Below are 72089 nucleotides of genomic sequence, written 5' to 3' on the forward strand. Positions count from 1 at the left end.
GAAAAGACATGAAACTGTGATCAAGTCTCCTTGACACTTGTGTGCATTTCTACTCTATTGCTCTTTTAATTGTTATTTAAGTATATTTTACTTTATGTATTACAGAATTAGTATCTGTTTTTTTCAGGGAAGAATCCAAAGAAAATGGAGAAGAGAAGAAACAGAGAATAAGTATTTGCAATGCTATCTTAATACCTAGATAGAACCACTTGATATTTTGTAGTCAGTTCCTCTGATCATCCTTAAGGCACTCATATACACTTTTTCTGGGAACAAAATTGGGATTTGGGTAGAAAAACATTTTAGAAGTAGAAATGCATGGGCAAAGAATATGAACATTTTGAAAACATATTACCAAATTCATCTCCTAAGTCAGTGTAGCAATTTATACTCCCACAAACACTGTGTAAAAATGGCTGCACTTTTGAATTTGCCAAGATGGGATATGATATTTTATTTTTTTTAAATGTCAGTTTGATAGGTGAGCTCTTTCCATTTTTATAGATTTTTAGTACAATTCTTGGGCCCTGATTGCCCATTGATTCTTTTTTAGCTATGGATCTTGGGATCCTTCAAATGTCTTGGTTAGCTCAAAATATTTTTCTATCTATGATGCTTATCCTCCTGCTTGCAGCTCCATCCTTTATGCAAAATTGCTCTGGCTCCTTGAAATTGGTTTGTTTTTGCTGTTGTTGGTAGTTATTTGTCTTATGGTTCTGTCTTATGCATGCATTAGATTTTTCTGTCACTTGCTCCTCTTTTATTCAGAAAGTGGCCTGCTTATAGGAAGGTCGCCAGAGAACATAGATAGGCTTCTACTCTATTCTTTCACTACTCTATTAACATGCCAGTATTCAATGCTCACCATCTTGCGCACAACATTCTAGGAAAGTACAGGGTCTGCCCCCACACTCATTCAGTTTATTGTTCAAGGCCCTCTGAATAGGAAAAATACAATATGATTATTTTGGTCAAGAAAACAGAAACCACTCTAAGTATTTCAGCCAGGATGGACCTTAATTTAGAGACTTACAAGCTTGCATAGCTGTTTGAAAGAATGGAGGAGCAAAGTTCAACAGCCATATAAAGTACACTGGAACGATGTTTTCTATATAGAGTATTTGTGTTTGATGATACCCTTGGTTAGACTTAGGTCATTTCCATAGTGAGTCTTCATCTATTTCTCTGCCTGTTTGCATCTTAGGAAGCGTTCAGTTCTTTTTATGAATCACTGCTTTCTGTTAGAGGCTGTAAGCGTTTTCATAAAGAATAATAGCCACTTCACCTCTGAATGGCACACTAAGGTTGGCCTAGCTGCTGGTATTGCCATTTTTCTGACAGGAAACAGTAATATTATGTTTCTTGAAGTTGCCTCCCTTTACACTGTTCCTTCAGTCTTCCTTGTTTGCTGTCACCTGACTCAAGTTGCTGAGCCACAGCTTCTTTATATCTGGCTGGGGTCCATCCTCTAATATACACCCTCTAATGGTGAGTTGCAGTGAGCGGAGCCTCAGTGCTGTGAACTGGCTGTGCTCCAGGCTTCAGCTGCTGACAAATCTTCCTTGGCATTTGATGTTAAGTATAGCTCTCAGATGATGACTACTTTTTTTGAAGCTGCATGCAACATTTTGATAGGCTGTTATTATAAACCAGAACCTAAGACTAGAAACAGGAATGGGAAGGAATTTTCCATGCAAAGAAGCCCGTTAGCAGGGGTTGTTCTTTTCTGTATTCATTAATGTAGAGTCTAAAGATTTTTAGCAGAATGTGATCCAAAAATCAGAAAAGACAGTCTAGGGCACAGTCACCCTCAGGGTGGCTTAAATTTGTGGCCTTGGCAAGCAGCATTACCAGAAACCTCAGACAGCCTTTCACCTAGGATGTCTTTGAAAATATGGATAGTTATCTGTCATGTATACCTTCAAGAGAAAGTATTGCCTGATATGGACATACAGGAAAGAAAAATGTCAATTGACTCCAGCAGTGATCAATATCCCTCACTTTTATTAACTTCATGCCAGTGTTTCCCAAAGTGCTCTTCAAACTTTGAACCTTTAGATATATTCCATAAAAGGCTTTCATGGTCAAAATAGTTTGGGAAATGCTGTAATTTTTACCTACATCTAGGGACTCACAGTTAGCATTACAAAACGTATGACAAGTCTTGCAGTAACAAAACCTTTTTAATTTTGTTTAACTTAGCACCCTCTTCGTTTTTCTTTTTTTGATCACAGGCTTTTTTTTCATTTTTTAAATTATACTTTAAGTTCTGGGATACACGTGCAGAACGTGCAGGTTTGTTACACAGGTAAACATGTGCCATGGTGGTTTGCTGCACCCATCAAGCCATCATCTACAATAGGTATTTCTCCTAATTCTATACCTCCCCTTGCCCTCCACCCACCAACAGGCCCTGATGTGTGGTCCCCCTTCCTGTGCCCATATGTTCTCATTGTTCAACTCCCAGTTATAAGTGAGAACATGCAGTGTTTGGTTTTCTGTTCCTGTGTTTGTTTGCTGAAAATGATGGTTTCCGCTTCATCTATGTCCCTGCAAAGGACATGAAATTTTTTTTATGGCCACATAGTATTCCATGCTGTACATGTGCCACATTTTCTTTATCCAGTCTAATATTGATGGGATTTTGGGTTGATTCCATTTTACCTCTGTATCACTTTGATGAACTCTTGTTGAGAACTGAGATTACTACCCCTTCCCCCCAATTATCTCCTGTGGGCAACTATTTTATTCTAGATGACTATACCTGAGGTTTCTGAACTTATTCTGAGCATTGGCTCCCATGGCAGTCAGGTACATTAACACCTTCCAAAAATAATTTTTTCTCTTGCTTATTTCAAGGTTTTCTCCTTGACTTTCAGCATCTTTACTATGATGTGTTTGTTTGTGAATGTCTTCATATTTCACTTGCTTAGAGTTTGCTGAGCTTCCTGGATATGTAGATGGCTATTTTCCAATAAATTTTCAGAAGTGGTCAGCCATTATTTCTTTGAGTATTGTTTCTTATTCTCTTTCTTCTCTCTTTCTGGTACTCCCAAAAGTACCAGATTCATTTATGTGGGCGTTGGTCCGCTATTGGCGCCTACATTCCTCTGAGGCTCTGTTCATTTTTCTTCATTCTTTTTACTGTCTGTTCGTTGTTTTGCATAATCTCATCACAACCTTTACTGTTCCTGAGGGTCCTCTTAGGTTACAACTTTTCCATACTCTGTCTCAAATGCAGTTGATTTCTTTGGGAAGAAATTAGGAGCTGTTTTTTTCGTTTTGTTTTGTTTTTTCTTTTTTAATGGCCTGCTTCTCCCCACAGGTAACGTGTCTAACAGGACCTCTGGAGCTCAAGGTTGGGCAATGTAAACTTCTTTCTGAGTGACATCCCCTGTCTAGGATCTGAGTGCTCAGTGGAGGGGAGTCAGCAGGCTAAGGTCTTCTGGGCTTGCTTCTCCTGGCATAGAACCACCATCTCGAGTTGGAGAAAAGGCTACTGGGGTCTCAATATTTTCACTGCACCGTGCCAGAAGTAGAGCATTTATTCCACCATTGGGGAAAAAGGGAGCCCTCATCTCCCATCAACACTCAACTGGAATTTGACCTCAGCAATAAACCTTCGGAAGTAAGCTGAGAAACGCTGAAGTCCTGCTCTTCCTGGGAAGGAAGCTTTCTGGTTGGGCAGAAAGGCATCCCTATGTTCTTTGCTGCAGCAGTGTGGAGTTGCTGATCTGGGAGAGGGAAGGGAGGGAGAAGTCTTAGTTCAAATACCGCAGGCTCTTGCCTTTCTTACAGAATTTTGGCAGATTTTCTTGATGTTTCTTCATTTTCTGTTTGCCCATTGGACCATTTCCAGAGTCTCTGAATGGTTGTTTTTCATAATAATTTTAATCAATTTTATTGGTGAAATGAAGCTCCTCATACTGTCATGCTAGAAGTCAGTTTTTCAGATTAGATTTTAAATACATAAAACACATACAATTATAAAATAAGCCAGCTATATTGAAATACAGCCACCAAAAGTTTTTAAAGTTGTGGCATAGTACTTATTTGTTGATATATTAAGTACTGTCTGGCTGTGTTCTAATAACTACCTTAATTTAAAATAGAGATGTACATAAATGAAACATATGTTTTGGGATATCTACAACAATATAATGTAATATAGAAATATCTATGATTGCTAATGATGAAAAAGTCATAGAGGTTTTAATTTCATTATGGTTTGTTGTCTACGCTCATGATTTCAGGAAATGCTGTTTCAGTTAGAGGTCAGTAAAAATAAAAATATAAATTTTTCCAATCTGCATTTACTGATCCCTTGAATTTTACCCACGGTCCTTTTGGGGACCAGGCAAAGATTTCACATAAGATTTTAGATCATCACAGAATCGAGAGACCTTTGAACAATCCATTTGTCCTGTGACCCTAGGAATTGCTCTGATTCTTCAATTTTTAATGGTAAATGAAAACAACCTGTAGGAATTTTGAGGTTCTCTGAAGTCTTGCATGAACCTTTCTTGGAAAGCCATGATCTCTGTCTATCACCAGCTTTGTCACTTCTCTGCATCCTCTGATGGGAGTAACCTTGGAAATGATGGCAGAAGCATAGACAAGGAATTTTGAAAAAGGATACATCATTTCCATTGTTGTAACAAGAGACCTATCAGTGGTTTTAGAAAAATAGTACTGACTCTGGAATGTGCAAATCTGGGGGATTTAAGCTGTAAATATCAAGCAAAACAAAGAGATTTAAGGCTAAGAAAAAGTGTTTAAATAATATTGCCTACTAAAATTTTAGTCTCTGTAGAACACATCTTTGTGAAAACACAGTACTTTTAGAAATTGACTATAATTCACTTATATAATCTCTGTAAAAGAGAAATTTATCCACATCTTATATGATGGAGAAAAAAAGTATTCTTTGGTCGTTGCTCATTTCTATCCTTTACTTCAATAACTCAGGGCCGGGCACAGTGGCTCACACCTCTAATCCCAGCACTTTGGGAGGCCGAGGCGGGTGGATCAACAGGTCAGGAGTTCGAGACCAGCCTGGTCAAGATGGTGAAACCCTGTCTCTACTAAAAATACAAAAATTAGCCAGGCACAGTGGCAGGCACCTGTAATCCCAGCTACTCGGGAGGTTGAGGCAGGAGAATCACTTGAACTCGGGAGGCGGAGGTTGCAGTGAGCTGAGATTGAGCCGCTGCACTCTAGCCTGGGTGACAGAGCAAGACTCCGTCTTAAAAAAAAAAATTCAGATTTCACTTCTACCACTAAATGTAAATATTTCTATGATACAAAGTTTCTTTTAGAATTACTTCCTACAGGTTTTATGTAACAGCAGTTTGTGTGGGAAGCTTAGTTAATGCTGTTTGTCTATATACATATGCAGTTTTACTTTCACCACCATCGCCATCAGATATATCATTTCAAAAATTAGTGACATGATATGAAATAAAACAAAACCTGAATGTTATTGTACCATTGTACCTTAAGCGATTCAGATTAGATATAAAGGAGATTTTATTTTTTATTTACTTAAATATCAGGATTGTTAAATATTAGAAAGATGCTCTCTCTTTAAAGGTCATTTAAAAACTTCTATCTGAGGTGATTTGAGAGACCTGTTGCCTGAGGGGAGTGGGTGGGGCTGGATGACTTCTCAGTGTTTTGTCTGGCCATTTGATTTATGATTCTGTGTTCTGATGTGCAAAAGCAGTTTGTTATGTTGATGTGCAAATGATCTGGCTTGAAGAAATCACATCAAAGTAATCTCTCTGTTTTAGTATTTTTCTCACTTTAAAAAATATTCTATTTTCAGAGAGATAACGGGGGCCAATTATTAGTATTTGCAGAATATTTCACAAAATGGAAAGAAATAAAAAAAGCAAATTTTATACTTAACTGCTGAAACTTTCTGTGGCTGAATTGGTGTGTTATTTCAGCTTTCTCTCTTGCTGCAGAGCTTTATTTCTTCAGCAGCATTAGAGGGTACCAGAAGAGTAATTTTGATGCTAGCACTGGAAAAACATATCTGTTCTTTTGGGACCAGAACTCTAACGTGATTGGTGCTCCAGGGATGTAGGAAACCCATGTAATGGTTTGCCTTTGCATGATAAAGCACCTCCTTCTTCAGGCCCTGAAAAGTCCTATGGAGATATGACTTACCTGGCCCACTTGGAGGGCTGTGGATAGGATGGTATCATACTGAGAAGCCAGGATAATTGTGAGGGCCAGTGAGGCTTTAGAAGACAGACTGCTTGGGTAAAAAAGAGAAACATTAAAAAGAAATGCAATAGAAGTACAATCAAAGTATCTCTTGATAAATTGAAGAGTAAAATAATAATGGTCTAATGGCTTAAGACTCAGACTGAAAATTTGGGTGCTCTAAATTCTGATCTTGTCACTATGGTTAGCTCACGATGTATGCATCTGCACAGGCAAATCACTTCCTGCCTGAGGTGCAGTCGCTGCAGCTGAGCAAGTTCAGAAGGTGACAGCATACCTAATGAGCATACAGTATTTTGCTGTCTTGTTACAGAGTCTGTCTTAATTGGGAAAGCAGGAGAAACACCATTACTTCCTTATAGCTTTCTTCATTCATTGCCAACACCTCCCCCAACCCTATTCACATTTGAAATCATAGAAACTAAAACTAGAGGTACCTTACATAAAAGTTATTTGACTGAAGTCTATTCAGCCAGCTGAGTGGGGGAAGAAATCATTGTCATCTTCAACAATTTCTTGTTTGACATTTGGCCAAATGTCAAAATAGACTACCTCTGGACTCTCCAAGATACAGGTTCTCATAGTGCAGCTACACACTGGGGTCCAACTCAACTCCCGGCATGATGATGTTTTATTCCTCTTTTCCTCAACTTCTAAAAATGTGGCTTCTCACCGGTACCATAAAACAACCTGGGAACACATGTGGACTTGAGATAATGCACACCCATACCCTGGCTTCAGTATGCTCACATGGTCAGAAATGCTTGGCAACAAAAAAGCTCAGGGGTAGTGGAAGTGGAATGGAGATGGTGAATCTTCACTTGAGTTTTATTTATAGCTTGTGGCCACTTGGCATTTTTTTCCTTTCCTGGTAATTTCTCAGATTTTCCCAGCTTTTTCTTTTTGAGTCCTGATTCATTTTTTATTTTTTTTTACATTAACTCTCAAGCTTATTTATTTATATTAAAATACATTATTTAAGACCTCACAAATTTTTCTGAATGGATCTTCAAAGCTGAAAATAGAACACTAAGAATTTCTGGTTCAATGACACAACTCTCAAAGCACTCAGATTCTTCTTTGGAAGAAATATAGTATACTGCCTGAATATAATAAGTGTTTATTTTCCATTTCAACAATTTTTCTAAATATGACTTTTAATTCTTCAAACAAACCACTGGAGATAATTAGATAATAAACCACTATCATAATCCAAGGTTAATCCATAATCCTGTTTCTAATGCTAATCCTCCATACATCCTTCCAAACTTTAGAGCACCGATTTCATTTTCATACCATCTTTAAGCTTTTTCTTGAATTTTAAAATACTTGCATTGAGTGTCTTTTCTGTGTTAGGCACTGGATTAGGTGCTGAGAAAACTATGGTGAAGGAGCCATAACATCTGCCCTTGAGCTTACAGTCTAGTGTGGAAGAATAAGAAGCAAATAGGCATTGCAAACAGAGGGATGAATACTTTTGAGACTTTGTGACATTAGCACAAACAAAAGAACCCTGATTCTTCCCACGATGTCAAAAAAATGCTTAGGACTACCCTATATCCTAAGTAACTCCCAGTCAAGTCTACTGCTGTTCACCTTTTTCTGCCAAATGATTCCATAGGACATTTGCTCTCTCTGCTATCTTATTGGTTACAATTAACTGAATACTTATGTTACTCCAAAATTTATATGTTGAAATCCTAAACCCCAAGCTTATGGTATTAGGAGGTGGAGCCTTTGGGAGATGATTAGGTCATAAAGGTGGCGTTCTCATATTGGGATTAGGGCCCTTATAAAAGAGGCCCCAGAGAGCTAGCTGACCCCTTCTACCATGTGAGCTCACAGCTAGAGGGTACTATCTATGAACCAGAAAGCAGTCCCTCACCAGACACCAAATGCTCCAGCACCTTGAACATGGACTTCCCAGCCTCCAGAACTGTGAGGAATACATGTCTGTTGTTTATAAGCTACCCAGTTTTTGGTATTTTGTTTTAGGAGTCTAAATGGACTAAGAAACTGGTCAATTTATTACCTCTATCATCCAGGCTTCTGCTCTTACCCTCCCACTGCTGCTATTTATCATTAAAGACCACCTTCTAAAGGCCAAATCCAGAGTCTTTTTCTCCATCATATTTCTTCTTGACTTAATGAAGCACTCATCATTGCTGACCAGCCCACGGTCATTGGCTGAATCCTTGTGCAGCAGCCTAATGTGTTTTACATTCATCTTTGTCCCTGTTCTTCCCAAGATGTTAATCATCCTCTCCAGCCTCAGCTCTGCTCCTGAGTGCCAATGTTCATTTTACATTGAACATTTCCCCATAGATATTCTGCCAAACTGTACACTCTGGGTATAAATTTCAAACTCATTATGTTTTGGCTGTTAAAGTAAACTTCAAAAAGCATATCCTTGATATAGAGTTTCTCTTAAAAAATCTTTAATATCTGTTCATTGTCTATTGAATTATATACACAGCCTCCAGCATAACATTCGAGGTCTTACATGATTGATATATCCTCAAGCCAGGCTTTCAGTCTTCTTTTTTATGACTTTCAACACACATCCTATTCCAAAGACCAAGTTAAGAGATTGCTGCATTTTAAATATGCCCATAGTATTCTGCTTCCATTCTTTTGCTCCTGGTTGTTTCTTGGACTGCAGTTCTATTTACTCCTACATCCTTCTGTCAAAATGCAGCTACTCTTTCAAGGCACTCCCAGTAGTCACCTGTTCCATGAAATTTCCCTATCCTACCCAAAGAGTTATCTTTCCTTTTTTAGAACGCTATAGCATGTTGTCTCTTTTCCCATCATATTCCTCTATCATATATAAATGTAATATAGTTTTCTAATATACTGCATATCTTTCTTAACTTTATTTTTGATTGATACAAAATAGATGTACATGTTTTGGGGGTATATGTGATAATTTAGCATATTCCTATAATTTGTAAAGATCAAATCAGTATAATTGGGATATCCATCACCTTAAATGGTTGTTTTTCTTTACACTAGAAATAATCAAGTTATTCTCTTCTATATATTTTGAAATATACAATAGATTATTATAAACTATAGTCACCCTACTGATCTATCAAACACTAGTTTTTTTTCTATCAAAGTTTATATTTGTACCCATTGATCAACCTCTCTTCATTCCCCCTGCCTCCTATCCCTCCTAGCCTCTGGTAACCACAAATCTACTACCTGTCTTCATGAGATTCACTTTTTTTTTAGCTCCCATATATGAGTGAAAACATGCAATATTTGTCTTTCTGTGCTTGGCTCGTTTCATTTAGCATAGTGACTTCCAGTTCCATCCATGCAGCTGCAAGTAACAGGATTTATTTTTTTATGACTAAATAATCCATTGTGTATATATGTCATATTTTTCTTATCCATTTATCCCTTTATGGTGCCCATAAAGATTAAGAAAAATTCAGAAATCCTAAGAGTGTGGTTCAGTGAATTTTTGCACAAAGAAGACCGTGTAGCCAGCATATCCCAGAGCACCACCTGAGAGGCACTCTATCCTGTCTCCCAGTTGTTTCCCCCTGCCCCAAGGAAGGTCATTATCCTGACTTCTAACACTATAGATTAATTACACCTGTTGTTGAGTTTATATGAACAGTGTGTGTTCTTTCGCACAATATTACATTTGTGAAATTTATCAGTGGTATTGTTGCATGTAGATATATGTAAGTATATCTTGTACATTTTCATTGATGTATAATCTATTGTGTCAATAGAATACAATTTATGTATTAGGCACTTAGGTTGATTCCACATTTTGGCTATGGTGAATAGTGCTACAGTAAAACATGGGAGTGCAGATATCTCTTCCATATATTGATTTTGTTTCTTTTGGATATATACCCAGTAATGAAATTACTGGATCATATAGGTAGCTCTATTGTTTTAGTTTCTTGAGGAGCCTCCATGTAGTTGTCCATAGTGGCTATACTAATTTACATTCCTACTGACAGTTTATGAGGGTTCCCCTTCCTCCATATCCTTACCGGTATGTTATTCCCTATCTTTTTGATAAAAGCCATTTAAACTGGTGTAAGATGATATCTCATGGTTTTAATTTGCATTTTTCTGATAATAGGGATGTGGAGCATTTTTTCATGTACCTGTTGTCCATTTGTTTGTCTTTTTTGAGAAATGTCTATTCATATCTTTTGCCCATTTATAAATTGTATTATTATTATTTGCTATTGAGTTGCTTGAACTCCTTATATGTTCTGATTATTTATCTCTTGTTAGATAGGTTGGAAATATTTTCCTTCATTATGTGGGTTGTTTCTTCATTTTTTTGATTGTTTCCTTCGCTGCACAAAAGCTTATTTATTTATTTATTTGAGACAGAGTCTCATTCTGTTGCCCAGGCTGGAGTGCAGTGGCAGGATCTTGGCTTACTGCAACCTCCCCCTCTCGGGTTCAAGTGATTCTTATGGACAAAGGCTTTGTAACTTGATGTAATTCCTTATTCTATTTTTGATTTGATTGCCTATTGCCCATGCTTTTGATGTTTTACACAAAAAATATTTGCCCAAATGTTCTGAAGCATTTCCCTAAAATTTTTTTTTATAGCTTCATAGTCTTAGATCTAGGTCTTTAATCCACATTGATTTTATTTTTGAATATGACAAGAGATAGGGGTCTAGTTTCCTTCTTCTGCATGTAGTTATTCAGTTTCCCAGCACCATTTATTGAAGAGACTGTCATTTCCCCGTTGTATATTCTTGGCACCTTTGTCAAAAAATGGGTTGTCTGTAAATGCATGGAATCATATCTGGGTTCTCTATTCTGTTCCATTGGTCTATGAGTCGGTCTTTATGTCTGTGCCATGCTATTTTAGTTACTATAGCTTTGTAGTATATTTGAAGTCCAGTGGTGTCATGCCTCCAGATTTGTTCTTTTTGTTCCAGATTGCTTTGGCTATTCTGGGTCTTTTGTTGTTCCATATATATTTTAAGGCCTTTTTTTTTCTATTTATGTGAAGAGTGTCATTGGTATTTTGACAGGGATTACATTGAATCTGTAAGTTCCTTTGTGTACAATCGTCACTTTAATAATATCAGTTCTTCCAATACATGGACATAGAATATCTTCCCATTTTTTTGTGTTCTTATTTGTTCAGTGTTTTATAGTTTTCCTTGTATATACCTTTCACTTATTTGGTTAAATATATTCCTAGGTATTTTATATTCTTCATAGTGATTATAAATGGGATTGCTTTCTTGATTTCTTTTTCAGATTGTTGCTGTTGGCATAGATAAATGCTACTGATTTTTGTATGTTGATTTTATATCCTGCAACTTTACTGAATTTGTTTATCGTTCTAACAGTTCTTTTTGGTTGAGTGTTTAGAATTTTCTGAGTATAAGATTATGCCATCTGCAAAGAAGGCTAATTTGACTTCTTCCTTCTCAAATTGGATGCTCTTTATCTCTTTCTCTTGCCTAATTTCTCTATCCAGGACTTCCAGTATTGTATAGAATAAAAGTGGTAATAGTGGACATCCTTGTCTTGTTTTAGATCTTAGAAGAAACCATTTTAATATTTCCCTATTTGGTATGATGTTAGCTTTGGGTTTGTTGTATATGACCTTTATTATGTTGAAGTATGTTCCTTCTATACCCAGTTTACTGAAGGTTTTGGTTATGAAGGAATTTTGAATATTATTAAGTGCTTTTTCTGCATCTATTGAAATAACTATATAGTATTTTGTTTTCATTTTTGTTAATATGATGTATTGTATTCATTGATCTGAGTACATTGAACTATCCTTGTACCCCTGGGATGAATCCCACTTGATCATGGTGAATGATCTTTTCAATGTGTTGTTGAATTGTCTACTAGCGTTTTGTTGAGAATTTTTACATTTATGTTCCTTAGACATATTGTTCTGTAGTTTTTATTTTTTTTGATGTGTCTTTGTCTAGCTTGGTATTAGTGTGATGCTGTCCTCATCAATTGAATTTGGAGTATTTATATCTTCTAAATTTTTTTGAAGAGTTTGAGTAGAATTGGTGGTGTTGATTCTTCTTTGAATGTTTTGTAGAATTCGGCAGTGAAGCTATCAGGTTCTGTGCTTTACTTTGATGAGAGGCTTTTCATTATGAGTTCATTGTCATTACTTATTATTGGCTTGTTGAAGCTATTTCTTTGTGGTTTAATCTTGGTAGGTTGTATGTGTCCAGGAATGTACATATTGATTCTAGGTTTTCCAATTTGTTGCTGTACAGTTATTCAAAATAGTCTCTGTCTCTAATGATTCTTTATATTTCTGTGGTCACAGTTGTTATGTCTCTTTTTTGTTGTTTCTGATTTTATTTATTTGAGTATTCTCTTTTTTTTATTCTTAGCTAAAGATTTGTCAATTTTATTTATCTTTTCAAAAGTCTAACTTTTGTTTCATTAGTCTTTGTTTTTTTAGTGTCAATTTCATTTATTTCTGCTCTTGTTTTTATTATTTATTTTCTTCACCTAATTTTGGGTGTAATTTGTTCTTTTCTAGTTTCTTGAGGTGTATGATTAAGTTACTTATTTGAAGTCTTTCCACTCTTCTGATACAGGCATTTATTGCAATAAGCTTCCCTCTTAGTACTGCTTCTGCAGTATCCCATAGATTTTTGAATGATGTATTTTCATTTACATTTATTTCAAGAAATTATTTAGTATTATTCTTAATTTCTTCATTGGCCCACTGGTTGTTCAGAAGCATGTTGTTTAATTTCCATCTGTTTGCATGTTTTTAGTTTATTCCCTTGTGAGCAGAAAAGATACTTGATATTTCTACCTTTTTGAATTTGTTGAGACTTGTTTTGTGGTCTGAGATGTGATCTACTCTGGAGAACATTCCATCTACTGGTGAAAATAATGTGTATTCTGCAGCAGTTGGATGAAATGTTCTATAAATGTTTGTGAGGCTTCTTTGGTCTAGAGTGCAGTTTAACTTGAATATTTCTTTGTTGATTTTCTGTCTGGATGACCTGTTCACTACTGATAGTGAGGTGTTGAAGTCTCCTACTATTATTGTACTGAAGTCTATCTCTTCCATTAGATCTGTTGATGTTTACTTTATATAGTTTGGAGATCTGGTGTTGGGTGCATAGATTCGTATGCTTTGACTTATAGTTTTATTTTTCAAAGTGTTGCTGCTCTTGCCCTTTTTTGGTTTCCAGTTACATGGAATATTTTTTCCACTCCTTCACTTTCAGTGTATGTGTGTCTTTGTGGGTGAAGCAGATTTCTAGTAGGCAGTATATAGTTGTGTCTCATTCCTTTATCCATTCAGTTTATTTTTTTAATTGGAAAATTGAGTCCATTTACATTGCATGTTATTGATAAATAAGGACTTACTATTGCCGTTTTCTGGTTGCTTTGTCACTTTTCTCTTCCTTTCTTTGTTTCTTACTGTCTTCCTGTGTGGTTAAATGATTGTCTCTGGTTGCTTTTTATTTTTAGTGAATCTATTATAGTTTTTTGGATTGTGCTCACCAAGAGGCTTACAAAAGCATCTTATAGACATAACAAATTATTTTTAATATATGACAACTAAGATCACAAAGAAAAAAATAGAAACAGAAAATTTTTAAAAACTCTATACTTTAACTCCATCCCCTTTACATTTTGACTTTATGTTGTTTCAATTTACATATTTTTATATTGCCTATATCTTAACTAGTTGCTATTGGTATTATTGTTTTTGATAGATTTGTCTTTTAGGCTTTATACTAGAGTTCTGAGTAGATTGCACACAATTACAATATTCTGGGTTTGTCTGTATACCTAATTTTTATCTTCAAAGGCTTTCTTTTTGCATGTTAATGTTTTTTCTTTCAGATTGAAGAACTCCTTTTAGCACTGTTTTTGTAAGACAGGTCTGTTGGTAATGAATTCTCTCATCTTTTTTTGGGGAAAAGTCTTTATCTCTCCTTCGTATTTGAAGAAAAGCTTGCTAAATACAATATTCTCAGATGGCAGTTTTTTCTTTCAGCACTTTGAAAATATCATTCTACTCTCTTCTCACCTGTATGGTTTCTATGGAGAACTCTGTTGCCGGACAAATTGAAGCTCTTTTTTATGTTATTTTCTTCTTTTCTCTTGCTGCTTTTACTTTGATTTTTGGGAGTTTGATTATATACCTTGAGGTAGTCTTATTTGGGTCAAATCTATTTGGTTGTTCTTTCTGTACCTTGATATTTACATCTTTCTCAAATTTTAGAAAGTTTTCTATTATATCTTTGAATAAATTGTCTATCCCTTGTTCTTCCTCAACTCCCTCTTAATTACCAATAATTCTTAGATTTGGTCATTTGAGGTAATATTTTATATATTGTAGGTAATCTTCACTTTCTTCTTTTTTCTATTTTCTGATTATTTTCAAATTACCTTTCTTTGAGCTCATGAATTCTTTCCTCTACTTGATCCATTCTGCTGTTGAGAGCCTCTAATTAATTTTTTCAGCTTAGCAAATGTATTTCTCAGTTTTAAGATTCTTGTTTGATTTTTAAAAATTATGTCAACCTTTTTGTTAAATTTATCCAATAAATTTGTGTTTTATCTTGAAGATCACTGAGTTTCCTTTAAACTGCTATTTTGAATTATTGGTCAGAGAGTTCACATATCACTATCTTGTTAGGGTCAGTCAGTCATTCCTCGCTTTGTCTATTTAAGATCATGGTTACCTGTTTGCTATTGTTTCTTGTGGATATACATGTATATATTTGGATTGAGGGAATTTTTTATTTTTTATTTTTATTTTTTTTGAGACAGAGTCTCTCTCTGTCACCCAGGCTGGAGTGCGGTGGCAAGATTTTGACTCACTGCCACCTCCGCTTTGGGAGTTCAAGTGATTCTGCTGCCTCAGCCTCGCGAGTAGCTGGGATTACAGGCACACACCACCATGCCCAGCTAATTTTTTTATTTTTAGTAGAGACGGAGTTTCACCATGTTGGCCAGGCTGGTCTTGAACTCCTGACCTCAAGTGATCTGCCCACCTTAGTCTCCCAAAGTGCTGGGATTACAGGCATGAGCCACCATGCCCGGCACATTGAGGGATTTATTCCTGTCTTCTCGGTGTGGCTTGTTTTAGTTTTTATTGGATATGTTTGCTTAGAGATTCTTTTTGATTTTCCTGTTGGTCTGTCTTTCAAAATGTTTTTCCCCTAGATTACTGTCCCCTTTTTGGCACTTGATGGTGCCTTAAGCTTAAGTCTGTCTCAGTTCTAATAAACAGTCAGTGTGCTACCCATCCCAAATAAGGGGGGTCCAAAGGGGATATTCCAGTAGTGTGATAAGGGGACTTGTGGAACAAACCTCCAACAGCATGATGCTGCTGAACAACTGCTCTGATTTGGCATCTTTGAGCTACAGAGCAGAGTTCTTAGGGCCAAGCATGGTAGTTCTACCTTCCTCCTTTGTCTCTGGTTGTCTTCAGGGATGTTTATCTTCTCAGGCATTCTTGATGCTTCTTGTAGGTTAAGGCAGGGGCAGGTATCCTGCCAGGGAATCCAAGATGGTGGGAAAGTTGGTTGTTCACCTCAATCTCACTTTTTTCAGTGCAGAACCTATGAGTTAGAGGGTTGATTTTCTGTGAGCCTGGTGCTGGGCAGATTGTGGGGAGGGACACTGTTGATATGGAAGTCCAATTATCTTACTGTCTGCTTGGAATTTTTTCACTTCTCTATGGTCCTGGAATGTGTCTCATCTTTGTTTTTGAGTTCTGGGATATTGTTGGTGATAATCTTGGCAACATATGTTTGCTTTTTGGCTTTCTGTTGGGGGAGTAAAGCCAGCTTGATTCTATATTGCCATTTTGGAACTAGAAATTCCATGCTATAAAACATCTTTGAGGACAGTACCTAGTATGTTTCCTTGCACGTATACCTTCAAAAATATTTTTTGAGTTGCACTTACCTCCTCAAGCCACCATTTGTTCTTGGCTTGCCTATTTCTGACTCTGTTCTCCCATTATTGTAGATATGTATTTATCCCAGTAGATATAAAAGTATATGCAGCAAATTTGAGGATTATGTAAAGTCTGTGATTGATAAAAATATTTTGAGTGATAAAATCAGTAGCCAAAAAAGCAGGCTGAGTTAAGAAAAATAGTAAGGTTAAATATAAAATCTATCTAAAAGAAACCATTGGCAAAGAACTAGATAAGAAGGAAGTGGTTGAGCAGTAGCCTATGTAAAAAGAGTACCTAAAGATTTGACTCTGTGGTTCACCCTAAATGAGTCAACAGCATCAGTTGTTCCATTCTATCATTTATTAGCAGTCAAACTTGGGGAAGTCGCTTGACTTCATAGAGCATTTCCTCTTTCATTTCTTAAGAGCCCTAGAACTTCTGAGCCCTGGAACTATGTAGCAGACATTTCTAGGCAATAGAGTTGCAACTATGAAGAGTACTTGGTCTCTGTCCTTATAAACATACACACATTAGTGAAATAATATTTGTCCAAATTATAGTAAAGCAATAATATTCATCTTTAAGTGTTACTGTATAGAGATTAAATCAGAGAAGGACAAAAGAATGGAGAGAAATAGATAAATATTATGTGAGAGATTGAAAAATATAAATAACAATACATGTAAAAATATCTAATATATTACCTGGATATGTTTTTACTCTTGATGTTACTTCAGTTTCTCTGTGATGCAACAGGATGTGAATTCATTTATTGTGGATGGTACCAGGAGTACTTTTTTTTTTTTAATCTGAGGATGCATGTACTTCTTTGCATTTGAAAATTTATTACTTATTGCATCTTCAAATATTTCTGTTCCCATATTCTACCTTATCTTCCGGAACTCCTACTGTGTGTAAGTTGGAGATTCTCAATTTATCTTATGTATTTCTTGATGATTCTTTCTTGTAAAAAATGCCATTGTCCCTTTGTGCAGCATTCTGGGCAATTTGCTCAGTATTTTCTTCTAAAACATAATGTCTCTTTTCAATGGCTTCACTCTAAATTATCCAATATATTGAACTTAAAAATTGACAACTCTAGTTTTCATTTTATAAGATTTTTAATATATATGTCTGCTGTAGTTCCTTTTGCCTGTTTTATAATTTCCTCTTCATTTTTATGCAAATTATTATTTCATCTCTCTTGGAAAACCTAAATGTACTTACTTGCAAATTTTTGCCATATTATCTCATAAAATTAAATTTTTTGGGTGAATTTATGGCCTGATTTTTGAATTTTTTTGCCATTTTAGATGTCTTCCTGCATTTTTGGCATTTGGTTTGGTAAGATCATTTTTGTGTGTATGTGTGTGGAAGAGTTTTGTGTTATTTCTTCCTGTCCCTCTACTTCAGGATTATTCTTCATGGTCTATTTTATTTCAGTTGTTTTCTACCAGCCCTGTGGTGTCCCAGACCAGATCCAAGTCTTATAATGGTATTGAGGGCTACTGTCCAGGAGCAATAGTGCAAATCTAGCCACTGGCGTTACAGAGAGGCTTGGCTTGACTTTGATGAGGTTGTGCCATTCTCCTCCTGCCTCCTTATGTGTCCAGAATTTATTCCTCCCAGTGGGTTCTTGGTCTCGTTGACTTCAAGAATGAAGCCGCGGACCCTTGCAGTGAGTGTTACAGCTCTTAAAGGTGGTGTGTCCAGAGTTTGTTCCTTCAGATGTTCAGATGTGTCTGGAGTTTCTTCCTTCCAGTGGGTTCATGGTCTTGCTGACTTCAAGAATGAAGCCACGGACCTTCGCAGCAAGTGCTACAGCTCTTAAAGGTGGTGCAGACCCAAAGAGTGACTAGCAGCAAGATTTACTGTGAAGAGCAAAAGAACAAAGCTTCCACAGTGTGGAAGGGGACCTGAGCAGGTTGCCACTGCTGGCTCAGGGGGCCAGCTTTTATTCCCTTATTTGGCCCTGCCCACATCCTGCTGATTGGTCCATTTTACAGAGTGCTGATTGGTGCGTTTACAATCCTTTAGCTAGACACAGAGCACTGATTGGTGCATTTACAATCCTCTAGCTAGACAGAAAAGTTCTCCAAGTCCCCACCGAAACCAGAAGCCCAGCTGGCTTCACCTCTCAATCCCCCCTCTCAACAGGATACCCCAACTGCTGTTGGGGATTGGGCGATGACTGCTCTGGCTACTTCCTGCTGGATAGGGGTGAAGAAGGGGCCCTGCAGTTGTAGCATCCTCCAGAGGAGAACTCTTTAGCCCAGTGAAAGGGCCAGCGGGTCAGTCCAGGGGTCCTTGGTAGAAGTTGTTAGTTGAGCTCATTTGGGGTTCCATTTTTAAGACCATCTGTAGCTTGATGGCCTTGATCCTAGAGGAAACAAATTTGACAAGGTGGTTAAAAATACAGGGCCCGAAGGTGAGTAATAGCAAGATGGCTGTCACAGGACCTAGAAAGGGGAGAAGCCATGTTGCCCAACTCCAGAGGTTGGTATAAGAGTTTGAAAGGCATTGTCTGATTTCAGAAGCCTTTTCCTGTAAACGCCAGGTGGCAGTCGTACTATCCCTGACTGGTTAGTGTAAAAGCAACACTCTTCCCCTAAGAAGGTGCAAAGTCCTCCTTTCTCAGCAGTGAGGAGGTCTAGGCCTTGGTGGTTTTGGAGAGTCACTGCTGCCAAAGAGTCTATTTGGGATTGTAGTTACTATCTTTACTGGATAGATTTTGTTATTTCTTGCAAACTCTCTGAGAAATCCTTTGAGAGTGTGTGGTAGTAGGATAATGCATGTTACACTGTTAATTTTTAGCAAACTTTACTTTGGTTCAAAACCTTGTTAAGTTTGAGATTTTAATTTTTCTTTGCTATTAATAAAACCTCGTTCAGTCCATATTAACTTAGAATTGGTATAGATGGCTCCTTGCTGATTCTGTAAGTACTTTAAAATTTTGCGGAGTGCAAACAACTTGCACGTTTGAGCAGACCAATTATTAGGCAATTTTTCCTAACTCTGCTTCTACAAGAGTTTCCTTATCATTTACTGAATACCCATTGTGTCTTTTTCCCTTAATCGCCCCGGAGGAACCATCTATCATCCTGTCCTGAAGGGAGTTCCTCCTAGATCTGGTCGGACCTTTGTATGGTAATTAATTAAGATTTAGATCGCCTGTTAGGAAACCTGCTGGGTTAAGGATTTTTGATAGGAAGGCTATGGGTTGTCAGTGGCCTCAGTGCTTTCGGGCTATGCCCTTGTTTACACTGACAACAAGGTGGTATTGCAGTGTTATAGGGTCACGGAGAAGACCTTCAATTATCGATTATAGGTTTTAAATTTACCCTGGCTTTTAAAGGAATAGGGTACACTTTTTTTTCTTTCCTACTTCCATCTCTCTCTCTGACTTCTTCTTTGTCACTCTCTTTCTCTCTGACTCCCTGTTTGTCTCTTCCTCTCTTTCCTTCTTTGTCTGTCTCTTCCTCTCTCTCCTTGTCTCTCTCTCTCTTTCCTCTCTGATTCCCTCTTTGTCTCTGTCTCTTCCTGTCTCTCTGACTTTCTCTCTCTCTTTCCTTTCTGCTGGTCTTTCCCTGCCTCTGCCAGCCACTTATGCTGCTGTTCTCCCCATCCTTCCCCTATTGATGGCTTTGGCAGTGTAAGACTGCCACCTCCGTGGGTTTTTGCACTGCATGCAATAACTCCATGGTATCCTTGTGATATTTAATGGGGGTTCCCCCAGAGGTTAGGAACTCCCTTTCTTTGCATATTGCATTATGGGCATTTTGGATTAGATAAGCATACTTACTATCTGTAGCAAAGTCTCCCAATTACAACTGAGGAGGTGGGAGAAATACCTGGTTACAGGCTGTCCCATGATTCCTCGGATGGTAATGGACCTTGAGGACAGCTGTCCGGGACAGGAGATTAACACAGAGAAAGCCATGCTAGTGTCCTGGAGGAAGTCAATTCTCTGGCCCTCAGTGGTTAAACATAGCAGGGGCTCAGTGAGGGTGATGATGACACGAGCTGGCGCTTGCCCCAGGCACCCTCAGTCCTATTGTTGGATCATCTGGTTGGGGGCTTCTGGCCCAGAAAACCTTTGTCCTCTGGGGCAGTGTGCCTTCCAGTGATTGCCTCAGCATAGTGGACATAGGCGAGGGGGTAGCTTGTTTCTCACTGGACAATCTTTTTTAAAGTGTCCTTGCAAACCACACTGATAAGGAGCCCTACCGGGTGATTGGCCTGCTCCATTTTCTGTCCTCTCTGAACCACCAAGGTTTGTTTGAGGGCCATGACTAAAGCTGCGGCCTTTCTCTTATCTCACTTTTCCTTTTCAGACTGTTCCTCTTGGTCCCTATTATAGAACACTGAGGTTGCCAGATTTAATAATGCCTCCAGATTTTGTTCAGGGCCCAGGGCTCATTTTTGGAGCTTTCTCCTGTTATCTGTGGCTGATTTGGTAATAAACTTATCTTTTAGGATCAATTGATCCTCCAGTGAGTCGGGTGACAGGGGAGTATATTTTCTTAAGGCCTCCCATAGCCTCTCGAGGAAGGCAGAAGGATTTTCTTCCTTTGCCTGAGTTATGTTAGACATCATTGAATAATTCATGGGCTTTTTCCTAATTCTCCTAGTCCTTCTAGAACACAGGTCAACAGATGTTTATGACTCCAGTCCCCATGATCAGAGTTGAGGTCCCAGTGGGGATCCACACTGGGGATGGCTTGCTGACCAGTAGGGAATTTGTCCCTATCATTTATTTGACTAAGATACCAGGTATCTCCAAACTCTTGGGCTGCAGCTTAAGCCACATTCTTTTCATTAAAGGCCAGGGTTTGATCTAACAATAGCATGACATCTCTCCAAGTGAGATCGAAGGTTTGCCCTAGATCCTGTAGGACATCTATGTACCTATCAGGATCATCTGAAAACTTCCCCAGGTCTGCCTTGATCTGCTTTAAAACAGAGAGGGAGAAAGGGACATGTACCCGGGTTGGGCCAAATTCCCCTCCCCCTACAGCTTGAAGGGGACATAACCGATAGCCTGGGGGTTTTTGTGGTCCTTTGGAGATTTCTTTGCTTATTTCCTTCTGGGTGGGGGAGATTAAAGGAGGCTTATCATTAATACAAAGCAGAGCTACAGGGAGGCTAGGATATGGGGGTAAGCTGAGAGGTCCTCCTGTGAGATGTAAATTGCAAGCTTTGCATAGTTGTGTATTCTCCTTCAATGAAAAGAAAGCTTGGACATAAGGTATTTCACTCCATTTGCCTTCCCTCTTACAGAAAAGGTCAAGCTGCAAGATAGTATTGTAATTTATACTTCCCTCATGTGTCCATTTTTCCCCATCAGAGAGAGAATATTGGGGCCGAGCCATAGTGCAGAAAAAATTGAGCCACCTCTTTTTCAGGGTTTGTGGGTCAAATTAGTCCCAATGGCTTAGGATGCATTTCAAGGGTAAGCCTGTTGATGCCTGTGTGTTTCCCATCTGAAAGACAAAACTGCCTGTGGTTTTGGTTTGTTTCCCCCCTGCCCAAGGACCTGCAACAGTCCCTGGACCCTGCTGATAGGAATGGTTGTGCTCACTGATGCAGCAGCAGAAATACCTCTCACTCAAGAACCCTCAATGGTCCCTGGACCCTGCTGATTGAAGTAGTTGCACTCACCAACACAGCAGCAGAAACACTAGTTTTCCTCCTAGACCACAAGGCGGACCGAGGAATGTCAGATTTAGTGGCCCTTACGGACACATTCTCAAAAACCTGCACCCTTGCCTGTCCTCCTAGACCACAAAGAGGACCGAGAAAAATCAGATTTAGTGGCCCTTACCAATGCATTCTTGAAAACCTGTTAGAGTCCTAAGCATTCTCCTGTTAGTATTAGGACTTTACCCATCCTATAAAGATGTTATGCCCCAAAAATGAAGTGGAGGGGCATACCCTGAGGGAGGGAAGGGATCTCCAGGGTTGGAAGAGTGACACCTTTTGTCCTCACTTGAATAGGAAGGATATCATTTCTGAGGCTCGCCATATCCTAGCTGCAGGAATAGCTTTTGTTAGGCCTGCTAGTCTGAGGAGGGATCCTAAAATTCCAGATAGTACCCCCCATGACAGGGCTTTGGGCAAAAATTATGTCTTTCTGATTGGTGAGCGTGGGTGCCTAAAGAAGTTTACAGAGTCCTGAAGTTTATACTAGAAATCATTCTTATAGGAGAAACTAGAAAACACCAGAGACAGGGAGTGGTTTTTAGAAGCAGGACTGACCTCTGAGAAGAGAGGTGAGAGGAAGTTTGTCTGACAGGCATTAGGACCCAGGAGGCAAGAGTCAGGATAGATGGGCAAGTCTCGCTTGGGTGATGTGACTTTGTGAGTTCCACTCATGGCCGCAGGGTCAGTCAACTTGTTGTTGGGACCCCGGAGCTCAATGGCTTTCCTCTCTGTCAACCCTCGGCTCAGCCCATAAGTACAGAAAAGCAGAAGCTGGTTCCAGGCAAACCAATGCTCCCAGCTCCAAAGAGTTGGAGGTCGTTAGAGAGCCCTTTCTCAGAAAGCCTGACACCCATGACTTCAGTCCGTTGGCCATGCTAGTTGCTTTTAACTGGCCGACAGGTGCCTGGTATTTAGCCCCTGAATTCTAAGGAAAAATAGGAGAGAATAGCAAGCAAAAGGGGTCCGATGGTACTCACCGCTTGGTGATAGTCCCATCTGGGTCACCAAAATGTGTCCAGAATTTATTCCTTCTGGTGAGTTCTTGGTCTCGCTGACTTCAAGAATGAAGCCACAGACGCTTGCAGTGAGTGTTACAGCTCTTAAAGATGGTGTGTCCAGAGTTTGTTCTGTCAGATGTTCAGATGTGTCTGGAGTTTCTTCCTTCTGATGGGTTCATGGTCTCGCTGACTTCAAGAACGAAGCCGCGGTCCTTCGTGGCAAGTGTTACCACTCTTAAAGTTGGTGCGGACCCAAAGAGTGAGCAGCAGCAAGATTTATTGTGAAGAGCAAAAGAACAAAGCTTCCACAGCATGGAAGGGGACCTGAGCAGGTTGCCGCTGCTGGCATGGGGGGCCAGCTTTTATTCCCTTATTTGGTCTCACCCACAACCTGCTGATTGGTCCATTTTACAGAGAGCTCATTGGTCCATTTTACAGAGTGCTGATTGGTGTGTTTACAATCCTTTAGCTAGACACAGAGTGCTGATTGGTGCATTTTTACAGAGTGGTGATTGGTGCATTTACAATCCTTTAGCCACAGAGTGCTGATTGGTGCATTTTTACAGAATGCTCATTGGTGCATTTACAATCCTTTAGTTAGACAGAGCACTGACTGGTGCATTTACAATCTTCTAGCTAGACAGAAAAGTTCTCCAAGTCCCCACCTGACCCAGAAGCCCAGCTGGCTTCACCTCTCACCTGGGTCTGGAGCTTCTTATAAAGCTTGACCCTCTTCAAGAACAAGTTGTGGGGGTTGCAACACTGCAGCCCCAATTTTAAGCAATGAGTCTGACTTTGTTACACCATCTCACCAGTAGAATATTTAGTCCCTATTGTAGTACAAGATCAAAACTCCAAGCTACTAGGGCCTGCTTCTGGACTAACGGTAGAGTAAGCCTGTAGTTTTAGCTGTACATGTTATGTTCCATTTTCATTGTTTTTTTAGTCCACAGAGGTGTTAAATATTTTTGTAAATGTCCCTGTTTGTGTTTAAATAATTTCTTTTGCATTCATTTAACATGCTTGATCACTTTCAGAATGCTTAAGTATAGTTAATGTAAAACCAGAACTAAATTAAGGCAGCAGATGTCCAGTTGCATTGACAATTACCTGGAGAAAAAACAGCAAAAAATACTGCACCTATTTACTGATAGAAACTCTATTGCTTGACATTTATATACAGTTATCACTGTAAATCTTTAACCAGCACTGAGGTCAGCTGGCCTTTATTTTTTCCTAACACCTTCCTTTTTTAAGCCCTTTTTGAGTTTTCATGGAATATTATTTATTTATAATTTAAAATAATTCTATAAAAATATTGGAAGAGGGGAGGAAAATAACAATAAGAACACAGTATGATTTATCTCAATCTCACAATATCTAGAGACTCAGTCTTACTAGAGATCACTGTATGTAATTCAATATCCATCACATTAGTGATTTAGTAAATATATTTTTAAAATTCTGGCTTTCTTCTTACTAAGTTAAAATTCCTCCATCTTTCCAGCAGAAAGGGAGAAAATTCCCACTCCTTAAATCTGTATCTCTAGTATCTAGTTCTTCACGTATATCAGAATTCAATAAACATTTGTTCAATACAACTTGCAAAAAAGGCTGGGCACTTTCATCATAGGCTTGGAGAATGAAATACAGTTGACCCTTTGACAACACGAGGAGTTTGAACTGTGTGGGTAGGTTTATATGTAGATTTTTAAAAATGAACATTATAGTGAGTGTACCTGCCTCTTCTGCCTCTCATTCCACTTCCTCCACCTCTTCTGCCTCTGCTCTTACTGAGACAGTAAGAACAATCCCTCCTCTTCCTCCTCAGCCTACTCAATGTGAAGACAATGAGGATGAAGAGCTTTATAATGATCTACTTCCACTTAACGAATTGTAAATATATTTTCTCTTCTTTCTAATTTTCTTAATAACATCTTATTTTTTGTAGCTTACTTTATTGTAAGAATATACCATATAATACATGTAAAATACAAAATATGTGTTAATCAACTGTTTATCTGTAATGCTTCCAATCAATAGCAGGCTACTAATAGTTAAGTTTCAGGGGAATCAAGTTATATGTGGATTTTTGACTGTGCAGGGGTTCAGCACCCCTAACCTCTGCATTATTTAAGGGTCAACTGTACATGCATTTAACATTTCTAGACACTAGTTATGTCATGAAAGAACCCAGGTAGTTGGAACAGTCATATCTCTACCACATCTTACTGGAATGAACCATAGAAAATGACACTTCACAGTAGTTCCCACTGGATATTTATGGGGGCAGAAATCTAATGTATAATAATACATAGATGTGCAATGTATGATTAAGCATATATGGTGTTAGTACAGTAGTTCATGTGGACAAGAGGAATGCACAATGTACACAGTTATAGCATTAATTTTGTGATTCTTTTCAATACTGATGTAGCAGTTAAAATAAGATTATTGCACTCCACATAGAGAATTCAGAGAATGGTTTAAGTAGACTTTCAGCTTGGGTGCTGGCCATGAAGTGAGATGCTTCTTTCCTGAAATTATCCTGGGGAGAAGGGTCCTCCATTTTTGGTTTACAAGACCAGAGTAATGTAATTATACTACAAGGACTCCTTCATTTGAGTAACTTGTTTCAATTAGACTAGTGAGTGGCATAAAAACAATGAGAGAAAAGTATGTGATAGATGCTGCTTGGATGATTATTATATTCAGTATAACAATAAACCTAATGGCTACTAGGTTTTTATGTCAAATTCTGTGGGCTTATTTATGAAATATCATTTGGTTTTGTATTATTCTTTATTGCCATAGCACTAGTTTAGTCCTTTATACATTTCTTTTGTACAAATTCAATTACTTTTAACTAGTTTCCCTACCTTGAGTCTGATGGCTCTTAATATTTATGGGGTCTGGTACCTTTCTGAGAATCTGATGAGAACTATGAAACTTCTTCCTTGAAAATGCACTTAAGCACGTACAGTCCACATGTTATATAAACTTCAGTGGGGTTCATGAGACCCTGAAGCTGGCATGTGGACTTCCACAGTACTTCCATTTGATTCTATTAGATCTGTGTTATTCATCATCCATTTATGCATCAAATGCTTTTGAGTATGCACTAAATTTGATGCACATGTGCTAAGCTTTGGAAATGCAAAGATAGGTAGGAAATGAGCTTTCCTCTAAGGAACTCATCATAGTCTAGACTAGAAGAAATATGTCTCATATATGCAATACAGTGTTACAGGTATTTATGGGCTACAGAGAAAGCCCCATACAGAAAGTTTTGGTTCTGTTAGGGGAATATTGAGTAAAAGCTTCATGAAACAGGTTAACTCTTACAAAGGAATGTCTTGATGATTCTATTCCTACATTCAAAAAACTGCAGTGATGCTCTATTGAAATTTAAGAAACTTGTTAATCAGATTTCAATCTATTTTTGTCTTGTTAGTTATCAGCCAAGTCACATGAGGGAAATTACATAAAATCCCTGGATTTTGATTTTTCTCATCTATGGTAATAAGAACAACAGTAGTAACAAACAAGTACTACTTTATGGAATTTTGGAGAAGAATAATAAGTTCATCTGCAAGCATTGTACTAATGTTTTACATTTATTATTTCTAGGGTATTAAGGTGGCTAAATATGGGGACTTTGGGGTCAGCAAAATCTCTGATCTTTCTTGGCTTTGCCAATTTTTGTCTGTCTGATTTGGGGCAAGTAATTTGACCTGCTTATTCATTTTCTCATCTGCACAAAAGGAATACATGCCTTCCAAGGATAATTGTAAGGATTAAATCAGGCAATGCAAATAATCTGAGCATGGTGCCTATCACAATACTAGACACTCTTATTACTATTGGAAAAATTGTCTTTTTAGTGCATATAATTATCACCATTTATAGGTAAGGAAACTGAGGTCCATATAGCTAAATAACTTTCTCATACAGTTCATACAGGCATGGAAATGTACAGTTGGCATTCAAGTGTCTTTGGCTTCAAAGGTCATGGTTAATTCAAGGCTGGGGAGGGGTTGGTGTAGAGGTGGGGAGAGAGCAAGGGAGAGCAGAGGTGGCACTGGCATATTTCTTGGTATATAGCTATTAAATTCACTCTTTTCAGGCATTCTGTTTCAGTTTGTATTTTCTACTTCAGCTAGTCTTATCCATCACTAACCCAGAACAACTCTACCTGTGTGCCTTTTTCTATGCTATGTCCTGTCCTTGACTTCTACTTTCAATTCCTACTCCTTTCCTTAAGCCCTGGGGGAGACCCACTGCCTTTTGAAAGCTGTCTATACCACATCTCCTGGGAGCAATCTTTTGTAGCCTTCAGGCTTCATAACACTTATTTTCTGTATCACTTACTTGGCAATAATCTTACCCAGCTCTTTATTGCTACCTTTTAGGTCTGTATATTTTTTATCACCTTCCAGAGATCATACCTCCGTGTAAGTAGGAGCCATAGTATAACTCAGCTTGCAGCACTGTCTGACGTATACTAACCTTCAATGCATATCTCATTACTGAGATTTTATTTTGAGAGATAATTTCAAAAGACATCTTGCTTCAGTGTGAGGAGAACTATGAAATCATAATCTCAGTCACAGGAAAAATACAGTTCTATTTGTGTACCGAGTTTCTTTAGAAACATTTCTAATGCGTAGAGTAATGAACACGTTTTTATTCTTGTAGCTGAAAGATGAATGAAAAGATAATAGTAAGATGGCTTTTTAAAAAACAATGGCATCAAGGGAAATGTCGTAAAATACTAGAGAGTTTATCATTTTGCATTACTTCTTTTTCTCTTTTTTTCCTATGCTGGAAAAAATAAGTTACTAGAGCGTTTTAAGTGTCCATCTTTATAGCCTTGTTAATATAAGAGTAACATTTGTAACACTGTGTTATTTACTTCCCATATGTAACACATGGATGTGAGAGAGTGGGTTAAATTCTTTGTTGAAAGTATATTATTCATTAGGCAATTCTTCACATTGACTTGTAACACTATGTTATAAAATTTAGAAGAAAAAGACACTTAAAGGTAAGAAATAAAGACGATGTTTTAAATTTTTTCTCAGTGGATTTTTTTAAATTCTTAGGATGTTGCTTTTACAAATTATGGTTAGCTTTTTGCTTTCTCCCTCTCTCTCCTTTTACTCAGTCCATTTTTGGTAGATAAGGAAGACTTAGGGAATGGAAGACTTCAAACAAACAGATGGGCACTGGCACCTTAGGTCTGATTTTATCAGGCTGCATTCTGCCCTGTAGGAAATGTTGTTATTGAGGTAACTAAGCGTAAGGCATTATGGTCATGCCATGTTGATTTTGGGAACCAAAAAATAGCATTTTCACTCTTGTCTGACAGAAAATCAGTTTATTTAATAGTTTTGCCCTTAACCTTAAATGGAACAAGATGGAACTAAAAAATTTATATGGTTATTAAAGAATGATTAGATATTGTCTCACAGGGCATTTTGGCACTGTGCTTGTGAAATAATGCATTTTTTGGTTCTGTTTTTCAATGGTCAATTCTCAGTCTTCATTGTACTTGATCTCTCAGAGCATATGATGCAGTTGCTCACACCCTCTTCCTTGATACTTTTTCTTCACATGGTTTCTAGGACCTCAGAATCCTGTGGGTTTAATCCTACTCTACTGGCTTGTTTTTCTCAATCTTGTTAACTGATGCTGCCTTTTCTGCCTGTACTCTGATTGTTGGAGTATATCAGCACATTCACTCCCTTGGTGATTGCATCCAGTCTCATACCTTATATACTAAGTACATGCAAACAGATCCCAAGTTTATATCTCTTGTTCAGAGCTCTAGCCTGACCTACAGGTGTCAGTATCTGCTGTTGACCTGACTTCTCTATTTGAATGTCTAACAGATATCTCATGTCAGACCTGTCTGAAACCTTCACTTTCCAAACCTATTTTATTCTCAGTATTCTCTATCTCATTTAATGGCACTTCCATCATTCCAGTTAGTAAACCAGAAATAGTGCTTTAATCCTTTACTCCTTTCTTTTATTTAAATCTCACATCCAATCCATTATGAAATGCTGTTGGCTGTAATTTCAAAAAATATAGAAATTTCGTTCACGTTTTACCGCTTTCATTCTACCACTCTGACTCGAAACATCATCAACTTTTGTCTCGATAACCATAATAGCATCCTAACTTGCTTGTCTCCTCCTACCATTGTCCCCCACATCCTGCCCCCTTCAATGGTCTAAACCCAGCAGAGCAGCCAGAGGGATCTTGTTAAAAAGTCAGATCTTGCTGCTCCTTGCTTAAGACCCTGAAGTAATTCCCCTTTCTATTGAGAGAAAGTCAAGGTAAATCAGTGGCTTTAAGACCCTGCATGATCTCACCTCTGTTACTTCTCTGATTTTATCTCTAGCTACTCTTTTCCTTGCTTCCACCTTTACTGGCCTTTGCTTTTTCCCAATACACAGAAATGTTCCTGCCCTTTCCTCTGCCTACAATACTCTTCCCCTATGTATCCTCCTTGCTAATTATCTCAACACCTTAATATCGTTTCCCAAATGACATGCTTCCAATGAGGCCTGTTTCCTGAGCACCCTATTTAAAATGGCACCATGCCTAACAGCGCAACTCTCCACATACCCCTTATCTCACTCATTTTTTAAAAGTATTTATCAATTATCATCTTCTTACACAATACATTTTACTTGTATTATCATGTTTATTTTTTAATTGTCTTTCTCTGTTGAATTGTAAACTTCATGTTTGCAGGGGCCTGTACTCATTTTGCTCATTGATGTATCCAAAGATGCTAGAAGGTTCTGGCACAATGTAGGCCCTAATAAATATTTGAGTAATGAATGAATGAAAGAATGAGTGAATGAATAGTGGAGAAGCAGTGACCTGACAGCTTCTTCACTGCTTGGTGTTAAGGGCTAGTTCAGTATTGGAGAGATTGTCTCACCACAGTCTGATTACTGTTGTTTCCTTTAAGGAGAAAGGCTACTGGACTAGTTAGGATTTTAGTATATAGAAGGGGCCTCATTCAACTCTTCTTATTCTTCTCCCTTCTGGGAACCTTTGTTTTGATCTACTTTTCTTTCAATTTCCTGGCCAACAAAGAGGAGGTTATTGAGGAAATGGTAACTTTATGCTTTGATTGTACATTTGACCTGCTGCTCAAAACTAGGAGTTTATGTATCACAACATCATTTTCTTTCCAAATACACCTATACTATGACAAGACTTAAATAATTTCTGGGGGAAAATAGTGTAAATATTAACTATCAGCACAGCTACCATGCAGTAATAGATACTCCTATCTGATCTGTGGGTCTTGGGGAGGTTTTCTGACTCCTTCACATAGCACCTGTTCTAATTTCTGGGCCTCTGTGTTTACTGTAATAAGATAAGGCTGATTGCTATTGAAAGCAAGCCAAGCTGGGAAAGGTCTGGAGTAGCAATGTAACTCTCACTAGTATTGCAGTGAGTAGTGTTTTCAGTAATTTTTAGTAATTATGATACTGAGTAATATTAAGAATAAAGGAAGCATGTTGTATTCTGTCGCAATTTCTGAATATCACAGCATTAAGTAGAAGTAGACTTTTCTTGCCATTTCTTCTATCATTTAACATCTGTTTCTTATGGTGACAGAGTTAACAAATAAACATCTGTCATCCTATTATATAAGGAAAGCTTTTCTCTTTCTTTAAATAAATTTTTATTTGATGGTGCTTAGAATGTGGTAGATGATCTCCAAAGATGGCTGTCCAACAATTTCCCCATTTCCTGTATGTGCATTGCATTCCTCCCATCAAGAGGAAAAAATCGATCCCCTGCACATCCCTCTCCCTTTAACCTGGGCTGACTTTGTGACTTGCTTTGAATAATAGAAGACAACAGACAAAAAAGTAATCCTGAGCCAGTTCTGGGCCTGGTTTTAGGAGGAGTGGCAGCTTTTGATTTTGCTCCCTAAGAACCCATTTGCCATGATGAGGGAAGTCCAGGTTGTCCTGACGGTGAGAAGAAACCGTGGAGAAGCCTTAGAAGATAAGTCCCTATATATAGAGAGAGAGGCCACATGGAGAAAAACTGAGGGGGCCAGCTGACAATCAGTGCCAAGATTCCGGCCATATGATGAGATCTTGACTCTTCCACTTCAGCTCAGATACCAAATAAATGCAGCTACATGAGTGACCCAAAATCACATTGAGTAGAAGAACCAATTTGAGCTATAGATTTGTGAAAAAAAAATAATAAATAACTGTTGTTTTAAGCCACTAACTAACTTTTGGGGTGGTTTGCGATATTGCAATAAATAACTTATGCAATGGACTTTTGAGTACCAAAGGATTTTGTTTTAACCTTTAATTTCAGATCTTGCTTTAAGTTGTTTGATTTTTCCACAAGCTTAAGACAGTGCTTTATTCCATTTGGGAAAGACTCATACAAATTTACTATAAGATAGCGACCACTGGTGGGTTAGAAAATGGCAAAGCTTCTTGGGGTGTCAGGGAGGTGAGGCTATTGTTTCTCTCTTGTCACAGGACTGCATGACCCCCATGTCCACAAGATGACCTGGGAGAGAGATGTTTGGGGGTGGAGAGGAGGAATAAAGACCAGAAGTGTGATTTTTCTTTTCCTTAGGTTAAGTACAGGTATAACTGACTGCTGTCTTGACACTTTAAAAAGACAATGACTTGGTAAGATGAAATCTAGAGACAGCAACACCTTATTCACTGTGTGTTAATGATAGATGTGTAGAGGGCAAGTGTTCACTTGGTAGGTTTGGATATAAATTATAAAGGCTTTTTTTTTTTCCCAAAAAAGAAACAGTGATATATTTGAAATTGCTGGATGTGTATTTCTGAGCTGTTTGCAAGAATTTTTACCTTTTTATAGACTCATTTCAACTCTGTATTTGAAACCAGATGGCTTCTTCTTGAACTGCAAGACTGAATATATTAACCTTTAATGTAAATGCACTTACTCATTGAGCAGTTGGTTACTCCTACATCTTTCTGCATGACCTTGATGATAAAGAACCACTTTTTGATTCTTATTTTTTAATGCTTACTAGGAATTTTTATTGAAAGTTACCAAACCATCTGATTTGGATGTTTTAAAATGTAAAAGTCAGAAACAAATTGGCATTGCTAAGATACTATGGATGAAAGGGTTGCCACCACTCTATAATCTTGAGTTGTAAAGAAGCAATTTGAGTTATTTTCTATGTGGGTTGGCAAGTGAGCTTTTTGTGGGCTAGAATTGGTAAAACAAAGATATGTTCAAGCTGTGAAATGCATTCAAGAGGAAAAAGCAATAAATGACAAGAGGCCTGTTTTGTCAGTTACGTTTTTGACTGTTGTACAGGTTCTGATTATGGGGAAAAAATGCCTTTTAAAAATTTTGGAATGATGGGTCTCCCATAATGGAGATAGGTTGGTTCGGCTGCAAAAGAGAACAGATGGAAAGCTTTATCTTCAACTAGTGCTGTCAGTTTCTCCTTATCACTTAAAAATCATATGTTCTTAATAGTTTTTGAAGTTCAGTTTTTTTCCCCTGGTTTTACAGTCTTTTTAAACTTTAACATAACTACTGTTTTCTGGTGCTGGCCTGTTCTAAAAACTATACTTGGATGGACTACATCTGTAAAACATCAGGAATTGTAAGAATTCCTTTTTGAGTTGTGTTAAGCTACTTAGCCCTATTTAAAAATGACCTTGATCGAGTTCAATAAAACTGTGGCTAAATTCCACATTATTCATTGTTATTCTTTATGCTCAAGTAAAGAAAAATGAGGCAAAATTATTCACTCCTATTAGGTTATTACTAAGGGGAAAATAAATAAATAAGTATGCTGAGATTGAAGTGCTTTGCAGGGAAGTGGGATGAAATACCTTGGCATTGATTGTTAAATATAAAAGTGGAAGGTAAATGTGGAATTAGGTGAAGGGGAAAGCATCTTTACAATTTGACTTTTTTATGTTAAGAAAACGAGCTATAATTCTCGCCATTGCAAATCCAGTGGGTTCTTTCTTTCTTATTACCACATTCAAATCTTGTTTATATAAAGAACTCAAGGACATTTACTTCAACTAAAACTTTTTTCCTTTTAATGTGCATTAAAAAATTACATTCTTTCTAAAATGGTGTTGCAATTTTAACCTCAGCAATTTTGCATAGCATAGTTTTCACATTATAGGGACAGAGTTGAAGAGATTTTCTGACAACTTAATTGATTTGTTTTTAGTGTTCTTTGGCTTATGTGTTTGGGCTAAAAATAACTGTTTGAAGTGATCTCATTTTAACTATGTAAGGTTTCAAGTGCATGGCATACGTGGGTCTTCATCTTCATTTATATTTCAGAGTGTTCCTGTTTGGTGATTGCAGAATTTGATTCTGATATTATTTGTTATTATTTTATTGCTTGTCAGGAAGCAGATTTAGTAGTTTAAGGGAAAACCATCAATAAAAATTGCTGGCTTTCATGATTTGATTTCATCTATCAGCAAGAAATGTTGACGTTTGTAGGCAGAAACTGCTTAGATTTTTCTTCCTGACCAAATGAGTATGAGGTGGCATTCATTACTCTAATGGATAAATGACCTAGTGCCTATTGATATTATTCATGTTTGTTCACTCACTATGAGTAAACTTTATTTCTTTCAATATGATATGAGATAGCAGTTAACTTGGCATTGCACTGTCTGAAGCACATAAAATTCATTTTGTCATTTTGTTTTTCAAATGTTAGTTATTTAAAATATTAAGTTATTTTTAGTAAAAACTGCTTTAAGATGCATAATAAACCAGCATTTTTCCTATTTATGATTTAATTAATTGAAACATTTCAAAATGCACTCTGTTCACTAAACCCTCTTAATCTCGAAAGCTGGTAGTAATGCATTCTTTAAGCAGGTCTTTAGAAAGTATTAGAACATTTAGCATTTAATGTATACATTTTGGATGACTTTGAAATCTTTCAAATTACCATTTGCTAGATTATGGATAGGCATGTTATTATCCCTATGTGGTTTTGGATATATTGATGTATTCTAATAAGATATAAAATTAAGATACAAAAATCAATGTGGTATGTATTTTGGTTAGCCAATTGGATGAAAGAGAAACTTATGTGCCAAGGCAGCATAAAAGATAAAATAGGAATAATCTTAAAAACTGTGAAAAACTATATGAAAAAACCTTTGAACACCTGATTATGGGAAATGATAATCTTTCTTCTTAGATAAGACAACTCCACATGATAGAGATGTCAGTTCTCTCCATGTTAGAGAGAATCCGTGATCCTGATAACAATGGCAACTGTTTTTTTTTTTTTCTTTCTGGAGTTAGACAAGTTGCTTCTAAAATTTATGTATACAAATCATGAAAAAGGTACTCAGAAAATCCTAAAAAAGAACAGCAATAAAAGGGATAGTCTAATGGAACAGAATGGAAGTTCCAGGAATAGACCCAAATGCATGTTGAAATTTAGTATCTAATAAAGATGATATCTACGTTCTCTGTGGAAGAGATGAGCTTTAAAAATAAATGATGTTAAGAAAACTGGCCATTTCAAAAAAGATAAAATTGTATCTATGCTTTATATAAAACAGTAGAATAAACCACAAATGGATCAGAGACTTAAGTCAAAAAAATCAAAACATTCAAGTACCAAAAGATAACATCACTGAATTCCTCTACAGCTTTGGTGTAGGAAAGCCTTTCTATTTATGACTCAAAATTCACAAGTAATAAAAGGAAAGATTAATAAATGACTATATAAAACATTTGCACAGGAAAAAATTATCAGCAAGTCAAAAGACAAATTACCAACTAGGGGGAAATATTTACAACTTCTGTAACAGACAATAGGCCAATTTACCTAATATATGAAGGGACTAATAAAAAGTGAGGGGAAATAAGGCCAAAACTTGATAGAAAAAAAATGGGTAAAAGATATGAACAGTTCACAGAGAAAGATATCTAATGACATTTAAATATGTGAAAAGATTGAAAGTACATTTTTACCTTTCAAATTGGGGAACACATAAAACGTTGACCATATACTTTGTTGATGAGTCTGTGGGGAAACAGAAATTTACACATACTGTTATTGTGAAGGCAAAATGTTATAATTCTTATGAAAGGGAATTTGACAACATCTAATAAAATTAAATGTTTACTTACATAAAGACCATTTTTAGGGACTTACTTTTGAGGTACTTGTATACAAATATAAAATAACAAATATAGAGGGCTATTGATTATGTCACTGTAAAAGTAAAATGTGGGAAATAAATGCTCAACTATAAAAAACTGGTTACACAGCATGCAATGGAACACTATGCAGTCATGAAAACACTATGTAGTCTCTAGAAACTGAGAGCAGTTAATTTATGTGATTTATTCTTATGTGGAAAAAACAGGTGCAAAGTGTATATGTAGTTGTTGTATATGTAGTTGTGGCAGGCAGCTTCTGATATATATTTTAGTGGTCCCCACTTCCTGGTGTTTAAAGCCTTTGTAATATTCTCTTCTTGAGTGTAGCTGAACTTTGTGACTTGCTTCTCACAAAAGTGATGGGGTGTTATTTCCGTGACTAGGTTATAAAGACTGTGACTTCTGCCTTGCTGATATTCTCTCTCCCTGGGTCATCTCCTGTGCTTGCTTTGATGGAAAGACCTACCAGGAAAGCCTCTTGCAAACAGCCAGCAACAAAGTGAGGTTCTCAGTCCAGTAGCTTGTGAGAAACTGTATCATGCTAGCAACCATGGAGTGAAATTGGAAGTGGATGCTACTTCAGTTGAATGTTAAGATGACTGCAGCCTGGGCTGACACCGTAATAACAGTCTCATGAAGACTCTGAGGCAGAGGACCCACCTAGATGAACTGTGCCTGAATTCTTGACCTACAAAAACTGTGAGATATTAAATATGCATCATTTCAAGTTGCTAAGTTTTGCATTAACATGTTATGCAGCAACAGATAACTAACACAACAGTGTTTATCTTTTGTATAATAAGCAAAACTAAAAAAACTTTTTTTTTTAAATAAGAAAGATACAATGGGAAGGATAAATTAGCAGCAAAAAGTCAAGATGTATTTGAAAAATTATTATGAAGTGGATTGAAACTGCATGACCTGATTGTCCTTAATGATGTCCAAGTATACAAATGTATTTTATTTTGGCATAGCCTCATAAACTCATAGTATGAATTTTCATACAAATTTGCTGGAAATTAGTAATTCCAATTTATAATAATTCTTGAAATATGTATATTTTGATATTTTCTGGTGAGATTTTGGCCATCAGCTCTATGAAGCATTTGTTTTTGCAGGTATTCTGAACCACAGAAGGCTGACTTGTTCTGCTTCATAATGACTTGACTTTGGTCATTGAAAAATGCTTGAGCTAAAGGAAGTCCATAGTCCCTATTTATATTCAGCTTTTACTAAAACACATTTATGGCAGAAATTTAACAAGGATTTAAGTCTTTGAGAAAATTTTTTGTTTTAAAGAATGAAGAAACTACTACACAGTGATTCTTTTCTTTCACTGAAGCTCCCAATAAAAAATATATACAATTTACAAATTAGGCTTCAATATTCCTTTCATAAGATCTAACAACTTGCTGCGCCATTCTAGTTGTTTGGGAAAGGGTTGGCCACACATAAAACTAAAAGATAATCGATCAATGAGCTTTTTGTGGAGCAGGCAAAAGAACCTTTCATTTCAAAGTCTCTGAGTGAACTTGTATGTTACATGAAGGAGAATAACTTCGGTGTAAAGTAACAACCTTTTGAAAATTCTTAAGATACAATATCACTGCCTTTTTTTTTCCCAAAGAAGAGTCATTGATAGTTCAGTTAATTACTGCATGAAAAAAATTCAAAGCTGCTACATCAAAAATATACCTGTACACAAATTTTTATCTCAGCACACTTCACAATTGCAAAGATATGGAACCAACCTAAGTTCCCATTAACTGATGAGAAAAGAAAATGTTGTGTGTGTATATATTACAGTATGTATATAATGGAATACCACTCAGCCATGGGAAAAGCAACTTGGATGGAGCTGGAGGCCATTTTTCTAAATGTAGTAACTCAGGAATGGAAAACCAAATAAATACTACATGTTTTTTGCTTAGAAGTGGGAGCCAAGCTATGGGTATGCAAAGGAATACAGAGTGCTATAATAGACACTGGAGACTTAGAGGAGATAAGGATGGCAGGGGAATAAAAAACTATGTATTGGGTACAATGGGCACTACTCAGGTGGTAGGTACACTAAAATCTCAGACTTTACCACTATATAATTCATTCATGTAACCAAAAACCACTGGTACTCCTAAAGCTATTGAAATAATAAAAAAAGCAATAAGTAAATGTCAAGAAATGTAAAAAAAATATAGAAACAAATTTCTCTGGTTTATTCTTGGATTATTCAGCCGTATGCATATTTCTATGCATATGGAGACATCCAGTAGAGCTATCTTGAAGCTTAACTTTCTGTCAAACATAATTTAATGTATCTGGGGCCTCAGGCAACCATAAGAGAAACGATATACATATCCATGCATTATTGGCTATTTTACGAAGTGATACAGTGAGCCCTCTGAAAAAGAAGGATGGTGACATTGACATGGCTTGGGAAAGTTACCATTTTTCTTGGCTCGTTTAGCTCTCATCCACAAAGACTTGTTAAAGGCAGTGTATGGGCAGGCTAGGAATGAATTAAAGCAGTAACCCTAACTTTCTCAAATGTCTGAGGGAAATGCACCATAGAAGTGATCCGAGATTCCATTAACAACTTAAGTCTAGCTGTAAGGAAGGACCATTTCAGGGCATAATGAATTGTGGGTATGATACACTGGATAAAATAGCCTATTTGGTTCAGTTTTGGCCAAATGGAATTTTATCTATCTCATTCACTTTTCTTTTGGTTAGGTAAGAAATTTTTTTGATGGCATTTTCCTAGGAAGCTTATGATGAAAAGAGAGAATAGTAATATGCCTCTGAAAACCCTGGGCCTAACTCCTCCTCTAGCATGAACATGAGCATATTACTAACCCTAATTAAGTGATTCTCTGCTTGGATTCAATGGAAACATAACACTCTTTCTTATAGGGGGCAGATAATCATGTTTTGAAATTTGATGTGAATTAAAGTAAGATCTGGGACCTACTACTGTCCTACTAGAGAGTTGTTACTAATGCAGGTTGTTGACTTCGTGACTTTTTGTTTTTTTTGCAATCTGCCTTAATAACTCAAGCTATAAATGTACTGGGGTAAAACAGTTGGAAGTATGTGGAGAAAGAACATTCTCCAAACAAGAAGAAATGAAGAGAAATTGCCCAGGATACAATGGACTGTAATTGTTGTATGACTGGAAGCCCAGGTCCATGGTCAGCTTTGTTTGTTTGGAAGGAGAGAAGGAAATGAGAAGATCATCAAGAAGGAAGGGATGAAGCATGTCTGAAATTTTGATGAGTTAGACAAGTAAATTAAATCTTCAGTGGTTCAGGCAGGCAGCACAGATGCAAAATTGTAGCCCTTGAAAAAAAGGAAATAGAACATAAGGCTTTTGCTACACATGTGATTAAATCTCATGGGTCCATGGAGAGGAAAATTGAGATGCTGGAGAAACAAATGATGCTGTAAAAACTGAAGTGCACTGACTGAGGCAGAGGGTGAAGATTCCTGAGGGAGACAAAGTTGTTTTAATGATTTCTACTTGGAGCTAACTAAGAAGATAAGCTGGAACTTCCCCCTGTTGAGGAATATAACTACTGACCTAGTCTTATAACCACATGTAGCCAATAATCTAGTAATTTAATAGTATGTATGAATGTATGCAAATGTATATTTATATATACATATTAAAAATAACTGTTAGCCAAATAATATTCAGTGCTTGAGAAATCAGAATTGCAACAGACAATAGAATCGGATACAAATATTACTGATTATCTTTTGATCTTTTAAAGGTCGAGAAAATGTTTAGTCCTTGTTGTGGTTTGGCTGTGTCCCCACCCAAATCTCATCTCATAGTTCCCATAATACCCTTATGTCATAGGAAGGACCTGGTGAGAGGTAATTGAATCATGGAGGCAGTTCCCCTCTGCTGTTCTTGTGATAGTGAGTTCTCATGATATCTCATGGTTTTATAAGAGGCTTTCCCCCTTTGCTCGGCACTTCTCTCTCCTGCCACCATGTGAGGAAAGATGTGTTTGCTTCCCCTTCCATCATTATTGTAAGTTTCCTGAGGCCTCCCCAGCCATGTGGAACTGTGAGTCAATTAAACATCTTTCCTTTATAAATTACCCAGTCTTGGGCACATGAGAATGGACTAATATAGTCCTTGTACATATAGTTTATCGAATATTTAAATAAATAATGAGATAAGAAAATTTGTATCATTTTTGTATTTCCTCATGTGGATTGAATCTGTGGCCCTGCTGAAATCTCATGTCAAATTGTAATTCCCAGTTTTGGAGGTGGGGCCTAGTAGGAGGTAACTGGATCATGGGGGCACTTTCTCATGAATGGTTTAGCACCATCTCTGTTGGTACTGTCCTTGCCATAGTGAGTTCTCATGATATCTGGTTGTTTAAAAGTGTGTGGCTCCTCCCCTGCCTCTTGCTCCAGCTTCTGCCATGTAAGATGCTTGTTTCCACTCTGCCTTCTGCCATGAGTAAAAGCTCCCTGAGGCTTTCCTACAAGCAGATGCTGTCATGCTACCTGTACACCCTGCAGAACCATGAACCAATTAAGCCTCCTGTCTTATAAATTACCCAATCTCAGGTATTTCTTTATAGCAATGCAAGAACTGACTAATACATTTCCCAAACCGATTATTATTTCCCTTGTGTGTATGTGCAGGAAATCATACAGAATCAATTGGTTCAGAGTCTCATTGATAAAAATCCCTTTGTATGACAGCCAGTTGCTGATTGGTATTTTGTCAGTCAATTCCTTATTTCCCTAACTGCCCTGCTCACTGCCCAACACTTACCTCCCCCTTTGCAAGCTCCTTTGCTTCTGGTATGCTCCTTGAGTGGTCCATGGTGCTGGTGGGTTACAATCTATGTAAAAGTGCTTATGAATAAAATATCATGCTGTCTTCCATGTTTATGTTGAAGGGACCTCAGTCAGTTGAAGGGACCTCCAAGCAAAACATAATTGGCAGGGAATATGGAAGACAGGGCACATAGTATGCAGGAAATATGAAAAACAGTTTCATGAGAATCTGTTGAAAAATATTAGGTACTTAAATTGACTTGGAGTAATTACTGAATAAGTCTGTGAAAGTTTGCAAATAGTAACAGTAATTATTTTCAAGGAAATAAACATCTCCACTCTTAAGTCACAAAAAAGAACATGGAACACTTCAGAGGAGAAATCCAAAGCAATCCAAAAGAGGAACAGTTATCTTAACTGTCAGGCCTCTGAGCCCAAGCCAAGCCATCGCATCCCCTGTGACCTGCACATATACGCCCAGATGGCCTGAAGTAACTGAAGAATCACAAAAGAAGTGAATATGCCCTGCCCCACCTTAACTGATGACATTCCACCACAAAAGAAGTGTAAATGGCCGGTCCTTGCCTTAACTGATGACATTACCTTGTGAAAGTCCCTTTCCTGGCTCATCCGGGCTCAAAAAGCACCCCCACTGAGCACCTTGCGACCCCCACTCCTGCCCGCCAGAGAACAAACCCCCTTTGACTGTAATTTTCCTTTACCTACCCAAATCCTATAAAACGGCCCCACCCTTATCTCCCTTCGCTGACTCTCTTTTCGGACTCAGCCCACCTGCACCCAGGTGATTAAAAGCTTTATTGCTCACACAAAGCCTGTTTGGTGGTCTCTTCACATGGACGCGCATGAAATTAACCACACTTATTTAAGAGTTTCAGAATTTCCTGTGTAGGAGAATTTGAAACTGGTATCAGAATTCCCCTGTATATTATGCACAATGTATTTATACATCCTAAATTGACGACTAAACAATGCACAATATAGAAGGCTGCTTACTGTTCTCATCACCTCATGTGAGTTCAGACATTTACAATTTCTATTTCTTTTTTAAAAATAAATATCTGAGTTAAAGGGCCCCTTTGAGTTTCCTAATGACTAATATTCAAAGTTATACACTGTCTGACTTTCATGAAGTGAAGATTCTGATGTCCAGAGTAAATAAAACAAGCAAGCAACATCGTTTACCAAAAACGTGAGACCAAAATGAAGGTGTGTGAGTCATGTATTAGGAGTATTCATAGAACAGGGTTCATTTCCAGTAGAATTTTTTTCATTTTCACATCCTGTTATACTAGATGAGATTCTCTCACATACTCTAATTCTATTTCTTTCTTTCCCATGTATCCTGTCTCTGAATTCAGTCTTGTGGAATAATTAACACATTAAATGAGTTCAAAAGTCACTATAAACACAGCATATGTTGTTGGGTTTTTGCTAAAATGCACAATTGAACTGATATTTCTTGACAGGTGACTAAACTTGTTTTAACACATAGGTTAAGTTAGTTTTCAAAAATGGCTTTGAGAGTCACTGTTTTCTTTGGGTGTATATTTTTTAAAAATAAGTCCCTAATAGGCAATCTTAAAATGTGAGAACATTCTTTTTTGGGGGCTACTAAGCATATGGAGTGTTTACTACACTTTCAGAAAGTTATGAATTAATGGAAAATAAGGTTCTGTTATGCACTGGTGGTGCAGCTTTGCAACATAATGTATCTTAGGCTGATTACAATTCAGCTTTTCAGCAGGAAGCTACATAGTCAAAGCTTTTGGATTTAGAATAATTTGGCTGAAATGATGTGAAAATAATGTCACTGTTTCAGTTATTCCATCTTATCTCTGTTCAGATAATGGTAATGCTGTGCTAAAGTGAGATTGTCCATCTCTGATTACAGCTAATTAATTCTGCATATATTCATCCAATACATAAGGATCTCAGAAGTTTTCCATGGGCTTATATTATTAACAGGATCAACCATTTTACCTCACAAATATTAATATTTAAGGTCCTGGCTCATTTCTTTCTTGTTGGAACTCTTTGGCAACGCACTAAGTATAAGAGAGACAACACGAAACCTTTGTTGACTTAAATTTCAAAGAATAGGGATGTATTTTAATTCAATCAACATAGTGGCCTCTAGCCTATGCCATTGATTTTAACTGGAGTTAATATCTATTCATTTAAACAATAAGAATACCAGTGAACACTGGTCATCAGTCGGGGAATGTTATGTATATCTTTGCGTCGCTATCTAAAACTCTTTCCATTGGCCTTTCTTGATACTCATAAGTCATTAAGAGAGCTTCAAAGAGCTAGACTTTCAATCTTCAGTAGGATAGAACACCTTGGGAGGAGTTCATACATCTGATTCCTTTCTGAATATTTCAGCTGAGCAGCACACTTTTGGAAGTGAAGAGGGTGGAAACATGAAAGAAAAATAAAATAGTTCGAAATGCAGAAAAACAGCTCTGTAAAAGGGTCTGAGGAATAAGAAACCACCTTGTAGTTGAAAGTTTGCCTGCCTAGTCTTGATGAAAAATAATATTATGAGAAAAACAGACTGTCAACTTAGCTCAATATTATTTCCTCCAGAATTAGTTACATGAGTGACCAGCTATTCACAATTTAACTGGAATTTTGTTTGCAAAATTTAAAAAATAATCCATCTATATCTAATTTATAACTATGTCTATGCATCTTTATGACATTCCTTCAAAAATTAAAAGATATTTTTCCTCAGTTGGCATAAATACACATATAAGCATGTAAGTGTATAGTATGGATAGGTATCAACTAAATGAAATATGCTTCAATGTATAATTATATATTTATAAATATAAGCTTTTGTGAAATTTAATTATTGAGATTAAAAAGCAACTTGCTAGATTCTCCTAGAATGTAAACTCCCTTTGAGGACTCAGGTACTTACTGATTTGCTATCTAGTAGTATTGAGGTAATATTTTATTGTTCCTTTTTTACATAAATTCATTCATCTTAAATCACTTTATGCTTATTTGATGTATGAATATGTGAGTATGTAAGCAGTGTGAAAATTACTGGGTTATTATTTAGTCTTTATTCATTCTCATCTTTTATATTTAGAATTTTTTTTTAAGCAAGAATTTCACGCACTAGTTTAAACTCCTGGCAAAACCAGTCTTTCCAGTGAGTCACATCAAAGAGCATAGTGTAGGAAGTTACAAGACTTCATTTAGCATAACATAGCACCCCAGTGGGGGAAAGCAGACATCTGGGAATAGAAAGCCTCAAGTTCATGTCCTGGCTGCCTTTCCTAGTATCGCCATGAGTTGGAGGAGTCATTTAAAAATCCCTAAGCTTCAGTTTTCTCAGGGAAATTGGAAATAAAATACCTTCGATTTCTTCTGTACCATCAAATATTTTATGTGAAGACACTTTGAAACCAGAAAGTGTCATACAAATATCAAGCATTAGTATAAATTCAGGAGTTAAAGCATTCTTTGAAATAATTATTTCAAGCCATTATGTTTTGTACAAAATAAGAGATAAGCTGATTTTTTTTTTGAATTGCTATGGGTTTTTGCCTCTTTCAGATGACCTTAGAAGGTGTCTTGGTCCATTTTGCATTGCTATAAACGAATACCTGAGCCTGGGTAATTTATAAAGAAATTTTGACTCATAAACATTTTGGCTTTATAGAGAAAATTGGCTCATGGTTCTGCACGTGGTACAAGAAACATGGCACATGGGGAGGGTGCTATGCTCTTTTAAACAACCAGCTCTCAAGGGTAATATTAGAGCAAGAACTCACTCATTGATGCAAGCAGGGCACCAAGTTGTTCATGGGGTATCTGCCCTCATCACCCAAACACCTCCTACCAGGCTCCACCATCAACACTGGAGATCAAATTTCAACATGAGATTTGGAGAGGAAAAATATCCAAACTATATCAGAAGAATAGAGAAGTATTTTTTTAAAAAAAGTCTACAAAGTGTTATTGCCATAATCTTTTTATGGTTTAATATCATCAGTGAACAATAAGTAGGACATAGCATGAGAGTCATCTTGTTAAATGGAATGCTGAATTACTCAGAGGTAAAATTAAGAAGGACTTTAGAGTATTAGTGAAGTCAGGACACTCAAAAAGTTATTTTTTATATTTTAAAGAAGGTATTGGAGCACTTTCCCCACAGGGAAAGAACAGAAGTTTTCTTTAACCTCTTTATATTTATTTATGGTTAATACTGTTCTTTTTGCTTATTTTACGTGAAGGCAGGATTATATTTTTAGTAGATAGGGGCCTCAAATGTCCTAATTTGGTCCTGCATATAATCTTCAAGACAGCTTCAAAACAGGTAGGCGTTACTGTTTTAATAATTCTAGCATATTTTTGAGGTATAATTTATATATTATAAAATTTATTTGTAAGCATACAATTCTTTTTATAAATTTATATTGTTGTGCAACCATCACCACAATGTTCCAGAGCATTTCTATCAACCTAAAAAAGTTCTCTGTCAGTCTGCAGTCATTCTCTGTTTCCATTTGCAGCTGCAGGTAACTACTAATCTGATTTCTGTCTATATAGATTTGCCCTGTGTATGGAAATCTCCTAGAAATTAAATCATACAATATGTAGTTTTTTGTGTCTGGTTGCTCTCACTTAGCATAATGGTTTTGAGTTTGATACATATTGTAGCATGTGTATCAAGAGTTTGCTTCTTTATATACTGTTAAATAATAGTTTGTTGTGTGGATATGCCACATTTTGTTTATCCACTCACCAGATAATGCATATTTGCATTATTTCCAGTCTGAGATTTTATGAATAAAGCTGCTGTAAACATTTGTATACATTTTTTTGGTGGACCTAAGTTTTATTTCTATTGTATAGATAACCAGGAGTGAAATTTCTGGATTGCATGGTAAGGATCTGTTTAACTTTTTAAGAAACTGCAAAATTGGTTTTCAAAGTCATTGTATTATTTTAAATTCTCACTAGAAATGTATGAGGGTTTGGTGTTTTCATATCTTTAGTATCATCAGTCTTTTGCATTATAGACATTCTGGTGAGAGAGCAGTGGTGTCTCATTATGGTTTTAATTTGCATTTCCCTATGACTAATGATGTTTAATATCCTTTCATGTGTTTATTAAATACTTGTATATCTTATTTGGTGAAATGTTTATGTAGACCTTTTGCCTGTTTTTTAACTGGGTGTTTTCTTATTGACTTGTAAGGGTTCTTTATATTTTCTATATAGAAGTCCTTTATCAGATAGATGATGATATATGATTTGCAAGTAATTTCTCCTAGATTGTGGCTTGTCTTTTCATTTTCTTCTTTGCTTTTCTTTTGAAGAGCGACAGTTTTAATTATTAAAATGTTCAGCTTATCAGTTTTTATAGATCCTATTTTTAGTGCCACATGTAACAAAAATCTTATGCTTAACCCAATATCACAAAAATTTTCTTATGCTTTCTTCTAAAAGTATTAGATTTTTATTTAAGTCTGTGATTCATTTTGAATTAATTTCTGTGTATGATGTGAGATAATTATATATAAAATATGTGAGGTAGTTATACCTATATGCATAAATTAGTTTACCTCATAGCATACACAAAAATTATATCTATATTTGGCATATAGGTAGACGTTGCCCATCATACGTTTGATAAAAACACTATTGTTTCTCCATTGAATTGTCTGGACCTTTGATAAAATTAACTGATCATATATTTAAGGGTTTACTTTTGGGATTTATTATGTTCCATGGATCTATATATTTATGCCAATATCACACTGTAGATTACTGTAACTTTGTAATAAGTGTGTAAATCAGGCAATGTAAGTCCCATTGTTTTCTTTTTTAAAAAATTGTTTTAGCTATTCTAAGTCCTTTACATTTTTATACAAGTTTTAAGTTCAGATTGTCAAGTTCTACAAAAATGGCTACTGGGATTTTAACAAGAAGTGTACTAAATTGATAGATTAATTTGGGTGGCAAATTACATTATTATCAATCTAAACAAGTGATGGATCTCCCCATTTACTTAGTTCTTTAATTTCTCTCAGCAATATTTTCTGTGTGCACGTTCTTGTACTTCTGTTAAGTTCATTCCTAAATATTTTAATATTTTATAGCATTATAAATGGATTTGTCTCAATTTCCTTTTGATATTGTTTGTTGCTAGTTTATAGAACTAAACTTAATTTTTAAATCTTGTTTTTTATGACCTACTAAACTTATTTTTCCTAGTATTGTTTTCTTTTCCTCTTCTGCAAATTCCTTAGGAAATTCTACATGGACAATCGGGTCATTTGTGAATAAACAGTTTCACTTCTTTCCTTGCAATCTGATACTTTTTATTTCGTTTTCTTTTCTTACTGCACTGACTAGAACATACAGTATAATGTTTGTTAACTAGAAGTGGTGAAAATCAACACTTGGTCTTCTCCCTAATCTTAAGAAGGAAAGTATTTCATCTTTCATTACTAAGTATGATGTTAGCTGTAGTTTTTTCTTAGATGTCTTTATGAAATTTAGGACGTTCTCTTCTAATTCTAGTTTCTTCAGATATTTTATTTTTTAAATAAATTGTTCTTTTTTTCTATTGATATAGTATATTAATTAAGTTTTTAGATATTAAGCTAATCCTGCATTCCTGGTACAAATCCCACTTGGTTATCCTTTCTATATGTTGGAATTGTTTACTACTGTTTGTTTAAAAATATTTTAAATTTATATGAAGGATATTGGTTTGTACATTTCTTTTCTTGTTACTTTATTTGAGATCCCATTTAGTGTCCTTTTCCTCAAGGTCTACCTTTCCAGACTTTGTTTCCCTATTCATCTTATAATAAATCATGGCATTGCCTTACACTATCCTTTGCACTACCACAAAGGGATCAGTTGTTTATTAAAATCTCATCTTACACAGCATAAAGCTGTACTAAGGACTGTGCAAAGGATTCAAGAAAGGAGCCACACCCAACACTAAGCTGCTATCTAGGAGTTCCTGAATCTATCAGAGGCACCTTCCTAGACAAAGACTGGTGATTGCTTGGGTCTGGATTTCGAAGGCTCATTCTGTGCCAGATGCATTAGCACAGGGACGTTGCTGAATTTGGCGATTTGTTAGCCACAGTAACTAAGAATACTTTATGACTAACTTCCATTCTTCAGCAGAGCTTGGGGCCATCAATCCAAAAATATGGGCTTATTTAAAACAAACAAGCAAAGAAGAAAACAATCAACAATCTAGTTACACCAGGTATATACTGTGAGAAGAATATTCTTTAAGAAATAAGTATAGTTCATAGAAGCCACAAGAAGAACCTCGTTTTCTTCGAGCCAATACATTCTATCATACAATAAAGAGTTCTGGCTGAAGTCAACATTACCTTGGTGTTCCTGAGGAGGGAGAGACTGAGTGAGGAATCTGCTGTTAACCCCTTCCTTACCACTCTGTATATGTTTTTTAGGTATTTTTTTTTTTTTTTGGTTAAGTTATATACTTGGCATTTGTTTTTGTAAACGAATCTGAGGATTAATTTTTAAAAATACATGGTGGAGTTTAAGCCATTTATATTTACTGTTATAGTAGGTATACTTAGCTTTATTTCTGTAATTTTGTTGTATACTATCTCTTATGAATTTTGACCATTTCTTTTTTAAAAACTGTATAAGCACGGACTATTACGCTCTTATTTTATTTTCAATTCCTCCGAAGATTTCTTTTAAGGTTGTATAGATGTATTTTAACTTTAAAAATAAACTAAGAACACTATAACTAACACTATAACTGAAACTATATCATTTCATTCTACCTTTTATAAGAGGAAAGCTTTTAACCTCACCCTCCTCAGAATGAAGACTATTGAAAAGAGATGAACTTAATTTAAGCCGAGGAAAACAAAGAAGTCTTTGTGGAAGAAGTGGCATGTAAATTGGTTTTTGAACAGTTGATAGAAGACAAATAAGTAGAGCTAAAAAGAAATATATAACTAACTATTTGACAATTTTATAAATTATGTAAAATTACTCACTCATTCCATATTATCTTACAATAATGGTTACCATTGACTATTTTGTGATATGACCTTTGATTCAGAACCTGAATAGAGTACTCAGAACAAAAATCCTTCCAGCAGCAGCTGGAACTGTAAGTTTTTGGTAACAGGTGAGGAGACTCTTTCTGGATTGGAGACATAGGTACAGCTCCAGCAGACCTCTGGGGCAGGGAGCTCCAACCCTGACTGCAAAACAGATATTGAAAAAGTGCATCATCTAGAGAGAGTGTAAAATACAGTGTACATATCAGTTTTGAATGGAGAACATTTTGTGTCAGCCAAAGATATCAGTGCTATTGTATATATTTTTGTAATCTACATTTTTATGATTCAATAAAAATCTGCATCTGAAAGTATTTTTTCTATGCTATCCAAAATGCAGCTGCTTCTATACAGCAAAGACTTAATAAATGACTGTTGAATTGAGTGAATGCACGGATAAACACAGTTGTCAGATATGGCCCGGCCCTGAAGAGGTGAAATGTTTAATTTAGTCTGTATATTCACTTTCCATTTTGTTAATAAGAAACTACAGACTGAAGCTGCAAGATAACCTTTACTAATGAGAGTGACATTGCATACACAAACAACTGAAACGTCTTTACTAGGCTTGTAAAGTGTTTTCATTTTACAACCAAATTTGATTTGTCCTGCCAAATTTGCATTGCTCTGCTCATTATTATCAGTACCAGTCTCTTTCCTTTTTACCCATTTCTATTCAGGTCATAGACTAAATTGTAACTTTTTCAGCCAAATATTTTTTAATTTGAACAGTAATGATAGTAATGATCACTGCTGTTAGTAAATAAGAGTTTTGGAGCCTGTAAAACTGGGATCCAGACCCTGGGTCATGGTAATTTTAGTAAGGCCACGTCAGGCTGCTCGGGAAACATTGTTTACCTTCTTTGGAGCCATTTTTTGAAATGAATTGCATTTGCTGAGAGCCTCTTGCCTTTCACATTTATACTATACCTACCCACAGATTCATAGTGAGCTTTATTTGAAGGAGTGTGTACAGAAATATACCATATAAATGCTTTTTTTCTATTATCATATCATGGCCAGAGCTAGTAATCTTCAGTGTCAACACTATTTCACAGATGAGGAGCAGTGAAGATGTTTTACATACTTGGTGGCTAAATTGAGACAAAGCCCAATTCTGCCAACTCTCAGGCCAAAGTGTCTCTAAATTTAAGGGATCACAACCAACGCTGCTACAAACATGGTCAACTCTCAGCCTCTAGGCTCAATAATTTGTGGGATGTCAGCATAGTTCCACTAACAGTTGGAACAGAATGATGGAGACAATCATGTTTGTGTTACGAAGGCCTGGAGCTCAGCCCTGCTAATCACAAAGGCACTCTCACCCCTTCGATGGGCGGGTGTAAACTTTAACTTGAACCCAACTTTTAGGTCAGAGCCATTCATCCAAAACAAGAGGTAAAGGATTTTTAATCCTTTCTATAGGCAACCCTTCAATTACACTGAATAACTTAAGAAAACCCTGTATATAAATTGTGACAGATTCTTAAGCTTAGTGTTTACCCAAAAGAAAATTTTAAAAGATAAAAACATATATAATGTATTTTCCTGGGTGTAATTTCTTACCTGGAAAGCAATTCTCTCAAGGACAGGCATCAGCTTAGGAGATATACGTTAGAAAAAGAAAAAAGACATTTCAAAATATATTTTTCACACACTTTAAATGGTAATTAAAAACACCTTCATCCAAATTATAAGGAACCAGGGATCCCTCAAAGCAAACTAAGTATGAAAAATTGAATAAAACTTACACGTGTCTAAAACTTTATTATTTAAGCAGTGAAAATAGAAGGTTAACATGACTTGAGCAGACAAATTGAACTTTGGATATAATATTCTACAGCTTCAAAATGATTATAATTTTGCGCATTGTTTCATTTTGCTTTCAAAAGAAAAAATGAGAAATGCAATTAATATGGTTTAACTCTGCAGGATAAATATTATTATTTAATGATGTATAAAACAACTCTATTCTAACAGCTTCATGCTGGGAACAAAAATGAAAAAAAATGTATGTATGCATGCATTTAAGAAATTCAGTTCTTTATTTTGAACACAAAGACTCATTTAACTTTGTTACCTATCAAGTGAGTATTTTGGGAAACATTATGCATGTCACATAATCCACAAAACTCTAAATGTCATGCAAAATAAATGTAAGACATAAGGTCGGAAATCTAAGCATATCCATTTACTGATGAACCATTTTCGTTGCCCACTTCACTAATTCTACTAATGTAAAAAATATGTCATAATAAATAATAATGTGGTTGGCATCACTGATTGAGTACTTGCTATAGATGGTCAAAACACACTCAGAGCTCAGTGCATCTGCAGCTAGTGAAAATGATCATGGCCTTCAAGTTAAATTCTGCCTCCTGAGCCAGGCATTGAATGTTTTCACAAATCACACTATATTTCCAGTCTAACCCTCTTTTCTACGTTTCATGATGCTACCAGACAGTAAACCCATACTTTTCTGTGTTATGCTCATTCACCAAGGCTTTCATTCCTCTGAGCTTTTCCTTGTGTTGCTCCTTCCACCTGGAATGCTCTATCTGTACAATTTCACAGATGTCTGATTTGTACTTTCTGGAACACTTTCTGTGTTTCTTTCTTGTAGTAAAAGAAACTTTTCTATTCATACATTCCTTTTCATGTCTTTTACTTTCCACTTGAACTGTAGTTATTTTTGATCATGTTCTATCTTTTCTATTAAATTGTAAGTTTCACAAAGACATAGACCATGCATTAATTATTCTCATGTGTTTTTCATACCTCCTTGGAAAGTACCTTCTATAGGTTCCTAGTAAATGTCTTTTAAAGAATACATGGTACTCCACTGGCAAACACATGAGAGTGAGTAGCAAACTTTTGATGAATTCTTTCTGCTTTATGATTTGACTACATTTTTGTCCTTGAATGCATCTTTAGTTAGAGTTCTTCCACAACTTGAAAACTTCCATATTTTAGGAAAAAAGGATTTATAAGTGAAAAAAGCAGAACTGGTTCAAATGGCCGAAAAGAACCATTTACATGTAATGGATAAATGAGAAGGTGGAGAATAAATGCTTTACAGGGAATACAGAGTATTTTGACAAAGTAGGGTTAATATAACTTGCCTTCTGTAAATTTTGGGGTATATTGAAAGGATAATAAAGATAGTATTAAGAAGCTTAAGATGAATTCAAGGCACTTGATTCTTTTTCTTTTATTTTCTTTCTTTCTTTTTTTTAAGCTTCTTCAATGTTTTGGAAAAAGGCACCTTCTTTCTTTAGAGACAGCACTACACTGCCCATGCTGAACTCGAACTCCTGGGCTCGAGCGATCCTCCCACCTCAGCCTCCCAAGTAGCTGGGGCTGCAGGCGTGCGTCACCGTGCCCAGCTTTGTCTTTTACAGTACCTATGTATATAATTGATCTTTTGTAGATAATCCTTTAAGTCAAAACAATACAATATTTGTTCATGAACAGTTATTGCCAGTACACAAGTAAACAACTTTAAATAATTTATCCTGTGTTTTAGGGTTTATTTTAAATTCAGAGAGGTAATACAATACAGTGATCAAGAAGACGACTAGGTTGCCTAGGTTCAAAAGTAGTTATGATGTTCAACAAGATAATTAACCTATGTTTCACCATATGTAAAATGAGTCCTGGCTTGTGATGTTGTATGATTTAAATATGATAGTATATGTAAAGAGTGTAGTGTTTATTGTTACTACCACCTCTATATTCTTTTCCTCAATTTAGTGCAAAGTTACAGCTGTCAATAATGACATTTATTAGATTGGGAAAACAGCTTCCCATAGTAATTTATTATACAAGTTTCTTCTTTCTCCTTTTCCAGGACTTAGGGGAAAAAAAAACTCCCTAAGAATATTTATTACATAAGAAATGTTGCAACTTAATTGCTTTGGAGTCTGCTTAGTGGAATATCTGGCATACATATTTTTTGGTTTTTATTAAACTATAAGCTTCCTATATCTGTCAGCATGTTTAAATGCAAGAAGTAGAAATAACTCTGATTAAGCAGAATAATTTTTAAAAACGAATATTGGGAGACTCACAGAGGCACTAATAAGGCTAGAGGATAACTTCAAAGCGTCAAAGCTATGCCTTTAGGAAAAAGACTCCAAATCATACAGCATACCAGCCTGAAGAGAAAATGACCCAGTGGCTGCCATGTCTACCAGGCACTGGATGCTACAGCTGTGTTCCACTCAGACCTCGAGGTCCTTGTGTTGAGATCTCACTTCGCAATCACTGCTGTCCTCCAAAGTCCAATGCCTCTGCTGCCCACTCACCAGCACACTGGATGCATATGCAGAGCCGTGTAACTCATGCTGGAGCATGGGTGCTGGTCACATGCCTGTGACTCATTCACGAGCAAGGCAGGGAATTAAGTGTTCTGGCTTTAAACTTACGAAGGTGGGACTGAAGAGGTCAAAAATTCCCAGATGATTACAATTGTGTTGAAAGGAGTTGAGCAGATAGAAAACACTAAATATCCTTTATACGCTCCATCTTTCTGTATGATTAACAGTTTATGGTTTTATAATCAACTATGCTAAGTTCTAGAAGCAGTTATAAAATTTTAGATGAATGAAATAGTTGCGTCACACACAGATTCTTGGAAGTGTTTGAATCGCATGAGTATTGTTTGAACTGCATAATAGTTAATTTTATGTGTCAATTTGCGTGAGCCACGGGCTATCGATTAAACATTATTTCTAGATGTGCCTATAAAAGTGTATCTGTGTAAGATTAGTATTTGAATTGGTGGGCTCAGTAAAGTAGATTGCCCTCCCCAATGTGATTGGGCGTTATCCAATCTGGTGAGGAGCTGAATAGAGCAAAGTGGAGAAAGTAGGAATTCACTCCTTGTTGCCTCGTTTACTGCTAGAGCTGGGACATCTCATCTCATCTCTTGGCCTTGGATTAGGGATTTAAACCATTGGCTTCTCTGGATCTCGAGTCTGCCGAGTAGTACTGAATTATACAGCTGGCATTCCTGAGTCTCTAGCTTGTAGATGGTTGATCGTGGGACTTAGCCTCCATATATGCATATTAATATATGTATCTCCTGTTGGTTCTGTTTCTCTGGAGAACCCTGACTAGTACAAACTGACATTAGTGTCAGCATTTGAATGCTATGGAACTGCTCTTTGTTATCTAACATGTAGAGTATTTTACACGTACCAGCAATACAAAGTTCAGTTTTACTGCTGTTTTATAGCCTCAACTGAAGCCATTTAGGAAAATCTTTCAATGGTTAACTTTTGTGGAATTTTAAGTTTCTTTACTTTCGAGACCCATAGTTCAAAAGCTACAAGAAGGCAGTAAGTGACAAGTCTCTTTCCCATTCCTGTCCACCAGTGGCTGAGTACCACTCCCTTCAGGCAGCCCATGCTAGCAATTTCTTGTGAATCCTTCCAAAGATATATAGGCAAACACTACATTCTATCCAGACTGTAATATCCTATTATATCGTTCTGTATTCTTTTGCTTTTGTCACATACCAATATAGCTTGTATGCCATTCTGTGTCAGTAAAAACCATGCTCCTCATTATCGTATGGGCTGCACAATATTCCATTGTATGGATGCACCAACACTTTTAAAAGCAATTTTTGAGGAGACTTACCAAAATGGCTGAGTAGGAACAGCTCTGGTCTGCAGCTCCTAGCGAGATCAATGCAGGAGGTGGGTGATTTCTGCATTTCCAACTGAGATACCCAGCTCGTCTCATTGGGACTGGTTAGACAGTGGGTGCAGCCCATGGAAGGTGAGGTGAAGCAGGGTGGGGCACTGCCTCACCCAGGAAACACAAGGGGTTGGTGTACTCCCTCCCCTAGCCGAGGGAAGCTGTAAGGGACTGGGCAGTGAGAAATGGTGCACTCCAGTCCGGATATTATGCTTTTCCCATGGTCTTCGCAACCCACAGACCAGGAGATTCCCTTGAGTGCATACACCACCAGGGCCCTGGATTTCAAGCACAAAACTGGGCTCCATTTGGGCAGACACCGAGCTAGCTGCAGGAGGATTTTTATTTATACCCCAGTGGCACCTGGAACACCACTGAGACGACAGAACCATTCACTCCCCTGGAAGGGGGGCTGAAGCCAGGGAGCCAAGGGGTCTAGGTCAGCAGATCCCACCCCCACAGAGCCCAGGAAGCTAAGATCCACTGGCTTGAAATTCTTGCTGCCACCACGGCAGTCTGAAGTCGATCTGGGATGCTCAAGCTTAGTCGGGGAAGGGATGTCCACAATTACTGAGGCTTGAGTAGGTGGTTTTCCCCTCACAGTGTAAACAAAGCAGCAGGGAAGTTCCAACTGGGCGGAGCCCTTTGCAGCTCGGCAAAGCCACTGTAGCCAGCCAGACTGCCTCTCTAAATTCCTCCTCTCTGGGCAGGAGATCTCCAGGGGGGTGGTGGGGGGTGGGGGGGTGGTGGAGAGGGAGGGGGAAAGCAACAGCCCCAGTTAGGGGCTTATAGATAAAACCCCCATCTCCCGGGGACGGAGCACCTTGGGGGAAGGGGTGGCTGTGGGCACAGCTTCAGCAGACTTAAATGTTCCTGCCTGCCACCTCTGAAGAGAGCAGCAGTTCTCCCAGCACAGTGCTTGAGCTCTGCTAAGGGATAGACTGCCTCCTCAAGTGGGTCCTGGACCCCTGTGCCTCCTGATGGGGAGACACCTCTCAGCAGAGCTTGACAGACATATCACACAGGAGAGCTCTGGCTGGGATCTGGCGGGTGCCACTCTGGGACGAAGCTTCCAGGGGAAGGAACAGGCAGCAATCTTTGCTGTTCTGCAGCCTCCACTGGTGATACCTAGGCAAACAGGGTCTGGAGTGGACCTCCAGCAAACTCCAACAGACCTGCAGCAGAGGGGCCTGTTAGAAGAAAAACTAATGAACATAAAGGAAGAGCATCAACATCAACAAAAAGGATGTCCACACAGAAACCCCATCCAAAGGCCACCAACATCAAAGACCAAAGGTAGATGAATCCACGAAGATGGGGAGAAACCAGCGCAAAAAGGCTGAAATATCCAAAAACCAGAATGCCTCTTCTCCTCCAAAAGATCACAACTCCTCACCAGCAAGGGAACAAAACTGGACAAAAAATGAATTTGACAAATTGACAGAGGTAGACTTCAGAAAGTGGGTAATAATGAACTCCTCTGAGCTAAAGGAGTGTCTTCTAACCCAATGCAAGGAAGCTAAGAGCCTTGAAAAAATGTTAGATGAATTGCTGACTAGGATCACCAGTTGAGAGAAGAACATAAATAACCTGATGGAGCTGAAAAACACAGCACGAGAACATCATGAAACATACACAAGTATCAATAGCCGAATTGATCAAGTAGAAGAAAGGATATCAGAGACTGAATATCAACTTAATGAAATAAAACCTGAAGACCAGATCAGAGAAAAAACGAATGAAAAGGGATGAACAAAGCCTCAGAGAAATATGGGACTATGTGAAGAGACCAAACCTATGTTTGAATGGTGTACCTGAAAGTGACGGGGAAAATGGAACCAAGGTGGAAAACACTTTTCAGGATATTATCCAGGAAAACATCCCCAACCTAGCAAGACAGGCCAATGTTCAAATTCAAGAAATACAGAGAACACTACAAAGATACTCCTCAAGAAGAGCAACCCCAAGACACATAATCATCAGACTCACCAAGGTTGAAATAAAGGAAAAAATGTTAAGGGCAGTCAGAGAGAAAGGTCGGGTTTACCCACAAAGAGAAGCCCATCAGACTACCCTACAAGTCGGAAGAAAATGGGGGCCAATATTCAACATTCTTAGAGAAAAGAATTTTCAACCCAGAATTTCATATCCAGCCAAACTAAGCTTCATAAGCAAAGGAGAAATAAAATCCTTTACAGACAAGCAAATGCTGAGAGATTTTATCACCACCAGGCCTGCCTTACAAGAGCTCCTGAAGGAAGCACTAAACATGGAAAGGAACAACTGGTACCAGCCACTGCAAAAATATACCAAATTGTAAAGACAATTGACACTATGAAGAAACTACATCAATTAATGGGCAAAATAACCAGCTAGCAACATAATGACAGGATCAAATTCACACATTAACAATATTAACCTTAAATGTAAATGGGCTGAATGCCCCAATTAAAATACACAGACTGGCAAATTGGATAAAGAGTCAAGACCCATTGTGTCCGGAATTGGTGGGTTCTTGGTCTCACTGACTTCAAGAATGAAGCCGCAGACCCTCGTGGTGAGTGTTACAGTTCTTAAAGGCGTCGTGTCTGGAGTTTGTTCCTTCTGATGTTCGGGTGTGTTTGGAGTTTCTTCCTACTGGTGGGGTTCGTGGTCTCGCTGGCTCAGGAGTGAAGCTGCGGACCTTGGCGGTGAGTGTTACAGCTCTTAAGGCAGCGTATCTGGAGTTGTTCGTTCCTCCCGGTGGGTTTGTGGTCTCGCTGGCTTCAGGAGTGAAGCTGCAGACCTTCAAGGTGTGTGTTACAGCTCATGAAGGCAGGGTGGACCCAAAGAGTGAGCAGCAGCAAGATTTATCGCAAAGAGTGAAAGAACAAAGCTTCCACAGTGTGGAAGGGGACCCGAGTGGGTTGCCACTGCTGGCTCAGGCAGCCTGCTTTTATTCTCTTATTTGGCCCCACCCACATCCTGCTGATTGGTCCATTTTACATAGAGCCGAGTGGTCTGTTTTGACAGGGTGCTGATTGGTGTGTTTACAATCCCTGAGCTAGACACAAAGGTTCTCCCCATCCCCACTAGATTAGCTAGATACAGAGTGTCCACACAAAGGTTCTCCAAGTCCCCAACAGAGTAGCTAGATACAGAGTGTCGAGTGGTGCATTCACAAACCTTGAGCTAGACACAGGGTGCTGATTGGTGTGTTTACAAACCTTGAGCTAGATACAGAGTGCCGATTGGTGTATTTACAATCCCTTAGCTAGACATAAAGGTTCTCCATGTCCCCACCAAACTTAGGAGCCCAGCTGGCTTCACCCAGTGGATCCTGCACTGGGGCAGCAGGTGGAGCTGCCTGCCAGTACCGCGCCATGCACCCACACTCCTCAGCCCTTGGGTGGTCGATGGGACTGGGCGCCGTGGAGCAGGGGGCGGTGCTCATTGAGGAGGCTCCGGCAGCACAGGAGCCCAGGGGGGAGGTGGGGGTTTGGGGGGAGGCTCAGGCATGGGAGGCTGCAGGTCCCGAGCCCTGCACCACAGGAAGGCAGCTAAGGCCTGGGGAGAAATTGAGCACAGCAGCTGCTGGCCCAGGTGCTAAGCCCCTCAGTGCCCGGGGTGGCGGGGCCAGCTGGCTGCTCTGAGTGCAGGGCCTGCCAAGGCCACGCCCACCCGGAACTCGTGCTGGCCTGCAAGCCCAGGGCGCAGCCCTGGTTCCCACCTGCACCTCTCCCTCCACACATCCCTGCAAGCTGAGGGAGCCGGCTCTGGCCTTGGCCAGCCCAGAAAGGGGCTCCCACAGTGCAGCGGCGAGCTGAAGGGCTCCTCGAGTGCTGCCCAAGTGGGAGCCCAGGCAGAGGAGGTGCTGAGAGCGAGCGAGGGCTGGGAGGACTGCCAGCACGCTGTCACCTCTCACCATCAGTGTGCTGTATTCAGGAGACCCATCTCACATGCAGAGACACACATAGGCTCAAAATAAAGGGATGGAGGAATATTTACCAAGCAAATGGAAAGCAAAAAAAATAGCAGGGGTTGCAAACCTAGTCTCTGATAAAACAGATTTTAAAACCAACAAAGATCAAAAGAGACAAAGAAGGGCATTAAATAATGGTAAAGGCATCAATGAAACAAGAAGAGCTAACTATCACAAATATATATGCAGCCAATACAGGAGCACCCAGAGTTATAAAGCAAGTTCTTAGAGATCTACATAGAGACTCCCACACAATAAGGTGGCAGACTTTAACACCCCACTGTCAATATTAGATCAAGGAGAGAGAAAATTAACAAGAATATTCAGGACTTGAATTCAGCTCTGGACCAAGCAGATCTAATACACAGTGACAGAATTCTTCACCCCAAATCAACAGAATATACATTTTTCTCAGGACCACATGGCACTTACACTAAAATTGACCACATAATTGGAAGTAAAACATTCCTCAGCAAATACAAAAGAACAGAAATTATAGCAAACAGTCTCTCAGACCACAGTGCAAACAAATTAGAACTCAGTATTAAGCAACTCACTTAAACCCACAAAACTACATCAAAACTGAACAACCTGCTCCTCAATGACTACTGGATAAATAATGAAATTAAGGTAGAAATAAAGAAGTTCTTTGAAACCCATGGGAACAAAGACACAACATACCAGAATCTCCGGGACATCCTTAAAGCAGTGTGTAGAGGGAAATTTATAGCACTAACAGCCCACAAGAGAAAGTAGGAAAGATCTAAAATCGACACCCTAATATCACAATTAAAAGAACTAGAGAGGCAAGAGCAAACAGATTCAAAGGCTAGCAGAAGACAAAAAATAACTAAGATGAGAGCAGAACTGAAGGAGATAGAGACACAAAAAAAACTTTCAAAAAAATCAATGAAACCAGGACCTGGTTTTTGAAAAGATCAACAAAATAGACAACTAGGAAGACTAACAAAAGAGACAAAATAAAAAAAGATAAAAACAAAAAGAGACAAAACAAAAAAAAAGATAAAGGGGATATCACCACTGATCCCACAGAAATACAAACTACCATCAGAGAATACTATAAACACCTCTACGCAAATAAACTAGAAAATCTAGAGAAATGGATAACTTCCTGGACACATACAACCTCCCAAGACTAAACCAGGAAGAAGTCAAATCCCTGAATAGACCAATAACAAGATCTGAAATTGAGGTAGTAATTAATAGCCTACCAACTTAAAAAAGTCCAGGACCAGACAGATTTACAGCTGAATTCTACCAGAGGTACAAAGAGGAGCTGCTACCCTTCCTTCTGAAACTATTCCAAGCAATAGAAAAAGAGGAACTCCTCCCTAACTCATTTTATGAGGCCAGCATCATCCTGATACCAAAACCTGGCAGAGACATAACAAAAAAAGGAAATTTCAGGCCAATATCCCTGATGAACATTGATGCAAAAATCCTCAATAAAATACTGGCAAACTGAATCCAGCAGCACATTAAAAAGCTTATCCGCCACGATCAAGTCTGCTTCATCCCTGGGATGTGAGGCTGTTTTAACATACACAAATCAATAAACGTAGTCCATCACATAAACAGAACCAATGACGAAAACCACATGATTATCTCAATAGATGCAGAAAAGGCCTTTGACAAAATTCAACAACCTTCATGCTAAAAACTCTCAATAAACTAGGTATAGATGAAATGTATCTCAAAATAATAGCTATATATGACAAACCTATAGCCACCATCATATGGAATGGGCAAAAACTAGAAGGATTCCCTTTGAAAATCAGTACAATACATAGATGCCCTCTCTCACCACTCCTGTTCAACACAGTATTGGAAGTTCTGGCCAGGGCAATCAGGAAAGAGAAAGAAATAAGGGTATTCAAATAAGAAGAGAGGTAGTCAAATTGTCTCTGTTTTCAGATGACATGATTTTATATTTAGAAAACCCCAGCATATCAGCCCCAAATCTCCTTAAGCAGATAGGCAACTTCAGCAAAGTCTTAGGATACAAAATCAATGTGGAAAAATCACAAGCATTCTTATACACCAATAATAGACCAACAGAGAGCCAAATCATGAGTGAACTCCCATTCACAATTGCTACAAAGAAAATAAAATTCCTAGGAATCCAACTTACACTGGATGTGAAGGACCTTTTCAAGGAGAACTACAAACCACTGCTCAAGGAAATAAGAGGACACAAACAAGTGGAAAAACATTCCATGTTCATGGATAAGAAGAATATCATGAAAATGGCCATAATGCCCAAAGGAATTTATAGATTCAATGCTATCCCCATCAAGCTACCATTCACTTTCTTCACGGAGTTAGAAAAAACTACTTTAAATTTCATATCGAACCAAAAAAGAGCATGTACAGCAAAGACAATCCTAAGCAAAAGGAACAAAGCTGGAGGCATCACACTACTTGACTTCAAATTATACTACAAGGCTACAGTAACCAAAACAGCATGGTACTGGTATGGTACCAAAATAGATATATAGACCAATGGAACAGAACAGAGGCCTCAGAAATAACACCATACATCTACAACCATCTGATCTTTGACAAACCTGACAAAAACAAGAAATGGGGAAAGGATTCCCTATTTAATAAATGGTGTTGGGAGAACTGGCTAGCCCTTTGCAGAAAACTGAAACTGGACCCCTTCTTTACACTTTATATAAAAATTAACTCAAGATGGATTAAAGACTTAAACATAAGATCTAAAACCATAAAAACCCTAGAAGAAAACCTAGGCAATACAATTCAGGACATAGGCATGGGCAAGGACTTCATCACTAAAACACCAAAAGCAATGGCAACAAAACACAGAATTGACAAATGGGATCTAATTAATCTAAAGAGGTTCTGCACAGCACAACAAACTATCATCAGAGTGAACAGACAACCTACAGAATGGGAGAAAATTTTTGCAATCTATCCATCTGACAAAGGGCTAATATCCAGAATCTACAAGAACTTAAACAAATTTACCAGAAAAAAAACAAACCATCCCATCAAAAAGTAGGCATAGGATATGAACAGTCATTTCTCAAAAGAAGATGTTTATGCAGCCAACAAACATATTTTAAAAAGCTCATCATAACTGGTCATTAGAGAAATGCAAATCAAAACCACAATGTGATACCATCTCATGCCAGTTAGATTGGTGATCATTAAAAAGTCAGGAAACAACAGATGCTGGAGAGGATGTGGGGTAATAGGAATGCTTTTACACTGCTGGTGGGAGTGTAAATTAGTTCAACCATTGTGGAACACTTTGTGGCAATTCCTCAAGGATCTAGAACCAGAAATACCATTTGACCCAGCAATCCCATTACTGGGTATATACCGAAAGGATTATAAATCATTCTACTATAAAGACACATGCACACGTATGTTTATTGCAGCACTGTTCACAATAGCAAAGACTTGGAACCAACCCAAATGTCCTTCAATGATAGACTGGATAAAGAAAATGCGGCACATATATACCATGGAATACTATGAAGCTATAAAAAAGGATGAGTTCATTTCCTTTACAGCGACATGGATGAAGCTGGAAACCATCATTTTCAGCAAACTAACACAAGAACAGAAAACCAAACATGCATATTCTCACTCATAAGTGGGAGTTGTACAAAGAGAACACATGGACACAGGGACAGGAGCATCACACACCAGGACCTGTCAGAGGGTGAGGGGATAGGGGAGGGATAGCATTAGGAGAAATACCTAATGTAGATGATGGGTTGATGGGTGCAGCAAACCACCATGGCATGTGTATACCTCTGTAACAAACCTGCATGTTCTGCATATATACCCCAAAACTTAAATTATACACACACACACACACACACACTCAGACATATATACACACACACATATAATATATAATATATATTATATATACCATATTATATATAATATATATACTATTATATATATATATATATGTATAAGGATTTCCTCCCTAACTTATTTTATGAGGTCAGCATCATTCTGATACCAAAACCTGGGAGAGACACAATAAAAAAAGAAAATTTCAGGCCAATATCCCTGATGAACAGTGATGCGAATATATATATGTATATGTGCCACATATAAAGTCTAGACCTTTAACCAAAGAGTGAGTGGTCTGAATTCAGGACAACTCACCTGAAACACCCAGTGGGTCTTCTGAAGACAGAGTTTGTGCTGGTACAAAGTGCCCTTTCAGAGGGAAACACCAGGTGTCAGGTCAAGTCACTTTGAATCCGGCTGACTGATGCCAGATATGCCAACCAAAATGAAGAAGCTGAGGCAAAGTTTATATATGCAGGGAGTTTATTTGCAACCCTCCAAGCTTGAGGATTGCGACCCAGGAACATAGATGCAATTTGCCCTGAATATACACTCCATTAGCAGAAGTTACAAGTGGATTTTTAAAGGAAAAAAAAAAAAAGACACTTTCAAGTCGTTTACCAAGAATTTACAATAAAATAACATAAGCTATAAAAAATAAAATAAAATAGGCTATTGGCTATTTCAATGACAGAAGAGGAGGATAAAGTTAATTCCATGGGCTCACACATTCGTTGTGAATTAAAAATAGAGGATTAGGACAGAGAAAAGTCAATGAACTTTACAATGAGTAGCCCAGGTGATTTGGAAGGTAGATAAACCAGTGACAGAAAATTGACAGGGAGGGACATTTGATGGAAGTTACTTAGTTTTGTTTTGATAATTGCAAGTCCTTTCTAGAAAGTTTGTCTCTGAAATCAATACTATGTAGTCTATATATAACAGGTATCTCTTAATGGATGAGGCATTCTAACCAATTAATGTGCTTTACTGATAAAACCTTTGTGCCTAAGAAAAAGCAACATAGTAAGATTACAAGGACTGTATTTAAAATGGTGATGAAACATTTGCAAAGAAATGCCTAGAAGTCTAAAGGGAAAAGAAAATGGCAATCAGAGTCAAGGAGAAGCAACATTGTGCTTATACACTTGGAGTTCTAGGTCTGTTATGTATACATTGTAGGTGTTAAAATGTACTTTAGTGCGATGGTGTTAACTAAACCAATCAGTTACTTGTTTAGTTAATTAAACCAATCAGTTATTTGTTAATTATAAAATAAATTATACATTAATCACATACTTTTTAAAGTTTACACATTTCAAAGGAAATACTACCTTTTTTTTTTTTTTTTTTTTTTTGCAAAAGAGACTGTTACAAAATATAGGCCAATATATTTTAAAGTATTCGCTGGTATTTATTTTGTTCTTAGCTTCAAACTTTGTTTCAAGGTCTATTTAGAATTACACACTTTTCAAAGATCATGAAATTCAACTATACAGAAATGTTTACAGATTTTTGGATAGGCATTCAAAACATAGGTGTTAATACAGATATTTACTTTATATTTTGTTGAACATCTAGAGATACTGTCTCTCAAGGGAAATATTGACCTTATCTCCAGGTCGCTAAATCTCTATGTTCACTGCAACAAAAGTCAATATCTGTATCATATCCATTTTCCTAGACAATAACTACTTCTATTCGTGCTGCAATGATTAGTGTTTAAAGACAGCTTATTAAAAAAGAAAACATGAATAGAAAACATTTTCAAGGTCTTAAAATTTGTTGACTAGGCAAATAAATAATTATAAAATAAATCGAGTATGCCTAAGCTTTCATATCAAGAAGTTGGATTTGCAAATTATTTTTGCCAAGGAAAACAAAAGCTCTTTATGATAAGTAAATACAGTGGGAAAGGGAAGAATTAAGCCTGATAATCTTATGTTTTACAAATCTCTCATTACTTTTTTTCTCCTAAACGATATATATTTAGGTTTTTCCCAGCTATATATCTTAGAGATAAAATTTTGTTCTGTTAAGCTGCTGAGAGTTGTTGGCTTCTTTGTTACTTTGGCACAGTCTTGTATATAATATTAATATAGTATTTAAAGAACAATGGTGTATGTATTAATCGGTTCTTTAAATCATAATAATCCTGTATTTCCTTTCTATTATTTCCAAAATAGCAAGCAATATTTTTGGTTACTTTCTGTAATTTTACTTTGAACTTTTTCTAATTCTAGATTTTGAAAATAAGTTGTTTGTATTATATAGTCTATGGGAAGTCAGAGTTTCCATCTCTCTTAAATAGAAATTAGTGGGAATGAATGGAAAATCTTAGAATTGAGTTCTTTTTAAGGAAGGTAAATTAAATGACCAGTGTGAACAACAGCCATCTCCTTAATAAGGGAATTGCTAACACTATCTAATAAATGCCTATAGTGAACATTAAAGCTATTCCCTAATACTCAGTTTTCCTCTCTACCTCAAAGTACACAAAAATGCTGTTTTTCCTCTCTTCTAATATACTCGATATGAACACGGGGACTCATCAAGAAATATAAGCAGATAAGGCATGTGTCACTTTCAAGTGGTAGTAATCACTTGGCTTTGTATAAGATGGCAGAGCCAAAAAAGTGAAGTAGCATAGATCACTGAGTACGGAGAACAGCTTGCTTGGAGGGTCACTTAAACCCACCACAGACTTGAGAAAAAAAATGGATAGATTAAGACATTGATATAGGGGGGTTAGTATTGATTATCGTACAGTGTAACTTCACTATTTACACTGCTATACCATCTAGGGAAATAATCAAGAAATCTGGCTCCAGAAATAACTCCTAGCTTTTTTTGAACTTATTGAATTGATGGAGAGGCCATGGATGCCATTAATCCAAAATAAACGGAGAAGGGAAAATGAATCGATAACACAGCCTACCTAATTTGGAAATACAAGAGCCATGTTTCCACTTTCAATTTCTTTTACCTTGTGACTAAATTCTTCTTCATTCATCTCTAAAAGTTATTCTTCAGGTTTGATTTTACCTGGTTTGGCCAAAGGCCAAAAGTTTCTAATAACAGTTCTCATTAAAATTCCAAGCATGACTTCTTCTACTGTTACCTAATTAAACAAGTTCTTTTTTTGTGTGTATATTCAGCAATAATGCTGTAACTTTTCTATATAATCTACTGACCATAATTATTACTTTATCCAGAACTTGGTGGACTATAATTTCTCAGGCCAATTTAATAAGAATTATGGTCTTGACAGAAACCTAATCTTGAATAGATTACCTTGTGCCATCATTATGAGTCTTTTTATGGCAGTATATAATCCTATCACTGAATGACGGTGCCCATGGATCTTGGCACTCAGCTACATAACTTAGTGGCAACAATATTGGAAATGGCAGCCCATTCACCTTTCAGGGTGATAGCACTAATACAGTTGCTTCTCTTCATTTATGCTCTAGAGGCTTACTCAGGAGATGATATTACAGAAAACTTTTTTAAGGTTTTCTATTTCTAATGTTTTCTGTAATATCATCAATACAATGCATTTGTACCAGAATACAAATACAATATATTGATATTGTATGTAAACATCATATACTTATCACTGATTAAGGAAAGGCAAGGCTTCTGATATAATGCATTTTTTCTTCTTTCCAAACACTGCCTTTTATGCTCTTGGAATGAGGCTTTCTATGTCATTTTAGGGTGCTGAATTGACAAGGGATAACCTTATGATTTTTATTATCCACTTGTCCTTGTCATTGTCTCTTGAGAATTACACTTTTGAAGTCTTTTGACCTTTAAAATCTATTGCTTTTGTCACATTTGAGATCATTTTCTGTGCTTGTTTCCTAGGCTTATTTTATATTTATCATTTTAAAAGAAAGAAATTAAATAGCATCAAACTAATGAACTGATTTCTTAGAATTCTTAAATGCTACCCAAGTGGAATAAATTGAGCTCCAACTCTTAAGAAAAAAACTTGTTTATAAGAAGCTATGTCTCCATGAATATATATGTATGTGTATGACTGGGTATACATACTGCCTAATAGACATAATCATTTAAATAGTAAAACCAGGAACTAGTGGCCTATACACAGATAAATGACACAAGAATTACTATGTAATTGATTTTATTTCATTATTATTCCCTGTATCATTTTCGTTCCTACAACTATACTGCAAATGGGAATTTTGTCTAATACATCAAAAATTACCTAGCAAACAGCTGATCATTTTTAAAGGAAATGAATAGTTGTATTAAAATGTTTAGCTTAATCAGGGGCAAATTAAAATCTGTAATGTTTTTATATCTCTTTCAAAGTTTGTAGATAATGAGGTTGGGTTTATTCTCTTATGTTGGTTTGGTTTTCTCTTCCGGTTCTTGTCATGTAATGTTTAACTATAAAAGGTCTAGTAAAAAGGTATGTAAGAACCTTTTCAGGCATCTATTGTACCTTTCTTCTGTCTACAGCTAGAGATACTTGATCCATACTCACCCCTGCCACAGGCTTTAGATTTAGTATATGTCATTACAAGATAAAATTTAGTTTAGTAGACAATTCATTATAAAATCAACTGATGTTTTCAGTTTTATTTTGACCTCACATTATAGGAATACACTCTAGCTTCAATAATTCAGTTCCTAGCTAATTGCCAAGGAGGCCCTATCTTAGCAAATACCTTTTCATTATTCTGTGTCTTTCCATACCAGGACTCTGCCTTGCTATTGTGCAAACTTTCCTAAGTATGATTCTTGAATTTAAGTTCGATATTGGAAAGAACAATCTATAGACAAGCGACACCCATATGTCTATGTCACTCAATACTGAATACTCCTGTAATGCGCTTTTCTCATCTGCCTACCTGCCCAGCTATCTCTTAGCATTTCTATATCTCCCCAATACTAAACTAATACCTACAGTGAGACCACACTCTTCAGGAACTATTCTTCAGTCAGCATATTAGATTTCTCATACCTACACCTGACATTGTCTACCACTTCTAGTCCCAAGTCCCAGCCTCATATTGAGAATATATTTAGCTACTTTCAGGTTTAACCTAAACTGCTGTCTATAAAAGCTATGAATCTTTTCTTCAAGCCATTACTACTGTTATTCTTTTCCTTTCTTTCTAAAGCTTTATTTCTTCCTCAAGGTGTATTTAATCTATAGCATATAATATGGTACCTTAAGTATAATATTAGATGTCTCATTCAAATACTGTGTATCAATAATAACGTTGATCTAGTTTGTGTAAATATTTTTCCAAAAAGAAATTGCTTAATTTATATTTCTGGGTAGTATGTAATATAAAACTACCCATGTACTATATACATGGTACATGTACTATATACATGGTATGTATATAGTATTTAATACCAAAGCCTGGGTAGTGATGGTAACCATATTATGATAACCAAACACAAGGTAAACCTTAATATTTTTTCCTGTAATCTTAACAAGACATAACTGTTTTCTGTATTTATGTTTTGTATTATTTTTAAATGATCATAGAGACCTTGAAAATACCTACAATGTTGTTCTCTTTAACATCCCCTAGAACAAAAATAAAGTGTTTTCTTGTCTTTGTGTTCTCTTTATGAAGTATATTTTCATTTTGTTTCAAATGCAAATGGAACTGTAATAGGCAAGAGGATGCCACAGACTCATATTTTTCATAAAATCATCAGAAGTCATCTCAGATTTTCAGCAAATGCTGACTTTCTCTCTTTCAAAGCTAAGGTAAGTATGAGAGATAATTTTAACATTTATTTATCAGCTTATAAATTTCTGAGAAGTGAAGATGATACTCAGGGCATGAAAAATAGGAAATCCCTGAACAGGATGATATTAAAAGTAATAAAGAGAAAAGGAAAAACTATACTCAAATACCTATAGTTCTTTATGTGTAAAACAAATGTGATGGGCCTCTTTAATAGAAGTCCAAAAATTCTAACATTTTTATACTTTGAAAGTATAAAAACTTGATAATGACATATACTTACAATCACTTCCTACCACTATCATTTGGTCCCTGAAATTGTCTATTAAGACATTTGGTCCTCTGAAATTGGCTATTAAGCAATGGAACAAAGTTTGCTGATGGCAAAATTTTCATGAAAAACTAACATTTCCTAAGTGCTTACTAAAATATATCACTTTTACAAAAGAAAGGCACAAGCTTCACATGATACCAAAAACTGATCAGTTGATAGGGATTTTACCCAAATGTATAAGGAGAAAGAATGAGATGCATTTTCATTACTTGTAGATATGGTCGGTTGGCAGCTTTGAATTTTGATCTGAGGCATAGTAAAGACAGCAAGATGACAAAGACAATGCTAGGAGTCATCCAAGCAGCAATGACAGTTAAACCTTCAGGAAAGGATGAGTTCTTCCAGGATAGAAGCAAAAGAAAGGATATATTGGGCTATATATAGACACAGAAGACTATAGTCTAGGATCCAAAGAAATATAGCATTTGGTGGTCAGAAAGCTTATGGACAATATTTACTCAAAATCAGCCATTGTAGTTGATGATTAAATGATTGGAGACATTTAAAATAGCAGTTTCAATAGAGTAATCTGATGCCATCCTATACATACTTCTAGTATGACACTGATTATAAAGATATTTATATTTTCACTGTATATTTACATATAGGATGTATATTATAGACTATTCATTATTATATGTCTATATTTCTATGTGCGTATAATATAAAAATACACAAAATATCATGGCATGCCATTCAATAAATTTCCACAAAGTAAACACACCTGTGTAATTAGCACTCAAGTCTAGAAATAGAACATTATCAGCCACTCATAAATTCCACCCCTCCCTTTTCTAGTAACTATCTCCCAAGCAATAATAATCAATTATGTATCATCTTAAACCCAGCAGAGTTCACAGTCTTTAGAACTCAATACAAAAGCTAGGAAGGGAAATAAAAGGGAGTGAAGAAAATGAGGGCACACTTTAGTCTCATGACCCAATTACTCAATATTTATAGTTTTTATGCCATGTTGAATGTAAAAATAGGCTATAGGAGGAGATATCAGAGAAAAGAAGACATAATCTCTTTCTCAGTGATGGCTTTCTAACCTTGAACTACCTACTCCCCTTTGAGATTAAAATTATGTAACCAGTACCTAGAAAAATACCAATATATTTGAATTAATTACTTGAAATATTTCTTTTAAATAGATAAATTCTGATATAGAGACTCAGTGACAATATGTGCTGATGAACCCACACAAAACTAGAACATTATATTCAAAATCTATGCTTGTCATTATGGGCATTGAGACATTAAGTCCCAGGTGCCCTTAAACCTCCAACTCCACCTAACATCCGCGTGCATCCTCTCTAGCCTCTCTTTTTCCTTTATGGAGAGCGTCCTACCCCAACACACACAAATAAAGGACAATTATTCCACTATTGCTCAGAGTCCTACATCATCCTGACAAACTAAGAGTTTTACAGCATCAAATAACCCTTCTTTCTTATGTACATTCAACTCATATCTCATTTGTATTGTTCCTAATGATATTTAAACATGGTTAATTTTCTTTACATCTTAAAAAATGAAAGCATTTCCTTGATTCTCACATCTCATCCAGTTTTCACTTTTACTCTCTTCTTTTTATTATAGCTATTTCAGGAAACAGTTTTCTCTATACTTGTTGTCTCTATTTTCTCAAGTATTGCTAACTAGCCAACTCATTTCAGTGAATTTATTAGAGGCAGCCAGGTCATTAAACTGAAGAGCATCTTTTTTTAAGTCTTCATGTTGCTTGTCTTTATACCAGTGAAACATTCTGTGAATTCTAGGTGCAGAATTTTAAGCCAGTGTCTAAAAATCATGTAATGACAATTCAACGTCAATTTATTAATGTACCTAAAATGTTATTTATCAGTAACCAAACAAATATTTATTCTTAATTTTAAATTTTCCCTTAAAAGAAATAATGTAAGTTAGGAAAAAGAAAAGTCTTCTAAAGTTCTTTCTCCAAGGAAAATGGAGTGCAGAGGGGGGCATATCCTATAAGAGCCTTGGATGCCACTGGAAGGATTTGGCTCTTACTCTGAGTGAGATGAGAAGCCAGTCCAAGTTTCTGAATATAAGATGACATGATCTGACTTTTTGGAGAAGTGAAGGAAAGATGTCTTGCTGTCACCCAAACTGGAGTGTATTCATAGTTCACTGCAGCCTTGAACTCCTGGATTCAAGCGATCCTCCTGCCTCAGTCTCCCAAGTACCTGGGATTGCAGGCAGGAGCCACTTCACCTGGCATGATCTGACCATTTAAAAGGATTACTCTGGCCACAGGATAGACAGTAGACTAATATGAGGAAGCAAAGGTAGAAGCAGGGAGGCCAGATGAGAGACTATTGACATAACCCAGGAGAAAGATAATTGTCAGTTTGGATCTGAATGGAAGCAGCAAGGGTGGTGAGCACTGCTTCAGAGTCCAGATTATTCTAAAGATAGAGACAAGAGAATTGTCTGGGGTGTTGCATGGAGGTGGGATGTGAGTGAGAGAGGAGAGTCAGGTTGACCAAAGCTTTCTGACTTGGCTACCTGGAAGGAAAATGTTATCAATAACTGAGGTAATAAAGACTTCAAAATAAGCAGGTTTTGGGGTGTGGACAATGGAGATGGGGAGTGTATATTGGAATCTGTTGTGGTGCCCATTAGATAGCCAAGAGGAGATGCTGATTAGGCAGTTGTAAACATGAGTCTCAAAGACTCCTTGATGAGATTTAAATTTGGAGTCATCAGTATAGAGACACTAAATCATGAACCTGGATGAGATCACTACAGTAGTGGATAAAAAGTAAAAAGAGGACAAACTATTAAATTTTTCACTGCTTCAATATTAAAAGATCCAAGAAGAGAGAACAGAGCAGAAAAGGAGATTTTGAAAGAGCCTCCCACGAGGTAGGAGAACAAGGAAAGTGTAGTGTTCTGGCACTTGGTGATGATAGTGCTTCTGGAAAGAATTCAGTAAATTTTAGTTATCCCTATTATGACAAACACTGACAGGAAATAAAAGCACAAGTGAATATTCTTCTGTTCTAGGAATCTATCAGTTTCTAAATATTTTTTCTATTTTCTTTTTCTTTTCAAGGGGAGGCAAGGTCCTTTCTCAAATTGTATTAGTCTGTTTTCATACTACTATAAAGAACCGTTGAGACTGGATAATTTATAAAGGAAAGAGGCTTAATTGACTCACAGTTTAGCATGGCTGGGGAGGCCCCAGGAAACTCACAATAATGGCAGAAGGTGAAAGGGACACAAGGCACCTTCTTCACAAGGCGGCAGGAAGGAGTAATGCCGAGTGAAGGGGAAGAGCCCCTTATAAAACCATCAGATCTCATGAGAACTCATTCACTACCATTAGAACACATGGGGGAAACTGCCCCCGTAATTCAATTGCCTCTACCTGGTCTCTCCCTTGACACATAGGGATTATGGAGATTATGGGGATTAAAATTCAAGATGAGATTTGTGTGGAGACATGAAGACTAATCTTATCACAAATAGTCTGCTAATATTATCAGCTACTTATATTTATAACTCTCTAGTTCTTGGCAAACGTAAGTTGCCAGATCATTAGAAGTTGGAGAATATTTCTTTAAAACAAAATTATTAGAAACATGGTTAATAAATGATTTGGAATTACTCTAGGTGGGTATATGAGTCAGTGTTTAATCAGAGAAGCCAAACCAGCAGTTTAATATATATTGGTTGGCAGGTGGAGAGAGTGTGCTATTTATTACAAGGCATTGGCTTATACCTTGTGGGGCTGGCTAGGTAAGCCTGAAGTTTATAGGATAGGCAGTCAGAAAGAAAAGATCACAGTAGGCTTGAACCCACTGACAGTAGGCACAGGCTGATGCTGTCATCCCTAGGCAGAATTTCATCTCTTGTTTTCTCTCTCTCTCTCTCCCCTCAGCACTGCTTTTATGGGCTTCCAACTGATTCAGTCAGGTCCACCCTTCTTTACTGAATGATACCTGATTAGGGGCTTTAATTACATCTGCAAAATCTCTTCATAGCAACAACTAGATTAGTGTTTGATTGAATAATTGGAGAGACTGCAGCCTAGCCAGGTTGACACAATAAAAAAGCTACCAAAATGGGAATACAATTCACTTCTATTTTATTCTAGCTAGTGCTAGTGTGAAGAACTATAGCCTATTTTACTCCATTTTCTTCTGCTGTAACAGAATACCACATATTGGGTAGTTTATGAAGAACTGAAGTTTTTTGGCTCATATTTTTGGAGGTGGAGAAGTCCAAGAGCAGGGTGCTGGCATCTGATGGGGGTCATCCTATAGCAGAAGACAGAAGTGAGTACACAAATGGAGAGGAAATCAGGCTGAACTCATTCTTTTTATCAGGAATCCACTCCCATGATAACTAACCCACTCCGATGATAATGGCATTAATGCCTTTCTGAGGGTGAAGCCCTCATGGCCTAATCACGTCTAAAAGGCCCTACCTCTTAATACTGTTACAATGGCAATTAAGTT

The 72089-nt window shown here is 37.1% G+C and overlaps 6 annotated features.

Moving 5' to 3' along the window:
- Nucleotides 20930–21539: an enhancer, noted in NCBI's record as "OCT4-NANOG-H3K4me1 hESC enhancer chr2:184375263-184375872 (GRCh37/hg19 assembly coordinates)". NCBI's record gives its function as "activates a minimal SCP1, AML or CMV promoter by ChIP-STARR-seq in naive H9 embryonic stem cells {active_cell/tissue: H9 hESC(naive)}" and the evidence as "EXISTENCE:reporter gene assay evidence [ECO:0000049][PMID:30033119]".
- Nucleotides 21540–22149: an enhancer, noted in NCBI's record as "OCT4-NANOG-H3K4me1 hESC enhancer chr2:184375873-184376482 (GRCh37/hg19 assembly coordinates)". NCBI's record gives its function as "activates a minimal SCP1, AML or CMV promoter by ChIP-STARR-seq in naive and primed H9 embryonic stem cells {active_cell/tissue: H9 hESC(naive and primed)}" and the evidence as "EXISTENCE:reporter gene assay evidence [ECO:0000049][PMID:30033119]".
- Nucleotides 39868–40505: an enhancer, noted in NCBI's record as "OCT4-NANOG-H3K27ac hESC enhancer chr2:184394201-184394838 (GRCh37/hg19 assembly coordinates)". NCBI's record gives its function as "activates a minimal SCP1, AML or CMV promoter by ChIP-STARR-seq in naive H9 embryonic stem cells {active_cell/tissue: H9 hESC(naive)}" and the evidence as "EXISTENCE:reporter gene assay evidence [ECO:0000049][PMID:30033119]".
- Nucleotides 40506–41142: an enhancer, noted in NCBI's record as "OCT4-NANOG-H3K27ac hESC enhancer chr2:184394839-184395475 (GRCh37/hg19 assembly coordinates)". NCBI's record gives its function as "activates a minimal SCP1, AML or CMV promoter by ChIP-STARR-seq in naive H9 embryonic stem cells {active_cell/tissue: H9 hESC(naive)}" and the evidence as "EXISTENCE:reporter gene assay evidence [ECO:0000049][PMID:30033119]".
- Nucleotides 53972–54471: an enhancer, noted in NCBI's record as "H3K27ac hESC enhancer chr2:184408305-184408804 (GRCh37/hg19 assembly coordinates)". NCBI's record gives its function as "activates a minimal SCP1, AML or CMV promoter by ChIP-STARR-seq in naive H9 embryonic stem cells {active_cell/tissue: H9 hESC(naive)}" and the evidence as "EXISTENCE:reporter gene assay evidence [ECO:0000049][PMID:30033119]".
- Nucleotides 54719–54778: an enhancer, noted in NCBI's record as "active region_16839". NCBI's record gives its function as "activates an Ori minimal core promoter by ATAC-STARR-seq in GM12878 lymphoblastoid cells {active_cell/tissue: GM12878}" and the evidence as "EXISTENCE:reporter gene assay evidence [ECO:0000049][PMID:35858748]".

Source organism: Homo sapiens, chromosome 2 (genome assembly GCF_000001405.40).
Source record: "Homo sapiens chromosome 2, GRCh38.p14 Primary Assembly".
Taxonomy (NCBI): Eukaryota; Metazoa; Chordata; class Mammalia; order Primates; family Hominidae; genus Homo; species Homo sapiens.